At 35.8% G+C, this 60,948-nt stretch overlaps 2 protein-coding genes and 1 long non-coding RNA gene across 3 annotated transcripts; all 3 read left to right on the top strand.

The window, feature by feature from the left end:
* Positions 1-777: 777 nt before the first annotated feature.
* Positions 778-17,557, top strand: LOC115929894. Its single transcript, XM_031000001.1, has 12 exons — positions 778-786; positions 2,248-2,376; positions 5,661-6,011; positions 6,052-6,318; positions 7,010-7,411; positions 7,999-8,141; positions 8,855-8,942; positions 10,148-10,265; positions 10,595-10,812; positions 11,734-11,899; positions 13,083-13,204; positions 14,640-17,557. The coding sequence occupies exons 1-12, from the start codon at positions 778-780 to the stop codon at positions 14,967-14,969; spliced, it is 2,343 nt and encodes a 780-aa protein (XP_030855861.1). The 3' UTR covers positions 14,970-17,557.
* A 5,050-nt stretch (positions 17,558-22,607) lies between these two features.
* LOC105439920 lies at positions 22,608-34,731 on the top strand. The gene is made up of 8 exons (XM_031000000.1): positions 22,608-22,641; positions 23,870-24,129; positions 24,593-24,700; positions 25,115-25,423; positions 26,147-26,395; positions 27,628-27,963; positions 28,536-28,753; positions 34,579-34,731. The coding sequence occupies exons 2-8, from the start codon at positions 24,021-24,023 to the stop codon at positions 34,729-34,731; spliced, it is 1,482 nt and encodes a 493-aa protein (XP_030855860.1). The 5' UTR covers positions 22,608-22,641; positions 23,870-24,020.
* Positions 34,732-39,558: 4,827 nt separating this feature from the next.
* LOC115919488 lies at positions 39,559-44,403 on the top strand. The gene is made up of 4 exons (XR_004061874.1): positions 39,559-39,707; positions 41,332-41,365; positions 42,551-42,842; positions 43,430-44,403. It is a non-coding gene; the product is annotated as an uncharacterized LOC115919488 (long non-coding RNA).
* Positions 44,404-60,948: the final 16,545 nt, after the last annotated feature.

The raw sequence follows: 60,948 nt of genomic DNA, 5'->3' as shown, positions 1-60,948 counted from the left end.
CGGGGTGGATGTGCTTTTCGTTTAAACAAAAAATGAATTTTGAACGATTTATTGTTGTATAATTCCATAGGCTAACATGTTAGACTGCTGACTCTGACGATAGGGGGCGTTATGAAATGAGACTAAACGGAGCTATATGCATGCCATATTTAGAATATTAAGGCATTTGAAGAGCCATGATTTTCAGGGAACATTTTTAATATGATGTTCTTCGGGGTTAGAAGTTCAAGTTCTAGAACCTGGTATCGTCGTCATCACAGCGCCATAACGTCGTGAGAAACATGTTATAACTCCCATTTTTGTTGTTGAAATTTTCAATAAAGGGAAACGGGTGAAATGGGAGAGTTGGTGCTTGTTAGGACGGCTTATTAAACCTCAAACCACTAGAAGTATTGGTTCTCCAAAAGGACACCATCGCTGATAGAACTATTTTGTGATACTTTATAGAGGTGTAACAGTTTAAAGGACATATCGGCTCCATTGCAAAATAACACTTCTTAAAACATAGGCATTTTGTTTTGTTACCCACTGATAATAGATCTACCAAGAACATCAAGAATGAGATCATCTAGCTCACCAGACGATCCACCATACTGCAGAGTGTACAGGAGACATCTTGAGTTGTACATTGGTCACTGTGCTGAGTGGTGGGTTCTCATTCCTCTCGAACATCAGGTGATCCGACACAAACTTATGTGCACTCCATACATCCCAGATACGATAGAACAAGGGAAAGAGATAGAAGTGCATCTTCATGTCCATGCGAACCTTCCGGGGATGGACACGGTAAGCACAAAGCACCGACAGCAATTGTAGCAATGTTTAGCAATGTAGATTAGGTCAGACATTGAGTGGCACAGGTATTGTGGCGGGGGCACTGAGAATATGAGATGCAATTGTAGAAGAAAAACGAGGGAACTGGGTTATAGAGTAAGGCAAGTCTGGGTGTAGGAAGGATTAAGTCATCCTTTTGCTTTTCCACTCGCTATAAACTCTTCTTTTTTCCGTCCCTCTGACCCCTTTTTAAGAAACATGCTATTTTGTTTTGTATCCACACATTCAGGCATTTCATTTAAATACTTATACGCCCGTAATAACATGCCATATCTTTCTGCCGCCATTACGATTTCGCCTAGCTTTCAATTTATATGGTAAGATTCTGAATGCTCTGTCTCTCCAAACTTAGGTGTACTTTTATTTAATTTAGATATTACTTTATACAGGCGCGGTTTGGGATTGGGGGGGGGGGGGGCAAACATTCCAGGGGGCTCACATTCCAGGGGCAGTGACGTAATGAGAAAAAAAGTTCGGAAGGGGTGGGGGGCAGACGAAAAATCTGCATCATCACCAGTCTTACATGCAGGTCCCGCGGAACGTTTTTCAAAGTGGAGTATTATCGATCAGGTAAGGCGTAAATTGGCGTGGGGTCCAGGACATGAGCCTCGGCAGGGGGTCAAGCGGCTGACCCCCGGAAGCTCAGGGGTTTTAGGTATTTAACTACGGTCAGATGAGCATCCAGGGGCCGTCTTAGGGCCCTTGGTGTGGTCCAGGGGGCAGAGCCCCCGGAAGCTCAGGAGTTTTAGGTATTTAATTACGGTCAGATAAGCATCCAGGGGCCCGCCTTAGGGCCCTTGGTGGGGTCCAGGGGGCAGAGCCCCCGGAAGCCCAGGGGTTTTAGGTATTTAATTACGGTCAGATGAGCATCCAGGGGCCCGCCTTAGGGCCCTTGGTGGGGTTCAGGGTGCAGAGCCCCAGGAAACTCAGGGTTTTTAAGTATTTAATTACGGTCAGATGAGCATCCAGGGGCCCGCCTTAGAGCCCTTGTTGGGGTCCAGGGGGCAGAGCCCCTGGAAGCTCGGGGGTTTTAAGCATTTAATTACGGTCACATGAGCATTTTTATACCTTATTTGTGACATTGGCAGGTCACTTATTTTTTTCTCCGTCTTTCTTTCTTTTTCTCTTTATACATATGTGATTTAATTCAGGTTTTTATTATTGTTTGTTACGTTTTTGGGGATTAAAAATACAAACCATGTTTACTCCTTTACTTTTTTTTTTGGAGGGGGGGGGAATGCGTTTTGCCCCCCCCCCCCCCTCCTCCCCCACTTTTTTGACTGGGGGAAACTGCCCTCCCTGCCCCCCCCCCCCCCCCCCACTTCCGGCGCCTATGACTTTATACATGAAAATGATTTACTTTCTGACGTTTTTTCGAAGCACTTAATACTACTTCGTACTATTTTCGCACAGGAGGTTCAAGAGGAGGAGAAGAAGCAGTCTTACCACAAGGTTCATCCCTCAGTTCCGATCAGTATTGCAACAAAGTCTGATGATGTTCAGGTCACATGCTATCGCCAGTGTGAGATTGAGCAAAGGAAGGTAATTAAGTTGAAACTACATTTGTATGTTTCGTGTTGTCCGTCCGTCCTGCTTTATTGTTAACGCGGTATCTCAAGAACCACTTCAAATATGAATTTAAAATCTGATGATAGGATTTATCACGATAAAAAGACGATTGGAGTAGGTAGGTGCAAGGTCAATGTCATAGTGGCAAATTTATGATAATTACAGATGTAAGCTTCTTTATCGCGATATCTCAAGAAATATTAGAGGTACTGGCTTCAAACCTGGTGATAGGATGTATTACCATAGAAATACGATCTGATTAGATCTTGAGGGTAAGCAGGTCAAAGGTCAAAGGTTATATAAGTCAATTTATGAAAGTACACTTATTTACCTTATCGAAGCGATATTTAGCCTGGTGATAATGTGCATCACCCTAGGAAAACGCCACTTTAAGATTGTGGGGAAAGTAGGTCAAATAAGAAAGGTCATCGAGGTGGATGTCTGAGAATACAGGTTTTAGCCTCGTTATCGCAATATTTGAAGAACAAGTAGAGGTATGAGCTTCAAACCAGGTGAAAGTGTGTATCACCATAGGAAAACAATCTGATTAGAATTTAGAGGAAGTAGGTCATAGGTGAAACGTCAATGAATTCGTACATATTCACATCACTTATAGTAATTTATTACTGCAAAAATTGGAAAGATATGGTGTTCAGAATAATGAGTTTATATGGTTTACTAACTACATGTACTTGTCTGGTAGAAAACAAACTGTTTATCGTGAGGAGAAATTGCCTAATTTTAAGAGTCTGTCTATGGGAATACCCAAGGGCAGTGCACCGGGTCCTTGACTTTTTCTTGTGTTTAATAATGCTATAAGTGAATGTTTAAGATCATGTTCATGCAATATATATGCTGATGACGTTGTTATATATATTTCTGGTAAAAATATCGAAGTTATTAGGGCTACGCTGCAGTCTGATCTAGAGGAAACTCGGAAGTGGTATTAAAAAAAATAGACTAAAAGTTAATACTGAAAAAACTTACAGTATGTTATTGAAACGCAAATCACAAACTATTCATGATTTAAACACTTCTTTGGATGGCAATAAAATGACCCCCAAAAGAGATATTAGGTAGCTAGGAATTAAAATTGACGAAAACCCAACCTGGAATGTTTATGTAAAGAAGCTCAGTAAATCGTTAACTCAAAAAATATTTTCTTTAAAAAAGGTCAGTAATTTCACCAAAACGAATGTGTTGAAGAAAATGTATAAATATACAATCCAATCTATATTAGATTACACATGGTCGATATGGGGGAGTTTTTCTGTATATAAGAAGAATATTATCCTTAGATTACAACAAAAGAGCCGCAAGAATAGATAAAAAGGAATTCTGATTTTAATGAAAGTGGTCTTGATATTGTTAAAGATTGAAATGGCAAGTTTTAGAGGAAAGACGTAAGTATGTTCTTGTAATTTCAACCGGAGTGTTGGCTCAGTCAGTAGAGCGTCCGTACACTGCAAAAAATATGGGGTAAATTTGTTGTTGGTCAAATATCTTTACAACATAATTGGGCATAAGTTGACCAATAATTTGATGATATATTGTATTTGTTAACGTTTCCAACTGTTGGGGTTTTGAATACCGTGGTGTGGTAATTTTTCCTATTTAATTGGGCAAAGCACAAGTGCTTATCCAACTATTTAGCAAATCGTGTCTACAAGATATCGCCCGGCAATTTCTCTCCCCACCGCTGTTCAAAGCATCAACATATGATATCTGATATATTGCACTTTAAAATAATCAAAATCAAAAAAAATTTCAAGCCAACAAACACATAAAAAACATGCATTCTCCAAAACGATTTTTTTTTTTTTTGGGGGGGGGGGGCGGGCCCATCCGCCCCCCCCCCCCCCCCTGAATCCGCGCCTGAACAGCTAGAATTATTAAAGTCAACATTCATTTTCAGTAGACCTGTCTAATAAATGAAATATTACCTAAATCACATCGTCTTGCTTTCTTTCACAGAAAATGGGATAGACCTTGAAGCAGCTGCCCTCCTGTCAGATGAAATGATTGAAGTGCTGATCCCAAAGCTTGGGGCAAGATTAAAATTCAAGAATCACTGGAGTCAATATGTGAGTTCAGTTGCCTCTTAACTTTTCATATTCGCTAACATGATTTGCTTCAGATGCTTGTGTGACGTAGGAGGGGAGGTGGATGAGTTATTCAAACATTTGAAGTATATACATGGACTAACTTCTGGAAAGTCAGTGTTTGTGATATGTAGTCAAAATGGATGTCCTGAAACATTTACATACATTTCATCATATAAACGACATATTTTGTCAAAGCACTGCTCAGACTTGAAAGGATCTCAGTCAGTTGAAAATGAAACAGTTTATCAAGACATTTTTGAAGATGAGTCTGCAGATGATGCTGAAACATGCACTACAAATCAGAAAGAAACAGGGAACATGTTGGATACACTGAAAGAGACTTTCTTTCTCTTTCTTACTAGCTTGAAGGCATCTGCTGTGCCTCATACATACATAGACAAACTTGTAAGAGAGATTGAAGAACTGATGAATAATGTTCTGACCAATTTGTTTAAACAAGTCCTGAATGACTTGGAAACAGTGGATGTTGAAAGCTTGAACATTTGTTTCTTTCAAAAATACTTTCATAAAGTACAGAACATTTTCAGTCAATTTCGAACACGCTATATGCAGGACCAGTACCTTGTAGATAGAGATGTTCTGATACCCCCAGAAGAAAGAACCTTAGGGAAATCTTTTGCCACAAGAGATCATTCAGGACATGCACAACAGCAACTAGTGACAGAAACATTTCAGTATGTTCCAATTTGCAAGTTACTGAAAAAATACCTTGAACAGCCTGGTGTGATGAAAGCGATTCTAAGTCAGCATAATTCGCAGGATGGATGTATTTTGAAGACCTATCGCGATGGATTTCATTTTCAGACAAAGCATGTCAGTTGTGAAGATGTCCCCACAATCCCTTTACTCCTCTATGCTGATGACTATGAGACAGGAAACCCCTTGGGATCCAGGAAAGGCGAACATAAACTGGTTGCATTTTACATCAGTGTCTTAAGCTTACCAATAAAATATCAGGCTTCACTAAATAACATTCTGCTTGCTGCATGTGCCAAGGGGAAAGTTGTTAACAAATATGGTATAGACAGTGTTTTGTCAGCAATAGTGGACGATCTCCAGGTGCTTGAAAAGGAAGGTCTTGAAATTTCAAGCACTGACTTCAAAGGGATTGTAAAACCTGTTTTATTTCAGGTTATTGGTGACAATCTGGGTCTCCATGAATTGCTTGGGTTTGTGGGAAGTTTCAGTGCTAATTATCCTTGTCGCTTTTGTAAGGCCCCAAAAGAAATCATCCGTAGACAGCTCACCCCCGACTCGGCACTTCTACGGAGCAAAGAGACCTTTCATGAGGATCTTGCCCTTGATGATACATCAAGAACTGGAATGAAACGTTCATCAGAACTGAATAATCTAGAGCAATTTCATGTCAGTGAAAACTATGCACCAGATATTACTCACGACTTCTTGGAAGGAATCATGCCATTAGAAGTCAAACTGGTCTTGAATTCACTCATTGACAAAGGACAGGTTACACTTCAACAGGTGAATGACCGCATATCTTCCTTTAACTATGGGTTTGTAGACAAAAAAAAACAAACCAAGTCCTATCCCGCAATCGGCGCTGAAGAATCCTCGTGGAGCTAGCGGTCAAAAAGCTGCCCAGATGCGATGCCTGTGCCTTTATCTTCCCATCATGCTTGGAGATTTGATTGATGAGTCGTCAGATGAATGGGAAGTTCTACTATTGGCTGTAGATATTTACAAGATTGTAGTAGCCCCATACATCACCAGATCAGCTACTTTTTTCTTGAAGGCCCTCATTAAGGACCACCATCAACTGTTCCTTCAAGTGTTTGATGGATCTCTTATTCCAAAACATCATTTTGTTGTCCACTATCCTCAGTTGATTAGGTTACTTGGCCCACTTGAACAATACTCAACAATTAGGAAAGAAGCGAAACACAAACCTTTTAAGAGTTGGGCGCGTGCTTGCAATAACTACAAAAATGTGGCCAAGACTGTATCAAGGAGACATCAAGAACAACAAAGCTATGTGTTTCTCCAAGGAAAGACCCTTTCTTGTGAGATGGACATAAAGAATCAGTTTCCAGCCCAGATATCAACATTTGAAGAAGCACAACATATTTGTGCTACACTTGATTGTTCACAAGATGAATTCATCCATGTAGCAGATAAACTGACTGTTCACAGCTATGAGTTTAAGCTGGGGTGTTTGGTGTTGACAGAATGGGATGAAAACGGACCCGTGTGTGCTCAACTAAAGAATATCATCATACACAAGGCAGTTGCCCTGTTTGTCTTGCTTGTGTACGAAACAGAATACTACAACAGACATCTACAGGCATATATGCTGTGTCAGAATGTGTGGGTCGAATCAAAATCATGGAACCATTAGATCTTCTAGTGCCTCGTCCTTTGCATATGGTTCGATCACTTGATGTTAATGACAAGTTCAATTATATCATTACACCATTCCAAATTGTATAAATATGAACCCTAGGAATTTCCATTAATCACAGGTTCAAGAGCAGCAAGCACAGGACCTGGTGTCATTACCAGCTAATTTACAGCTACCAGTAACCCAAGTCATGTACGAGATGAACTTACCAACAGCATCACCATCATCATCGTCATCATCGTTATCCTTCACCAACTACTCAGCAGCTACTCAAAACCACCTAAATCTGGGGGATTATGCTATCTGCAGCACTGATGAGGCAATGTCAATCCCATCTACATCATCTTCACCATTGCTCTGTCAGTTGGAGTCAGAACCACCATCAGATTCCTGTCCATCGGAGCCAGATCCACCCGTTCCTGGCCCATCTACTTCAGCTAAGTCTGCTAAGCTAAGTCAAAGGTCATCAGCAGAAGGACCAAATACACCCCCACCACTTAAGAGACAGAAGGCTTGTTTGTTTGTGAGTAACAAAATCAAATAGGGGCATTGATCTTTCTGTCATTGAGACTAATTCCTTATGAAGAGAAGGAGATTTAGATCTAAAAAGCTGTACTTAGGAAAATAAGAAGAGAAATTAAATTTAATTCCATTTTTTTTCCTAGTAACTGCTGAATGAATGATTATTCAGATTTGAGACATATGTAAACAACTATAATGAATGTTTAATACGTTTTTATGCATCATGCATTAAGGGAACAAATTGTAATGTGTGTTAATATGTGGCCGGAATTAAGGCATGAAATTGCCACTGTTAAAAAACAAGTTTGTTATTCAAGTGCTGTAAAATAAATAAAAACTTGTAAACGTGAAAAGAGCAGAAGAGAGAGAGAAACATATACATATATACAAATAAATTGCAGGACTTCCTTGAAAAGCAGGCCTACTTGGGTCAGACGGGACTAGTCTGCTTACAAAAAAAACTTTAATGAATAAATAAATAAATAAATGAATAAATAAATAAATTATAACAACATTCACTGTGTGGGGATTCAAAAGTAACGATAGTAAGATATTTCAATTTGGCTACTTTTTTTCTTCTGTGTTAAGGATACTGAAATGATACTAAATCAGTCCCCCGATGGAGTAGCAACAATTGAAGAAATTAAGAGGCTTGGATTCGTGGCTAAAAGGACAAGGCATGTCCTCGTGTCAAGACTGGTTGAGTACCTGATCATGAGCTATGGAGAGCGGTAAGTATATGACTATATTTTGCATTTGTATAGTTGTAGGGTATTTCCCCTACTTTATCATACCGTAAATTTCTAAATAAATCAACCAGACTTATCAGTCAAACAATAAAATTCTGGATAAACATGCCTTACATCCACAAGATAGCTTTGGTAACAATTTTAAAACTTAAATTGTCTTGATCTTCAGAAAATGCAGCACATCATCAGAAAACACTAATAAAGGGACCAGCAATTGTTCTGAAAGACATATTTGCATCTAATGATGTCAAGTGACAAAATATCTCTGTGTACATTTCCTATGGAAGGGTATTTTAGGGGTACTCCAAACATTTTTATATTTTGGATATTTCTTGAAAATTAAAGCAGTACTAGTTAGGAGCAGACAATGAACAAGGCATTCATTGTTCATACAAAGTACAGATCAATAAAATAATGAATCAACAAAACAAAATTGTTCATCATACGTGTACCATATATGTGGCTGTAATTATTTGCAAGTGTGTTCTTACAGTAATCATCTTCATAGTGTAGCCCATATTTTTATTCGCTTTAATCATGTTAATTCTGATTTATTGGTGATTCAGTTCAGTGAAGAAAAAAAAATGTTTTATTTTATTTTCTCAAATATTTCACACTTCATAGAAATGGAAAGATGTCATACATGTAGATAGAGTCTTAAAAATAATGTAATGGTGTCTTTGTCTTTCTTTTAGGCCAGAGTCATTTGTGAAGGCAGCACTGGCCCAGAGCATAATAACTACATTTCCCAGCCTTAGGGACCCAGAAGGAAATACAGGTTTTGTAAGTGTTGATAGAAAGACCACTTTTATTTTCTTCAAGTTTCTACTCTACAGATATTTTCATGTGGGCTCTGTGAACAAATGCTCAAAATACCATTTGTGGTGCCTCTTGAAGCCATGTGTAGCGTACTAACAGAATCATACAGAAAAGTCTTTCTGATTTTGTCAAAATTGAACATTACTGAAGAATAATTTGTTATTATAATGGCATATCCCATGAAAGATTAAAATACAAATTCTGAATTAAATGCTAAAGGAAAGCTCCTATTCTGATAACTATACTTTTGTCATTATATCAGCAGATTTTTTTTTTCCAGACCCTGTATGGATATTTAAAAAAAAAATGTATGTTCATTGTTTTTATTCTGGGTGAACTATCCTGATGTTTACAAATAATAATTGAGCTTGGTTATCATGATTATTGACAAATTATTATCGTATTTGCCAAATCAGAATGAGGAATATGATTTTAGTACTATTGTATGCAAGCACTCCCTGTGGAGTGCAGAACTAATCCAGCTTCTAAAAAGCCAATCGCATTGATGGTCATATGGGAAGGGGAGGGGGGGGGGGGAGGGTTAGCCAATATTTTACAAAACATTATTTCTGCAACTAGGCTTTGAGACATATTTTTATACAGTTAATTATAAAACAAGGTGGCCCAAAAAGAATGAAACAACTTTGATAGTTGATTTCAAGGACATCATCAATAAAATGGAATTCAAGTTTGTTTCATTATGTGGAAAATAATTTTTCCAACAAAATGATACCATAATCATTCATTTTGGGTGGCTCGATCCTTTTACTTTTTTAGTGAGACAATGCTTTCTCTACCCTGTCGGTCTTTGGAACGCAGAGAAATTCTAACCTTGTCATGTAGTACTGCACGAAAATGCCCTTGCTTTGAAAACAGACGATTTGAACAAAATGTGACATTACACAACAGCTGAATCTAAGGGACACCATTGAGCAAAAAATTCTTGCCATAAGAAGTATTTTTAGGGTTAAAAAAGTAGCAAATATGGAAAGTGACATTGACTTGCTAAACTAGGATTAGTATTCAAATGCCTCCCCTCAATCAATGGTCTTTTTCATTTTATTGATGATGTCCTTTAAAGTCAATGATCAAAATTTGTTGCACTTTTTTAGGCCACCATGCATGTTTATGATAATTGGTATATGAATCCATTATGATATTTAAAACAGGAGGCCTTTTACACAAGAGGGGTGAGTGGACATCCTGCAACAGGGTATTTGGAAGAACACCTTCGCTATGTCCGCAAGAAAACTAAACAGTCAAAGGCCAGGAGTTCTTCATCAACTGGTAAGTTATGGATAATGTAGCAGATATCCCATAACTTTAAAAAGTGTATAAATATCTATATAGGGTTATTAATATATTATTAGTGCCAGTGGTAATGAGCATATTGTACAGTGTAGACCTGTCTTCCTCTAAGTAATGGTGTCAAGGCAGGGGAGGGGGGGGGGGGGGTCACCAGACAACGGCCAATAGGGCCATAAATTTACACAGCTCAGCAAAAACCGCGGTTTTCCTAAAAAAAACTTGAATTTAAAAGTCGCGGTTTTAACAAATATAAATGGGCCATATCAATTATCCATATTTGTCATTTATTTCTTTAATTTAATGTATAGTCACAGCTGCAGCTGCCTGCAGTCAACAAGAGTGTAGCCTGCCTACTGAGGAAGATGCACTGATGGTGTCCCTGATGAAGGACAACAAAGTCCCGGATGAACAAAAATCCAGATTCATGGCTGAAACATTCGACTTCAGAAGAAAGTGGATACAAAACCAAGAAAGATCTGTGAGGGAGATTTTGACACAATTCCCGTGTCTTCTGGAGGAGGGAATGGTAAAAGCACACAGGGAGAGCCTGACTTATACCGTAATTAAATGCCAAAATCCATGTACATTCCCTTTTCTATTAATATGTGTTCTTGGTTGTGAATGGGACTATATAATGATAATCATCTGAAGATATAAACAGTGCGTCCCAGAAAAAGCGGAACCCGGATGGTCAGTAAATTTTTGAGGTGAAAACAAACAATTCATGAAAAATAAAGTGCGTCATTTTAAAGTTCATTTTGTCTTCTTTCTTTTGACACTCAATACAATACGAAAGAGCAACGCATGGATGACCAAGACGAGTTTGAAATTTTAATGTAAAAATCAAATTGCGCAGATCAGAGCACAGAGAACCACACTAGATCCTTGCAGCAAGTGATTCGCGATCATCGAGAGATTTGATGAAAGAAACCTAACAAAGAACATAAAAGAAATGCTAATGAAGCATTCCTTTCTTCGGCAAGGCCATTGCATCTTGTCAACTTATTCTGCGCAATTTGATTTTAGCAATTAAATTTCAAATACTTTTTGCTCATCTATGTGTGGCTCTTTCATATTGTATTTGGTGTCAAAAGAAAGAAGAAAAACAGAACTTTAAAATGATGCACTTTATAATTCATGAATTGTTTGTTTTCACCTAGAAAAATGACTGACTGTCTAAGTTCCGCTTTTTGTGGGACGCACTGTATATACATGTATATCCATATGTACATACAGGAATGTTCTTTTTTTTTCTAGGGGCTGGGGTCTCTTGCCTGGAAAGTGTTTTGTTATTTTTGTTACCTGAACCTACAATGTACACTGTTTCCCCCTAGATATTGGGACTTCTAGAAAATGTAAGGGGGTGGTGGGGATCGATATCACTCTGTGCCCTTGTGTGCAAATGACTAAACGAATTTTGTTTCTTCGATTATTTTTATTTCAATAGATTGAGCAAGACTTCCAACTGCTGCATAGTGAGAGTGCAGAAAAATTGAAAGAGAAGTGGACTACGATGTCGGGCCACCTCATCGCGTATTGCAAGGAGATGTTCCCACTTTGGCCACAAGTTCTTAATCTCCCAGGCAACATGGACACACAGGCTCTCTCCTCGGGTACAATCATTATTTTGTTTTTGTTCTTGGATTAGGACCTGGGGGTGTTTCATGAAACTTGTCAGCACTGACAATTTGTCATTTATTAAAAAGTACAGTGACAATGTTTGGCTGTGAACCACTGGCACTGACTGTTGTCATGGTCATAGTCAGTGAATGACAAATTTGTCAGTACTGACATGTTTCATGAAACATGCCCCCAGGTTAATTGCTACTTTTTTTTATTTTTGAAATGCTTGTCAAGAAAGTATTGGAAAGGAAAGTTTAGAAGTGCATTACAGTAATAACAATAACATTATTTTGTTTTATGATCTACATTTCTGTACACTTGGACGATCTCTTCAAGTATAGATGTTAAGATAAAAGTTATTTGTGAAATATAATATATTTATACAAATTAAATATTGTATGTAATTGTTAGAACAGTTTTTAAAAGAAATATGGAATTTCTTCCTTCAGGTCTAAAGTGCCTGTAAAAATGCCCCAAATCTGATCCATCTAAATAACTGTAGTCATGCCCTACCCTTGCCCGAACTTTACTTCCCATACAAACCATACCTTATATCACTGCATATACAGTCTGACTCCAGCTTTATTTGGTAGTTTTGGGTACAATCACATAATTTTGTATTGATCTTCAGAAATTTAAGCACACCAGAAAATAAACCCACCTGCAATTGGTTTCAATGACATGTTTCATGTAATAATTTGAAGTGGGATAATATCTTTATGTACATTACCTATGGAGTGTATGGAGGACTCCAGACATTTGGATATTTGTGTTGTTTCTTAAAATAAAAGCAATTTAGATCAAACAATAAGCAAAGGCAGAATAGTTCATATATATAGATCAATACAATCATAAATTAACACACACAAAAAACAAAAAAAATCGCTCAAATTTCTGTCATATACCAAAATTTTATTGTGGCTTAAAAAAGGCAAAGCATTATTTTTTAAGTCGAGATACTCTACCCACTTTTTGATCATTGACCCTGCAGTGTGTGCACTGTAAAACAACAAGGTAGCAACAAAGTCAGCTGAGATTAAATTTGTACTGTAGCTTTGGGTTTTTAATGTACATGCATACATTGACCTTATTAGCTTTCACATGCATGTCACCTCAACACCAAAAGATCACCCTATCCTAAATTTTTCAAATTTCAATACTCTATTTTTGCAGAGGAAAAGTCAAACTTGGCCTTTTTCATGGTGCCTCTCCTGTTTGAGAAAAAAACACGCAAGGCTGGATCTAGTTCTACATCACACATCAGAAACCTGGAGTCTTTCATTGACACACAGCTTGTAAGTGCATGTAGTTTCTTTATTCTGTTAACTGTCCCATTATTGGGAAAGCTAGGTATCCAGATGCTGTCTACCCATATCCATCAGTTGCCTGTTTTTCAAAAATGTTATGTATAGCTTTACAGTCTGCTTTCCAATAAGTGAGTTTAGAGTTCAGATGTGCGCATGTATGAGGATAATTTGTGAAAAGTACACAAGGAAGTGTACAATTTACTAGCTGTTGATAAAAACATGCACTTTTGATCTTTAATAACTCAAAAACTATGCATCAGATAAAAGCAAGTGCTGAAAGGTGCTTATTTACAATGGTGAAAGTAATAACTCATGTCCAGTAGCATCTACTCCGTACCTTCCGTCCGCCGTTGACAGAAGGCCTCTACAGTTGGCACCAGGATGGTTTCAAGTGCCAAGTCATTCCACTTCTGAACAGTGCACAGAAAGAATGAATACTTATGTTGATCAGTCCTGGAGTAGGGAACCTGATAGCCGAGATCTCTAGTCAGTAATGTTGCTCTATTTGTGACTGCTGGACGTACTGTGATAGATCGAAATCCACAAGATGGTAGAACATCTTGTAGAAAAGAACGAGTCGTTTACATTCCATCCTGGACTGAAGTGAAGTGAAACCCATTCAAGCTGAGCTAGCATGTCCGTAACCCTAGAGGTGTTTTGGTAGCGGTTTATGGCTGTCAATTTGACACCTTAGAAGGCTAGCAAGGAATATCTTACTGGGAAAGGGACTATTGGATATATGATTGTAGACTTTTTCTTTTTGTGCTAGATTTACTTTACATTATGTTCTATTGGCTTTGCATCCAGGTTTCAGTCTGCCTCAAACGTAATATATGCAGTTGATTCATAGGCATTACAGAGTATTAAGAGCTTTTGCACCATTTTAGCACAGACACCCTCTGATATATGCTTAATTATTTACGCAGTACCAAAATTAGCCCGAGAACAATCAAATTAAAAATTTGATATGGAGAAAAAAACAAATTAATTGCTTAGGGTTAGTAAATTGGACAATTAATACGCAATATACCCATGGCATGCAGCCTCTGTTATATGAAACCTGGAAAATTAATTGCTTCCCCTTGGTTCATGCAGTTAGGGACATCAGGGTATTTGCTGACAGTCCTTCAAACCAGGGATAAATCAAGGAATGTTGTGTTTATCCATGCAGTGCATGGTCAGACTTTCATGCTTTCCATATCAAACAGTGAACCCTCTGGTGAAGGGAGGCCATGAATGCATCATTAAGATACAAAAATATGATACATGCATGTAAATTAAAAAATTCAGCAAGCAAGAAACTTTGTAAACTTTCATCAGGGAATTTTGTTCCCATTAAATGCTAATTGGCATTCTGATAAAGTGTGTCTGCTATATTCCCTACTATATAATAAGTCTTTTTTTTTTCCTTCTTCTTCTTCAGGAAACCACTCACATGCCATCATACCTGCAACAGATTGACCCAACTACCCGTCCCCAACCCTTCATCATTGAACTGTTCTCGTCATCCAAGCTCAGGCCTCAGCAGACTTTCACAGTGATTGAAAAGGAGTGCATCCCTCACAAGTCACTTATAGATGCAGTAGATGTGTGCTACAAAGCACACTTCATCATAGACTGTGCTTATCAAAGCAACGTAGAAGGAACCTGGCTCTTCTTCCAAAAGATGATCTATGAACAAAATGACAAGCGTATCAGAGACACCCCTGCCTTGAGTAGTTTCCGTGCTTATCTCTTCTCAAAGAAAACATGAATATGAGTCAGTTTTGTACAGAAGATGTGTGGTGTAACATACCAGACTTGTCCTGTCCAATGATGCACTTGTAATGATGTATAAAGTAAACAGTAACCTTATATTCACTGCATGTTTCTATTATGCAGATGAATTCTTTTAATTAGAGGTTAAGTTTTCCTTTCAGTTTGAAACCTTGTTGGGAAATTTGATAAACTGAAACAGATTTATGTCAATTACTCAGTGGATATTATCAAAAACTTGCCTTTTTCCTCCACCCATTACAATTACTGTATTAAAAGCTTTAAAAACTTCTAAGAGACACATACTGAACCAGTTCTAAATAGTCCAACTTCAGCTTCTTCTTTCATCATTGTATATGGTAAGAATGATATTTTAGTTATTCTGTCCACATGCACTCATTTAAAAATCATGGCCCAATTCACAAAGGTGGAATAACTTAAACTATGGAATAAGGGTGGAATAAATTATGGGGCGCCAAGTGGACCCTATATGCTTTTATTACAGAATGACCCACAATTTTACTTTAAACAAAATCACTAGAGGGGGTTGATTATGTCACAAAATCACTCAGAGATTGATTTGTTTCAAAATCAATTCTCACTGGTGAATTTGTTACAAAATTGCGAGTGATATTGTAACAAAATTATTGATTTTGTACCAAAAGCATATAGGGTACACTTGGTGCCCCATAGTTATTCGACCCTTATTCCATGGTTTAAAGTTATTCTGCCTTTGTGAATTCGGACCCTTGTGTTTAATGCTTGTCGAAAGTAAAATTCTTTATGCTCTTTTCCCGAAGGGTGCTGGAGGCCCGTTTTAGGATTTTTTCATTGGGCAGCTAATAGATTCCCCCCCCCCCCACAGGTTTTGTGTCTATAATCGGCTAAAACGTCGGTGGGCTGATAAAACCTTGTAACTAAATTTTTGGGGAAAATTACTTGTTTATAGAACCTTGTGGCAAGAAAACCAGATTTAGTTCTGTCAAAATTTTACATTTCAATCTGAAAAGATAGAGAAACTGTGACATGGTAAAAAGAAGGCTAGTGTTAAGACAGCCATCTCTTTTGGCTCTCCTGAACATTTAACATTTTTGAGATACAAGGTTTTATCAGCCCACCGACAGTATGTGCACTTCAAAGACTTTATATCCAGAAGTCCTGATTTGTAAGTGCGCTAATTTGCTAGGTTTAAAAGTCATTGATATTCAAATACGAAATACAATCTTCCTTTTTAAACTGAAATTGAAAGGAAAGGTTTGTGTAATATATGTGTCAGAGGTCAGAGGGCACCATAATCGAGCAAAATTGTAACTCATTGCATTAAAAGAAAAGAATAACTGAGATTTTCATGTCTTATTTAAATGTTTTACAACCTACAACTTCTAGTGTTCACAAACATGTATATGTCATTATAATAGTATATTCTTCATTCATGCAAAATATCAGAAATGTTGGAACTGGTTGCTAATGAGATCTACTAAACTTGAAACAATTGTTTGGAATTAATTTAGTTCTATAACTCTGTTCAATTCTTCTGTTATAACAACTTCTTTATATAGGGTTAATATTTCGGCCCCCCAAAATCTGCCTGTACTCTAGTGGGACTTATTAACAGAACGATTAATTAAAGATAGTTATATGAGACCAAGTTAAGTCCAGAAATTGTACACATCTCTGCTTCACTCTTACAAAAGTATTATCTTGCACTCTGGTGGTAACTTCAATTAAAGATGAACAGTAGCAACAGTTTGTTTTTTTTTTAATTTTTTTTTTTAACAGGTACTAAATATGAGACGTATGCCATGAACATGAGTGATAGATTTTATGCAAGTTATTTCAGGAGACAGTGTTATATTTGCTTTAAATGGTAGAAAGAAGTGAAATGTTGAACGTTATATGTATTCTTAAAAGTTGCGTAACTTTTGCAAGCTCATTGTATGTAAAAGGCACACAAGTCAAAATGATTGTTGCATTGTTATTGTTTGTTTGTTGTTTCATTTGCATTGCTATATACCATATCAGACATGAGTGTGTATTAGCTTGATAATGCTACTATGGGCTGGACCACTTTTTCCATTGCCAAGGCTTGCATTGGTTCCCTATTCTCTGTTATGGACCACATTTTTTTCAAATAGTTGAGTTATAATGCAAACTTAAAGTTTCTTTTATTTATGAGGTGTGTCAGAAAAGTTCCAGAACTGATGTTACAAAATTAATATTTCATAATTTGTGTAATGCAAATTTCATATTATGAGTTATCCCCTCCAAAGCATATAGGTACATTCCTCTATCTTTTTTTTCACAAAATTTGAATCATGTTTCCTGATGAGAGATACAGTTTGTAATTTAGTCACATTCATTTTGGCAAAGAAGCATTTTTTTTTTAAGAAACAAAAATCACAAATTTATATAGTGAGTTTGATTTTGCTATATAATGATCATGCATGAGACCAATGCTAAACAGCATATTTTTATTATGTTGTATTTACTATTTTATGAAAATCATTGTCAAAGTATTCCTTTTCATGAGAAGTGTTGCAAACTATTTTTTTACATACTGAGGTTTAATAAAGACTTCAAAGTATTCCTAAGAAAGATATGTGTGATGTTTTATATTATTCCATGCATTCACTTGCAATGCTGAAGCGTGTTGGGATAATGTTGGGCAAGTTTTCCCCATTTGATAGGCAAAGCATAATGCTCAACAATTAATCCATTTTCAACCCACCCAACGAATGAGCAAATAATTATACCCAACAATTGACACATTAACTTGCCCAACTGTTGAGCAAAAAGCAACTTTTGTTGGGCAAAAGTGTTGCCCAATTTCAATGAAACCTTTATTACCCAACAGTTGGGTGGGTTGACTATTAGACCAATGCTTGGGCAAATTTTTGCCCAATATTTTTAGCAGTGTATGGCAAGCCGTTTTAATATTTATTCATATTTCTCGATATCAAGAATTCTATTCTTGATATCAAAAAATGCATTCCTGATATCAAGAAATCGAATTCTTGATATCAAGAATTTAATTCTTGATATCAAGAATTCGAATACTTGATATCAAGAATTCACTTCTTGATATCAAGAAATCTATTTCTTGATATCTAAACTTCATTTCTTGATATCAAGAATTCGAATTCATGATATCAAAAAATGAATTCGTGATATCAAGAAATGAATTCTTGATATCAAGAATTGTTATAGTGATTGATTTCGAACGCAAAAGTATAGCACGAAATCATACTGAGCGCGCCGTTTTAACATTTATTCCGAACGCATGAGTTGTGCAGGAATTCATCCTGCCTGACCGGTGCATGCAGTGTGGGTTTTTGAAAGTCAATGTATCGCGAGAATTCAACTAATGCAAGAATACATGTTGCCAGTTTGCAGTGCATTTACCGTCTCTGTGATATATATTATGTAACAAAATCACCCCCCGTTTGTTCATGGAACAGCCCAGGGTCCAGTGGGTGTGTTTGTTTAGGGTTATCTACATAAACTCGCCTTGTAGAGCATTTCAAGGGATGCATGCCACATCCTAACTTACAGTGCTGACCGAAATACACAGAAGTGCATTGAATGTCTATGTGAATGTCCTTGTAGAAAATATTTGGTTGGTACTGTTTAGCCATGTTTTTTAAAGCAATTTATTATAAATACATAATGCCAACAAAACTTTTTGTTTATATTAGCATAGATATATTAGATCTAGTTCGATTACTTGTAATACATTGTAATAAATACGCGTCCGTAATTTTTTGTTTAAACGGCAACATAATTATCAAGAAATCATTTCGTGATATGTTGCCGTCTTACGTTTTTGAAAGATGCGTTTTCGTATGTTTTATACCAGTAATTAAACTGGAAAAAAATCACATCAAACATTTTCAATATATCCTTAACCAATGGTCTAAATAAACATATGTTTGAACAGTATAAAATATAGAAAAAAATTACAAGGAATATCATAGAGACGTTAAATGCGCTGCAAACGACATTGACTTTCGACAACCCTCACTGCATGCACCGGTCAGGCAGGATGCACTTGATATCAAGATATAATTTGACGTTGTAAAGCAATGGTAATTCTTGATATCAAGAATTCGATTTCGTGATATCAAGAATTGAATTCTTGATATCAAGAAATATGTTTAAATGATAAAACGGCTTGCCATACGTCCGCCTCACAACCGGGAGGTCGTGGGTTCGAACCCCGGCCGCGTCATACCAAAAGACGTTAAAAGATGGGAGTTGTTGCTACCTTGTTTTGGCGTTCAACAATAAGGGATAGAGCAACGTCGATCTGGCGCTGCTCAGTGGCTGCCGGACTCACGATCAATTGGGCAAAAAGAATTTCCGTTTCGGTTTAATAAAATTTGAAGTGGACTATTAAAGCTATCATTATTATTATTATTATTATTATTATTATTAATTGTACCCATGGCTACGCTCCATTACGTTTGTGCAATGCTATTGACATGGTAATTGATCGGCATCCAATAAATATGAGATTGGCTAACTCAATGAGTGTTGTCCTTCCCAAGCCTAATATTGAAATTTAAGAATAGTCTAGGTTACGCAGGCGGCAAAGTATGGAATAACTTACCCTCTAGTTTACAAAAAGAACAATCTATCTACTGTTTTAAAAACATGTATAGGAAAACCTATTTCTGAAAATTATGAATATTCCTGTTTTTCTGCTCTTTCTGCTTCAGTTTGTACTCCATGATATAAGGTTATTTTGTAGTGTGACAGAATTTGATTTTAAATAATTAGCTGACTATTTGATTCCATTATTGTTTTGTTTTATATATTTATTTGAATATCATGTAATTTTTACTTCGTTTTTACTCAAGATTGTGGTCGCTAAATATTGTTATCATGACTTCATGAGTATTTTAACAATTTTTATTATATATGTATGATTAATTTATTTTTATGTTTTAGTGTAAGCTTTCAATATTTAGGACCAGGATGTAAACCGGTCCTTTCTGATCTTGTTGTCCTTATGAAATATGTTCAAATGAATAAAGATAAAACAATTAATAAGTAATTGAGCTTCTGGTAAAATGTGCCGAAGTGAGAATTGCACGGACGGCAGAAATATTTGTTGACTGCGCGCATTTAAAATAGCTCTCGTTCCTTATATAAATCTATCTTTAGTGGTATATATGCTGTACATCTATTTTTTTCTTTATCCATAGTATGGTTATGAAATTAAGCACTGTATACATTGTGGAATATTTCTCGATAAATGCTACTATGACTATTATTGCTGTCAGTGTTATTTTTTAATACAATTATCATTATTATTTTTATGTTTAAAATTAGTATTATTAATATCCTGATTACTATTTTCATCATAATTATTATTATGATAATAAGGAAAATACATTATCATCATTATTACTGTTATTATTATTATGGACCACAGGTACTCCCTTTGAAAGATATTCAAAGCCAAATGAAACACAGCATTTTACTAACAGTGACTTCACGCGAGGAGGATACAGATTTCCCAGTTACTATCACGATTTCACAGGCTGGAAAGGTCGGGGTTTCAATATCTGTTGCTTTCGTCATCAGATTTTCAGGTATGTATAACATTTATTTTATATGGGAATTGTGATATGATGTAATGAAGACCAATTATAACTTACTAATGCTGTATGAATCCAAAGCATTATCTAAAGTTTATCTAAAGACTTTCAAATACTCAAACCATTTGTGGTAGGGTCCATGCTCCAACTAAATTAATTTCGATGGCGTTGTGCGTCACCTATTGAAATAAGAAATAACATCAGCGTAACTTATATATGCATTATTACATAGCCATGTTAATATCATAGGTTAAGCAGTATCATAGTCACATTATGGTTGTGTACATTTGGAGGGTTCGCTGCTATATATCTGACCTCCGTGTACATTTTTAAATATTGCCACTATTAAGTAAACACTCGTCTAAAATACATAATCGCCTACATACCGGAATATTTTGCAGGATTCTTTAAATACCTCTGCCAAATGAAAGCTTAGAAAATGATAAGGACACTTATTTAGACAGTACACATAAAAACACCGATTGCTATCATTTCCTAATTTCTTTTCGATCGCAGATGAATTGAAGAATGAACCTTTTTTAGAACCCGCCTCTTTCGCTCGGTAAGCTTGCATTTGGAACAATTTGTTTACTTAAGCTTATCTGAACTAGTTTACTGGAGGGATTAGACCTCCCTGCAAGGTCACTGGACAGGTGGTTATCTCATCAGCTCAGCTCTCAGTTAACATAAGAAAAAGAGGATTATGGGGGACCAATGGTCACCGATTAGGCATTTTTTGTTATATAGAGGGCGCAAGTAGCTACAAGTAGTGCAGTGGGCCTTTAATACTTAGTAATGTTTATTTTCGCAAATGAAAAAAAAATTCATATTGATTTGTTATCAATGGTAGTATTGGAGGTGGGGTGTGACTGGGATCGGTGTAGGAAGGGTGATTTCTGTCTGAAATTCAAAACGAATTTCTTCACAATTAACCATCCCATTCTCACTTATCCACTGAGCGAGTTTTATACAGCAGCTGACATGAATTTTCGGGAAAAGAACTGTGTCACTCCAGGCGGGAGGGGGGGGGGTTAATTATTGTTATTATTATTATTAAAGCTATTTTACTGCAATACCTCTATCTTGCTTTTCAGGGTAGTTGATGAAGTCTCTAGGAGTGACCTCAAGGATATTGATGTCCACACCATTGCTGAAAAGATGACGGTGGATCAGTTCTATGATCTGGGGGTAGCTCTCGGTTTCCGAATTCCGCAGTTGGATGTCATAGAATACAGAAGATTCAGAGACAGACAGCAGGCCAGCTATGACATGTTGGTAACATGGCGACAGGCACAAGCCTCTGGTCAACAAGCAAAGGATACTTTACTTTCACTCATGAAATCTTTAGACTCACCTGCTGAAGAGATTGATATGACAGGTTTGCCGTTGATCGGATTATCTGCCTTTCTTTCAACTTTATTTTGTAACCTAATTAACGGTATTGACTTTAGTGTCGATAGGATTAAGAAGATTAAAAGTGTTACTATTTATATACAAGTAAAGGAATAACGGGGAATATAATTACATGAATATATTCCGAAAGAGTACACCAAACCGAAGCAAATATCTACCAGAAGGTAATCAACCAGACAAAAAAACAATGAAACAAATATAAAGGCACTATTATTCTTCTAATTTTTTGAATGCGTGATGATCTCTTTAAATATTTCGTTTAGATTGTTTCACATCATCTCATAGTCTTGTGGCGCAAACAAAATATTATGTATAGTTGCAGCAGAAAAAGGTATAGAACGTCAAGATATTGCAGATTGTGTCAAGTTGTTTCCAATCACAATTTGTTAAAATAATTACGATATGCAATATATATGTTTGTACTCATTCAAAAAGTATAAAGTTGCTTTAATTATCGCTTTAAATCATATCAAACACTTAATAACTCACGATGGAGTAGATCATAAAAGAAAGAGAAAGAGAGGGAAAGAGCAATTTCAAACCAGCCTTTTTATCAGCTATCAAGTTAAAATAGTCTTATCGTTATTTCCTTATATACATGTAATGTCGTCTCCTTTCACTTGATGTACGTGCATCAGACATTGGTTCTGCTGGGTAAGTCAATAACTCGTATGCTACTGTCTCCTATTTTTTTAATATTGGTATCCAAGTAAATGATAAAATTCAATCACTTTAAATTAAATGCATGTAGAGTTGGTTTACACTTTTCCATATAGCTCCGTTTAGTCTCATTTCACAACGCCCCCTATCGTCAGAGTCAGCAGCCATACATGTTAGCCTATGGACGTTTTTTTTTTTTTAATCGTTAAAAAAAAAAAAAAAAAAAAAAAAAAAAAAAAAATCATTTTTTGTTTAAACGAAAAGCACATCCACCCCGACGTACGTTATCACTAGCTCTTTCATTGGAGCCCTCATGTCTCATTGACTTTTGAAAGTTCACCCACCGTAATTTTTCAAAATAGGTTGCAAGCTCGCCATTGCCTATAATACACATGTGAACAAGTCGAACTTTGGACTCAGTCTGCCAAGTGATTGTAAGATTTTAGGTCAAGCACACGAAGGATAAGAAGCATGAATTATCAATTATCACTTCTGCTATATTCATTATGTCCATTTCATCCAATCCCCCACCGTAAATTTTCCATTTAGTAAAAGCAAACATTTTGCCGAGTTTAGCAAAAACATGAATATTCATGAACGGTCAGACAATACAGCCTTTTAGTACGTAACGTATAGTGAATGGGAATGGGCGATGATCAGGTCAGTGTTTTGTGCTGGCAATGTTCACGCGAGCGAAAATAAGACAATCGGAGCAATATGTATGTTTTGAGGAGAAATTTCAATTATTTAAACATATTTGTGATTTACACCGAGTAAATAAGATCGATTGATCGAACTGTATTGAAAAACAAGTCAGAAAAAATCTTGGAACCAGCGGGACTTGAATCGGTAAGCAGTAGATGCAGGTTCAAGTCCCGCTGGTTCCAAGATTTTTTCAGACTTGTTTTTCAATACAAATCGATTAATCGATCTAATTTACTTGGTGTAAGCCACAAATATGTTTAAATAATTATTCTATGTATTCCTCAAATGAATATGGTGAGTTTACCGCAAGATTGCATAAACTAGAAAATTACAATCCTTAGAAATGACACTGAATAAAAAGAAGAAGAAAAATAAGAAGGAAAGGAAGATAAGGGGGAGAAGAAAGACAAATAAACTGAATACATGTATATACATGTGTACGTACACACACACATTGGTATATGATATACACCAATTTCTTCTTCATGTTTCAAATTGTGTTTGTTTCCTCGAACAGTGAAGTCCAGGACAAGACACTTCTTGCATTCTCCCGGAAGATCAAAGCAGAACAATACTTCGAGATTGGCGGAAAGCTGGGTCTCAATAAGACAGAGCTTGAACACATACAACACCGGACACTGTCTAACAGGAAAGATGCTAACATCCAAATGCTTTCCAAATGGAAAGCATCTCAAACATCAGGGAATAAAGCAATTCAGACGTTAAAATTGGTTTGGGAGTCTGTCCAAGCAGTACCAAAGGCGGAGAACCAAGAAGGTATGGATAATACCTTTGCCTATTATGCAAAAAGACTCTTACATTGTTTATTGTATTTACACAGAACTTGGTGGAGGAAAATATTTACGCGATAGTATGAATCATGCAAGGTATTATATGTAGAATAACACGATGTCCGCATAGTACAACTTCGAATGCAGGATATAAGGTCACATGTACGATCTTTTATTGCACTACTGTCAGAACGAAAATAACATGTAGAATGAATGCAAAACATGTACTCTACTTTCTCTTGAGAATGGGGAGGTCACTTTTTAAGCACCATTTATTAGGAGAATATATTTCTACAGATGTGCAGAAATAACTAAGATGTTCACATATTCCAATTCGTTTTAAGAGGTTAAGACTTTAAAATTCCTTTACATGGATATCAATAATGATTTTAATGCAACGTCTTTTAAACTATATTTATACGATTTTTTAATGGCATGTTTTCTTTCAGACGAAGGTAGTTCTCGTGATATAGAACAAACTCCTGTACAAAAGACAGCACCAAGTGAACTTACTTTTGAGCCTGAAGATATGGAAATCATTAGAACTTCAAATGTTGGTAAGTAGACGCACAAAAAGGAGGTTCGTGGTTATGTCATCGTAAATGTCTTTGGCTTACATGTACTATTAATGTCATCATTACAGTGATTTGGGGAATGTGTAAACATATAGCAGTTGATAATCTTCCTTTAACAATTAGTGCAATACGGAACCGGTACGGACATCCGATTTTATGTTTCAAACCAAACTCAGGCTATAGAAAGTAAACAAAAGCACCTATATAAACAAACAGAAAAGTTTTAGTAAATAAAGTGTTCTGAAATGATTTTATTATGAATTAACGAATCAAATTTCATCTAAGACGCTATAGAAAGTAAACAAAGGCACATATATAAACAAACAGAAAAGTTTTAGTAAATAAAGTGTTCTGAACTTATTCTATTATGAATTAACGAATCAAATTTCATCTAAGATGCTGTTACGGAAAAACATGCGGAGTCTCTTCAGGACCTCGACCGACATGGTGGAGTACCAGCCACAGAAGAACTTTCCCTCGTCGCTTTTCGAGTGAAAAGTCTGCCATTAGCATGTTCATTTGGGAAAGCCCTTCATCTAAATGACGACCTCATTGTTGGATTCATCGATCTACCCAGTTCGTCAGTACTCCATAAGATCGCACGACAGCTCGTAGACAGATGGTGTAATTGTTTAAAACTGGAAGAAAGAGAAGAGCAATTCGCTAAGCTCCTCTCGGAGTACAAAAGCCCAGATTTCAAAACAGGTTTGTTGAAATCACAAGGCTGAGTTTAATCGTAACCATGTTGATAAAAAATATAATTTTTTTTTTGTGTTGCCTTCTTTAGCTAAAAATACAAATTTGAGGGAGGGTTCCCCCCCCCCCCCCCTGCCTACACGCCTGGGATGTACAGAAGTGCGGACCGTTTTTTAGTAGCAAAAGATTTTACTTGTCCTTACATCCAGCTTATTTTATTTTTTAAAAGTTTATTTCGCTTTTTTACATGCCGACACTGTCTTCACTCATCATCATCATCATGCCTAGGTCACATTTGCTATACGACTAGGATATGGTGGCCTTTTGCGGACCCAAAACAAATTACGGTGGCCGCAGGAATTCCATCAGCGCCCCAGGTCAGCCTTAAGGCGGCCCTACGGCGCCCTAACCGTGGCCTTGCGGGCGCCTTGGTATGTGTCAAAAACCTGCGGCCGTCGCAGGGACGCCTTTAGGCGGCCGTGCGTCATCAGTTCAAAGGCCGTACGGCAACCGCAGGTTTTCTCTCTTCACGTGCGGCTACCCTAACATTTGTGACCTTTACCTATGTGACCGTGGGAATGCTGCGGCGTCACTATAATTGCTATTGGCCGTTAATATTTTAGACCGCATGGCCGCCGCGGCAAATGTGACCTAGGCATCATTATGATATTTGCACTAACCTAGATATTTTACTTCCTTCCTATTGATATATACATTTTTCATTGTCTACAGGCCGTGAAGAAATCTCAAAAGCCATGGAATCCAAGACAGACCTACTAGAATTGTGTCATCGCCTGAATGTTAATTCTTCTGGCTTCTTGCAGATCATGTGCACATCTTTGACCTTTCCTTCACACATCATTAACCGTATAGCTGTGAAGATGCTTAACGAATGGGTACACCAAGGTGGGACTAGGGAGAGGCTTCTGGAAGTTGCCCAGGCTTTCCGTTTTCACGATGCAGCAGTCAAGATAACAGAAGGTAATGTTCATTTCACAACTCCACTGTGTTTCACAATACATTAAATTGTGTGGGCCTACTTGATCAGTGGAGAATTTTTTTTGACGGATCCATTATGTTTACTTAATATTGCCAGACTATGAAAGAAACCAACATTCCCCCATTAAAGAAAAATCACAAATTCGACAGGAGCCTGTGCACTTTTAACTTCATTTTAAGGAAGGGTAGTCGCGGGTCGTGTTGCTAGATGAAGAAATACGCAATGAAAGGAAATAATCCAATTACCATTAATCATTCAGACCTACGAATCACGGTATATCAACAAATTAACTTGTTTAAATTTTGTATGATCATCTCAAAGATTTTGCCAATGATTTCTATTTTTTCACGACAGTGACCATACCTATTAAACTAAAGACAGTAGACTTCTACGATTCGCCAGTATAATAACAGTTAATTTGCTCATGTTTATATCTATTGTAATGATTTATCATTGAAATGTCTCGATTCCTGTACATTCTTGTAATGATTTTGTATATCGTACCAGTATGTTTTAATGATTTTGAATTGCTTTTTATTTTTAAATTTGAATAATTATTTTAAATATTACTAAATGTTCATACACCTGCTCTTGCCGCTTTCATTGATTATTTTACCACTATACCCACAACTGCAATATTGTAACATGACGAACTGTTGTATAATTTGTCTTAGTCCTTATTATGTTGGCATGTTATTATGTTTATACCTTTTTTCTTTGGTAGAAATTATGTTCATTAAGTGTTTTTTAATATTTTATGATTTTACAGTAGTAACGTGACACGTTTAAATAATTTTTAACTAAATTTTATGTAAGTTTTTTACAAATATATCCAATTCGTGTAACTCATGTGCAATTCAGTTGTGAAACCGCCATTCATGAAAGATGCAATAAAATACCATTTATCTATCTATCTATCTATCTAAACGCATATATTCAGAAAAGCGGGATAGTTCGTACTGGAATCAAATCTTGACTCAATATAATTGTAACATTTTATTCAACCCCCCCCCCCTCCCCATCCCCCTACGAACACATCTTATTACACGCCTGTTTACCAATTGTTTTCTAGTAAAATTACTCAAAAAGCGCTGCTTTGAATATAACATGGAAGAAAGATTGTTACAAATGAATATTTTTCACATCACTGTATTTTGTTCATGTTTCTTATGGGGATCGTCGATGACGTGCTTACTTATCTTATCTTCTTTAGCCATGGAATACCAACCAAGCTATATTCCTTTCATCTCACATGGCAGCATTGATCACAAGGGTGGACAACTGACCCTCGGTGAACTTGGCATTACCGTCTCTATCCCTGAAGGAGCTATACCAAAAAGTATGAGATCAGTTGTAACCCTTCGAGTCCAAACTCATGATACTCATAGGTTCCCTGTACGGGAGGGTGAGGTAGTCATTTCTCCAGCCGTAGAGTGTTCTCTCACTCAAGAACTGATCAAGCCTGCGACGGTGGTATTACCGCACTGCATCAATCACCATGAACGTAAAGATGACTCTTCTGTTATCTTGTACACAAAAACAGGACCAGGTACAAATTTATCAACACATATTGTTTCTGTTCTCTTGAAATATAATAGAAACGTCATAATTTTAAATAGAAATCCGAATAATTTGGCAAATGGGGTGGATGACTGATTTCAAATCACAGATATCATAGTCTTCTTTTCATAAAAGTTCATTTTGAGAATAAGCTGATATAAGTTGATATTTAACGAGTTATCAATAATAAAGAGAATCTACCCGGTGAATAAAAAAATAACCTAGTCAAACACCACAACATGAACTGAGTCGAAATCAATTCCTATCCCAGGGGCGGATCCAGCCGGCGGCAGGGGAGGGGCCCAATTCGTGAGAAAATATTTAGCGGCGAAACAGTTGGCCGATATTTCGCTCAGTGTAGGGGGGGGGGGGGGGTAGTGAGCACTAATGTTTTGATTTGTTCTCGAAATTTGAAAAATTGCACCCCCCCCCCCCCTTGAGCGCCAGGGGGTGGGGGGCATCTCCAGGAGGGGGGCCAGGCGCCCTGGATCCGTCACTGTCCTACCCTACTAATAATCAATATGGTTTTCATGTTTGAATCTTTCTTTTCTTTATTCAAAGAAACTTTCGGTCGTAGCAACCTGACTCCGCGCATATCACAAATCTCAAAAAATGAGATCAAGTTTCCTACACGTCATCTTCAGGCCTGGGCTCTGTCATCAAACGATCTTCAAGGACTCCAGTTGAAATGTGTAGTCTTCCAGCCTCTCGTCATGACTCATGCAGAGAAACCAACTCTACGTGTGTACATAGTTCATCCTTATATAAACTATGTAGAGGTATTTATATAATTCTTTCCATATTATTGATTGACGAAACACAAAGAAATTGTTCAAGAAATGTTTAGGTTATAACTATTCATGAGGAGTAAGAACCAGTCGCAAGGGACAGAGAAGGATAAATATGAATGGCTGACGGAAGAATGACGCGAAAGGGGGAAGGCTGCCCACACTGTGAAAAGGTTGGGCAATATTTTTCCAACACTTTGCCCAACGTTGTGCCTATAGTCAACGCAACCATCTACTGGGCAATAATTTGCCCAGTGGTATACGTAAGGAATCTTACTTCAAACGTGCATAATTGTTTCGTATTTTGACCAAAATTTGGGCAAAGATATGACCTTTCAACTGCCCAACTACAGTAGCCCACTTGTTGGGAAAATCTTGACCAGCTGTTGGGCAAAATACGAAACAATTATGCACGTGCGAAGTAGGGTGCTTACGTTTAGCAATACCACTGGTCAAAATATTGCAAAGTAGGTGGTTTGGTTCACTATTGGCACAGCATTGGGTAAAGTGTTGGAAAATATTGCCCAACCTTTTCACAGTGCTGGATAGTTGAGGGGAGATGATGGAAAAAAGGCTGAGGAAGGGATGGGAGAGTTGAAATAGAGAAAGGAGATGTGGAACTATGATAGAAGGAAGGGATATAGGAATGGTAGGGAGATGTGTATAATGGCAAGAAGATCGAGGGCGGGGTTGGTCGAGGAGATTTGCCCTGCCATAGGTCTTCTTTCGAAATTGCACTATACAAGTTTATAGTGATTTACAATAATATTGTTTCGATAGAGATAAGTGTCATTTGCATAACCCCAGCGTCGCATATATTCAAGAAATGATTATATTCCCATTCTGTCTGCTTAAATCGATCAAATCAACTATTCATAACAAAAACATATAAATTAACAAACATCATTCGAAATTCTCGTAAAATGTACTATTCCGACAAACTTTATAGAGTGAAATCAAATATGAAATCTACATGGGGGATTATTAATGATTTGATTGGAGAAAAAAATAAAAAAATGCCCAGTGATATTTTTTTCAAAAATGGTGCAAGTATGCACCTTTAGGAGTGCAAACCGATGCAACACTGGCAGCACCTTTAGGGGTTAAATCCTGCACCCTTTTTAAAGGTGCAATCCTGCACCCTTTATAAGGGTGCCAGATTGAACATTTTAGGGGACATGTTAGTACCATTTATGGTTCAATCCTGCATCTTTAGGGTTACAAACCGATGCAACACTGGCAGCACCTTTATGGGATCAATCCTGCACCCTTTAAGAGGGTGACAGATTGCACCTTTCAGGAGACATGTTAGTCCCCTTAAGGGTTCAATCCTGCTCCTTTAGGGGTGCAAACCGATGCAATAGCAGCACCTTTAGGGGTTCAATCCTGCACCCTTTAAAAGGTGCAATCCTGCACCCCGAGGAATACTCGTGAAATTTGCTCGTACACAAATACATATTAAACATTCATGTTGTTTCTTGGTTAGTAATAGGGTGATCACACACTGTTAGAACAAGTATTACAATTTTTAATCAAGTTGGTTAAAATTTTAATCAACCACGGATTACCAGGTGAATCACACAATCGTTGGTTAAACTTTAACCAACAGCCTGTTGATTAAAATTTAACCTGTGGTTGATTAAAATTTAACCTGTGGTTGATTAAAAATTTTAATCAATTATTGGTTAAAAAAATTTGCTCAATGTTGGTTAAAATGGTGTTGATTAAACTTTAACCATTTGTTGATTAAAAATTTAATCTTTTGTTGGTTATTTATGCTTTGTTCGGGGCTGATTCACATTATGTTGGTTAAACTTACATGGGCCGTTGGTTAAAATTGTAACCATTGGCATTGTAGGTTAATTCTTTTTTGATTCACACGATGTTGGTTAAACTTGGTTACAGTTATAACCACTGTTGGTTAAACTTACGGGGGTTTGGAGGTCTTATCCTCGTGTTTGCAGGTAAGAAATTGTTTAATATGATTATCATCAATGCTAAGATTGTAAGGAAGAAGTGAAATAAGGTTCTTGCTCAAATTAAAAACGCTTTTTGTCCCGGCCCGTAGGTTGTAGCTCAGCTCAGCCAGTAAATGTAACGGATGACCTACCCAAATTGCATGCATAAAGACGTTTCACTTTATGATGACATCTTATTTTATATTTAATTGTTTTAAACAATTAGATACAATTAGATTTAAAAAATAAGATTATTATTCATGCATGCAATTTGGGTAGGTGATCCGTAATAGTCCTACACTTCTCCTTTTGTAATTTGGTCTGCCTCCTTCACGGTTGAAGATTCTTGCAGACTGATGAGTGTGTGTGTACTGTGCTTACGAGAGAGCCAGGTGCACGGTGCAAGTGAATAAAGTCTCACCTCCCTGCTTATTGGTTGAGCTACGTACAGCCTAGGGGACACAAATCGTTTTTGATTTGAGCAAGAACCTTATTTCACTTCTTCCTTACAATCTTAGAATTGATGATGATAATATTAAAATAATTTCTTACCTGAAAACACGGAGATAAGACCGTCCAAACCCCCATTTCTCAGGTCCTCGCGACAACCTCCATTGTTAATTTTGTCGCACGCGTAAACTGCATGTACTTTGCATGTACTTTATTTGTATGTCGAGCGATCGCTAGCTACGCGCTTCGATATCGTTCCGTTGGGTCACGTGACCAGTACTTTAATCAACATTGATTAAACTTTAACCAGAAGGGGGCTATCATTACTGTCGGAATTTTGTTTTTAATCCATGCTGGGTTACAATAATTTGCCAACGACTTAGACTTAACCAACATAGGTTAAAAGGAATAATTTTGATCAACACTGTTTTTAACCAACGCAAGATTAAAAGTAAATTTTAATCAACACTACTTTTTTAACCAAGGTTGAGCGTTTTTTAATCAACAATTTTTTAACCCGCAGTTTTTTAATACTTGTTTTAACAGTGCCCGCGAACACACACACACAACAGCAGTCAGTTGGTAGAAATAGCAATTTTTGTAAATTTATTTTTAAAAAACTAAACAATATTTTTAATTTTTTATTTCACATTTATTTCAAGCATACCTTTAATTACAATTCTGTGTAGTTTCATTGTTATAGGCATGGGGGAAATATGTTAAATGATTTAATTAGAATAATTGTCTTTTCAGTCATTGTGTGACATGGCCCGCTGATCGCCCATTGACTCAAGCTGCTATTCTGCGTGGTGAAAATGCACCTCAATGTATAAAGCTCCCCTACAAAAAATGCAATATCCTCATTTGTTTCACTCATTAAATCAATTTATTGTTTACACTCAAGGTAGCCACAACTGTACTTGGGTCACTAAACTTTTTTCACTCTGAAATTCAGTCCCTGTGGAATGTTATGACGTGTTGAATGGCTTCTCGAAAAATCGTCATAAATCCTTAAATCTGACATTTTTTAAAAAGAAAAATATACTGTGATGTAGCTGAAAGTCTGCAAATTTTTATCATTTGATCGGTTTTTCTGAATAATTTGTGAAATACATGAGGAAATAGCTGTGACGGTGATCCAATTAATTTCCATCGCCATATTTTATTGGCATTGCAAAAATATTTGGAATTTAATGTTAATATTTGGTGTAAATATGATCTGTAAATATATGATTTAAAAAATGCCAACAAAATGAACAGTTTGACTTTCCTAATTAGCTAAAATGACCTAATTTGCATATTTGATGAATATTCATGATTTTTTTTTCTTCAAATAAAATATATTTCCATTCCTGTCTGATATACATAGGTTTCACTGATGTATCATGTTCGGTTTTGATTTGATTACATATGCGCATATTAATTAGGCGGACTTAGTTATTTTCACCACTTTTTCATATCTGCCGATTCGCAAAAATGGCAAAAATGACTTATTTTGTTGGCTTCTGTTTTCAAAACGGTAATAGATATATGAATTTTCTTTTTTGTATTTTTTACCACAAAGATGATATTTTAGTGTCTGATAATTTATTTATTATTTGTGTCCGAGAAAGTGATTGAATGAAGTTGTCAACTTTGCCGAATTTTGCTTTTTTTTGCCAATTTGACCATTTCTGGCAGGTTTGTCGGTAATTTTGCGATTTCAAAAAAATGGTATAAAATCACAACGCATTGACCGATTTCAATTCTGTTTTTTTTTTTTTGAAGCTTTCATGAAGCTTGATCATTTGCAATCATCAAATAACATGTGTTTGTTGTACTTATTTTTGGTGCGCTTACTGTTTTGGAATTCGTGGAGTTTCACTGTCATGGTTTGACAGCTATTTATGTAACAAAAAACAATATGTAAAGTATAATAATATTTTGTCTCGTTCCCTGCCTACCAAATGTAGAGTTCCTCAAGGATCAATTTTGGGCCCTTTGCCTTTTCTATTATATATTAATGATTTAACCAATACAACACCTTTATTATCATTTGTCCTATTTGCTGATGACACGAATATTTACTGTTCATATCCTAATTTAAACACTTTAGTAAATACACTTAATAATGAGTTACCCAAATTATCTCTATGGTATCAATGCAATAAGTTATCCCTTAACTCAAATGGAACAAATTTCATGGATTTAAAGCACGCACATTCTCATGTCATTGACTTTCCTTACAAACATAATTATAGATAATGTCCCTCTCGAAAGAAAGAAAACAACAAAATTTGTGGGTGTTATTATCGATGAAAATCTAAACTGGAATGAACATATACGTCATATCGCTACTTCTATTTCTTGGAACGTTGGTTTATTATATAAAATGAAGAAATTAATCCCATGTTATACGCTCGTTATGCTTTATAATTCATTGATCTTACTGTATACAACATATTGCAATTTAGTGTGGGCCACCAACGCCGAAACCAAAATCAACTCTATTTATTTATTGCAAAAGAAAGCCCTTCATAATGTACTGGTTCACTATATTTATCACACACAAGTCCAATATTTTACAAACTGAAAACCCTAACAGTATTCGACATAAATTCGCTACCAAGTTGACTGATCATGTTTAAGTATTTAAATAATATGCTTCCTCTTTCAATACAAAACTTTTACACTATGAACAAAACTATTCACTCTTACCCTACCCGTAATTCTTCAAATTTTCATCTAGTAAAGCCGAAACTACTTATTGCCCATAGATCCATAATATCTATGCCAAATAAGTTACTCCATGATACAGTAAAACAAAAAAGAAACAGGGCGCTAACCTTATAAAAATAAGTACGCTTGGTGACGTCATCCACGTTAGTGTGTACTGTGTGATTGTAAGTAACGTGGTACAGTATATTACTGTGATGTGGGGTAGAAAGCAAGGATCAGGGCATGGCCAGTCATGTTTGTCTTGCTGCTCTGGGCTTGGCCTTTCTCAAAGTATGGATGTAGCACGTTTTGGAACGACATCCCTCTTAATAGTATACTTACACTTGATATCTTACCTATAGAATGAATTTACGGTAAACTTAAGCGCATATTGTTAGTGCTTTTAGCCACTTATTTGGATATTAGAAGACTAATCCATGAATGTGAAACAAGCATGCAGCATCCGTTCGAAATATACTCCCCATTAATATAAATAATTTTGTCATTGTTTATTAAATACTTTTTTTCCTACGGTTTAAATAACTTTTTACGTTTTCAGAAATCTGAACGAGCTTTAGATATCTGTACAAAAATAGGGTTATTTATATGGCTTTTGAATAAGCCTACAATAGTTGTCGTTTGATAATTTCTATGAAATTATATAATTATTTTGCAGTTGTAAGAATTGAGTTTCATTCGTCATATTTCCAGGATATAACGAATAAGGAAAAGAGTTCGCCTGTACCCTACTGCCAAGTCATGAAGGAATTCAGATTCTCTATAGAGCTGAGAGCAAGGGACTTAAAGATTTTGTTTGTTGACGGGACAAAAAGAAACAAAAGAGCGGTAAATATGCCTGAATGAATGTTATTCCATAAGGTCTGTTGAAGAATAGTGGTCGATGTGGAGTTTTGAGATCCACCAATCGTTAAGAATTTACCTCCTCGGATGTACGAGGTCTATTCGCTATTCATAAGGACCGCTATTCATAAGGACAGCTATTCATAATAATGACCGCTATTCATAACGTGGAACTTCCCGTACCTGCGGGTCCGCCGTTCGTAATGTGAGATGAAGGTCGCTATTCATAATTCATATTCAGGGTCATTAATCATAAGGACTGCTATTCATAATACGAAATCGGGGTCGCTATTCATAAAACGAGAAGAGGGTCGCTATTCATAAATTACATTGGGGGTCACTACTCATAAGGACCGCTATTGATTATAAGAAATGAGGGTCGCTATTCATAATAGAAGCAGAGGGTCGGTATTTATAATACAATGAGAGGTTCGCTATTCATAATATGAGACGAGGGTCGCTATTCATAATAAGAAATGAGGGTCGCTAATCATAATACGAAATGAATGTCGCTATTCATAAAACAAGAACAGGGTCGCTGTTCATGATACAAGATGAGGGTCGCTATTCATAATACGAAATGAGGGTCGCTTTTCATAATACCAAAAGAGGGTCGCTATTCACAAAACAAGAGGAGGGTCGCTATTCATGATTCGAAATGAGTGTCGATATTCATAATAAGAAATGAGGGTCGCTTTTCGTAATATTAAATGAGGGTCCCTTTTCAAAATACAAAATAAGGGTCGCTATTCATAAAACGGGAAGGGGGTTGCTATTCATAATACGAAATGAGGGTCGCTATTCTTAATAGGAGTAGTGGTCGCTAATCATAATACGAAACGAGGGTCGCTATTCATAAAACAAGAAGAGGGTCGCTGTTCATGATACGAAATGAGTGTCGCTATTCGTAATTCGAAATGAGGGTTGCTTTTAATAATATGAAATGAGGGTCGCTTTTCATAATATAGAGTTAGGGTCGCTATTCATAATACCGAATAAGGGTTGTTATTCATAAAATAAAATAGGCCTAAGCAATAAACAAAATGCTTATAACAAAGGGAGATATTGGACAGAGGACACCCCAAGGCAATTACGTAGCTGTGGGGCGGAGTGACACATGGCCCTGAATATTTTTTTTTTTTTAAGTAGGTATATTTCTCCTTTTAACTTTGATAATTATATAGAGACATCTCATGCTCCTGTGGTGACGGGAAAAAGGAAAACATAAACATATATAATCCTATCGTAATTTGACTTCCTTGTGGGAAATCTTGCCCCACCTCCCTGCCCCGACTGATCTTATACAGCCTATGCCTCTGAGACATTAAGTGACCAAACAGGCCCATTATCATATATAGTTATTTGATATGATTTGATTTGATTTGATTTATTGGTTTCTGCATCTTTTTTCTTTTTTTCATCATACATTTTCATAAACATAATATGGTTTGATACAATATTTTAACTATATATAATTTTATACAGATAATAAACTAAATTAAACAAATATATTTAATGCATAATTAACATACATTATATGCAGGATTGCTACATAAATAAGCAAAGTAGCTTGACGTGCCCGCAGCCCTCAACTTAGATGCAACAATACAAATATGAATAAAAAAGAGTGTGACTTGCAGAGAAGAAAAGTAGCGTTGGTAATAATACAATAAATTTCATACATCTGCTGATTAAATGCAGGTTCATTCATGAATGGATAAACGATGCTAGGTCATGGACGATTACACATCATTGTCGAATATACAGTCAATGTACACACGAACATGAATACAGTAAAATTACACACGAACGAATGAGTTTGCTTATTTCAGAAAGTAGTAATTGTTTATACGACAATATTGTTTTTGTAGAAAGTAGCTTTTAGTAGGACTCAGGGGCGTAAATCCGTACCGAGGAGTGGGGGGGGGGGGGGGAATGATCGGCGATAGCCAACACATACTAGCACGAGCACACGCCCACACTAATTTACGCAAGCGCGCGATCGCGCACGCAAAAATACGCAACACACACACACACACACACACACACACACCCACACACACACACACCACACACACACACACACACACACACACACGCACAGGGAAATGCCAATTAAACATTCAGTGATCTTGATAACAATCAATGCTTAATCAGAAAAGGGGAAATTATGAAACAATTGTTGCCGTGTGTGTTGTGTGTGTGCGTGTTTTTTGTCTGTTTGGCTGTCTTTGTTCAAAACACTATTTTATTCCTCACCCAGGCAGTCTAGTAAAGATTGTCTGATGTTCAGTCATGCATGCAGATATTCAAATGAAAACGGTACCTAAATGTACAGGGAGGATAACTCTATCAAGACATATCATGAAACCAATGATTAAATGTTCATGCTTCAAACAAAACAACTTTTAAAAAGTGGCACATTTTTTCTGACTCACTCTGTATATTTTGATTTTTTTTCCAATGTTATAAACAAAATTGAGAATTTAAAACAATAACATTTGAATTATGAAATATCCCCAGCCCCCCCCCCCCCCCACACACACACACACACACACACACAACAGCCGTTTACGTCTATATGATGACGACGACTCGGACATTCAGGTAGCGGACATTAATGTTTATTTTCTGGGGGGGGGGCTGAGGTGGTTTCCTTATAAAATAGATCATCTTGTCACCAAAGTGAATTTTCTTAAGTTTGACTATCAGTTAAAGGGGGGGGGGGAGATTTCCTACAAGGGGGACAAATTACGATAGGATTATGTGTGTGTTATGTTTTCCCTTATTTTCACCACTGGAGCGGGGGAAATATATTAGCTAGATTATGGGGATGTATCTAAAGTATATAATTATCAAAGCTAAAAAGAAAAATACACTTTAAAAAACATGCCTTACGGTCAAAAAGTCGTATCTTATTTGACTTAAATCTTGAAAATTTATCGTGCAATATTGTATATTTACGAAAAGCTTGAATAAGGTATATAACTTAAGTCCTTACAAATCCCTTTATGTCGCTTCCTTCCTTTGTTGACGGTTAGGAACATGATAGATCAGGTCATTGAAGGCAACACTGCTATACAACCCCCCCCCCCCCCCCGTGAAACACACAGGCTACGCCGTCTATGAACTACTTGGACGAGAACTGTCGGTAATATGTATTTGTACCATGGGAATGCTGTGGGGAGGGTGGGCCGAATGGTCGGACTAATTAGGGGGGGGGGAGTCTCGGGCCCTGGATGATGGGTCACGTTCATTATCGGGGCACGCTTTTTTCTTTTTTTTGTTCAGAAATATTCTCAATATATTTTCAACAAAAGTTTTCTACAAATATTTGGGGCCATGTGGCGCACCCCCCCCCCCGCCTACGCCACAGCCGTGAGTGTCACCTATCCATTATTTTCCTTTCTTATTATCGTTTTGTTTATTGCATATTTAATTTTGGATTTTTTTATGAATAGCGACCCTTATCCTGTGTTATGAATAGCGACCCTCATTTCGTATGAATAGCGATCCCAAATATGTATTATGAATAGCGACCCTCTACTCCTTATATTGATAGCGACCCTCATTTAGTAATATAAATAATGACCCTTATGAATAATGAACCCGTTATGAATAACATTTGAAGCGAATGACACGTTTTATGATTGAAATTTGTATTCTTCTATCGGTTCATACTTTTTCATTTTGTATATACTTATGTTTTTGTACGTAATAGAAATTCTACAAATTCATCATTATTTTCCTCTTCTTCCTCCTCCTCCTCCTTTTTTTCTTCTTCTCCTTTTTCTTTTTCTTTTTCATTTCTATCATCAGTTTAATTGGGTTATTATTATTATCTTGAACAATTTCTTTTTCTTTTTCTTATCTGTCTGTAAATATTACTATTTTAACCTTTTAATGTTGTACATGTCTGTAGGGGACCCAACTGGAAATAAGCTCTCGTGCTTTCGTGGGTTATCCTGTTCAAGCTGATTTAATTTTGATATGTTATTTTTTTGTATGTTGGAAGCTTGGCGAATAACAATCAATCAATCAATCAATCGACCCTCATTCTGCATTATGAATAGCGACCCTCATTTCGTTGCATGAATAGCGACCCTCTTGTCGTATTATGAATGGCGACCCTCATTTTGTGTTATGAATAGCGAACCTACTCCTCCTCTTATGAATAGCGACCATCTTCGCCTATTATGAATAGCGACCCTTTTCTTGTATTAAGTATAGGGACCCTTATGAATAACGATATCGATTTTGTATTATAAATGGCGACCCTCTTCTCATATTATGAATACCGACCCTCTTCTTTGATTATGAATAGCAGTCCTTACGAACAATGACCCTTATGAATAATGACCCTTTTCTCAAATTATGAAAAGCGGTCCTTATGAATAGCGGACCTTTCGTGATAGCGGTACTTATGAATAGCGACACTGACCCGGATGTACACTCTATATAAGCTGAATTTTAAATGTATTTTTCAAGAAAGGTGATATCTGGAAATGATCTCTTTAAAAAGAATTCAGCCGATCAGGTACCTCAAAGTTACATTTTTTGTTAAACAGTCACCAAATGATCAAATCTCTTCCTTATTTCAAATTGAGAGGATCTCATCAAATGAAATATATTCCCTCTCTCGGCCATTTCTCTCCCTCACACAAACGCATGCCGTCGTAATATTGCGATGTTAATTTTCATTATCAGTATTATATCATTATTATTATAATCATAGTATTATTATTAGTTTTGTTGCTGTTATTGCTCTGCCTATTATTATCATCATCATTGTTATTATAATTCCCATGAAATTCGAATCATTTAGATACCCATAAAGAGTACACTAAGTGGAAAGTGCATCCCTCTGAAGTTCGAGCTTCAGTTCTCTCCTGAAGAGAAAGGGAAGAAGAACGTCCATATCGACATACTACAAGGGTCAGCAACCCTTGCAGAAAGAGAGTATATCATTTCAATAGAAGGTAAGCCTAAATTATGAGGAGGTAGGATAGTATGTGTCTTTGATTTCATCAACTGTAGTCGGGTAAATATTTCAAAGACCTTACGTTAGTCATTTCTGTAACTAGTTACCTCGAAGACCGAACGTAAGTAATTCATTGTAACTAGTTACATCAACGATCCATAAGCCATTTCTGTAAGGAGTTATAACCTCACAGACCCTTCATAAGTCATTTATGTAACAAGTTACGTCACAGACCCTTCCTAAGTCATTTATGTAACGAGTTATATACTTCAAAAACCCTACATAATTAGAAAGCAATTGCAACCAGTTATTATTGTTATTATTATTATTAGGCATTTAGCTACGCTATTTATAGTACACTATATCATAGCGCTTACAATAATATGCAATATAACAATATAACCACAAATCATAACATAACATTGAACAAACAAAGATAATCAAGTAAGAAATAAGTAGGTTTGAAGGAGTTTCTTAAAAACATCCACTGATGGAGCAGCTTTTATACTGGAGGAAAGATTATTCCACTCCTTAGCTGCTGCAACAGTGAACGTGCGATCTCCTGCCTTACTACGAGCCACATGAAAAGTCAATCGAAATGGGTCTACATTGGTCTGAAGGTTTGTACTCACAGGTCGATACAACTCAAGACAGTCACTAAACTACTCTGGCGCCTGATCATTAAAAATGTGTATACAAATAAAAGAATCTTAACAACAATCCTCTGTTTGATTGGCAACCAATGGAGGGATGTTAGTAGAGGCATGGCATCCTGACGACGCGACGTCTAACCGAAAACCATGTACCTCAAAGACCCTACATTAGTCATTGAGTTTAATACCTTGTAGAGACCCCACATAAGTAATTTATTTTGACTTGATACACAAAGACCCTACACAAGTATCTTTGAACTTTGTAATCTTTGTTTGTATCAGTCTCCCGACTGTTTTAACGTGGAATTTTGATTCAATAAACCGAAATGACATGAAAGAAAAAAGAAAAGTAATTTAATCAATTTTGTAACTAGCTAACTCATAGATCTTGCATAAGTAATTTTTGTAACTGATCTTACTTAGGTCATTTCTGTAACTAGTTACCTCAAAGGCCCTACATAAGATATTTTTGTAACTAGCTGCCACAACAAAAATTACGAATTGTCATTTCTGTAACTTCAATGTAATCATGTTTTCTCCTCATTCAATAAGAATTGTTTAAATGAGGTCAAAGTTATACGTAATAGCCTTTTTGGACGATGGTGAAAATGAATATAGAATCATGTTGCAAAATCCATTTACAATAAATGTAAAAAAATACTCCTTCCTAGTTTAAAACATAATAAATAGCTGTGGCGAAGACCTTTTCTGATCTAAAAAAAATTAAATTAACAACATATTCCTTTTCTTTTCGTATCTTCTGAAATAGAGATATTGTGATATACTCGATATTGTGAAATTATAGAGGTATTTTGTGACGCTCTTAACATCTTAAAAACAAAACCATTGAATTGTGATTAATTTTTTGTCTCAATAGACATCCTTTATATTAAATACATAGCAACTCCAAATATTGAAGAAGTAAAATCGCCTTAGTTCTATTGTATTTCTATATTTCGTTTGATGCAGATGAACCGGATTATGCAGTCGATCCCCCATATTCGTAAGTAAACGAATATCATCATCCATGAACGTATCGCTCATTCTTGTAACAATAAGTATTGAATAACATTTAACATATGTTTATTACGACAATTTCAATAAAGAAATTACTTTTTTAAACTCTGATTCAGAATCATGGCATAGATCCAACTCACGGTATTCTTTAAAGGGATTGGATAAACTTTGTCTCAGATTCTAAAACAAAATCCTCGATTTAGCTCATGCTGCGATGCTAATTATAAACCTTAAGGTCAGTCAAGAACCCCCGTGACTTTTACAATCCGATCGCTTGTCTGATTATGAAGATATTTATGATTGGAAATCGAAATCAAATTTTGCGTTTTCATTACACTACAGTCTATTGGGAAAAACGAGTATGGTAAAAACCGGTCACTCAAAGATTATTACTTTTTTTAGGCACTTCGTGATCATTTTAAAGCGCGATATTTTTGTTAGGGCTTCAATATTACACCATAGACACTGATGACACGTAGTGCCATGCATCTCAGATTTAACATTGTTAAACGATGCCTTTAAGAATGGACATTGCACTAAGCATTTATCTTTCCTAACGCGTAACCGGTCACTTTAAAGTTCTAATTTACTGCATGGTCGACAACAACTTTTTGTTAGTCGAATCTTGATCTGTAGATAAGGGGGTTTATCAAAGGACAGGGACTCCTGTTTATATTTTCCAAATGAATGTAGCAACCCTCTATCAACATAGGTATTGTTAAATATATATTGCCATAAACAGTCTAAATCAAGTGATTATTTTTACATGTACAACTCGACTTGATATCGTTCAATTTCAATTCAATTCAATACTATCACGAATGTGACTTTTTCTCCGTCACCAGTTCTCTCTGTCCATTCTCTTCCTATGCCCCTTTTCTATCTTTCTTACTTTCTGTTCTAATTGTTCTACAGCGCTTCATATCGCATTTATTCTTATTTTCATTTTCTAGAGGACTTCACTTGAAGCTTATGCTTTAAAAGCCCCTTTTCTGTAAATACCATATCATTATCATACATCAAAATTAAGTTGTAAATGTATTCGATTTACTCATTTTCTTTTTCTTTTTGCGATTTTTGTTCAATATAAAGATGGACATAACTACGCAACTACTCACATGTACAGTATTACAGATTTTCTACCGAATGATATATATTTACTTTCATGCAGACTGGGGGGAATGCAGTATGTTTCCAATGATCTTCTCGAGACCCTGGCAGATGTAATCCATACACCAACGAATTAAAGTCCCTTGGCTACCAGCTTGGCTTCTCTTCTTCATCTATGGAGAAATACAACAACCCAGCAGACGTGTCCTTTGATAGTGTCTCGAGGTCAGGCTTTGGTGAGATGCTGCGTGACTGGAGATGGAAGGTTCGACCTAGTGAGCAGGTAGATGAACTTCATCTGGCATTAAAAAATGCTGGGTTGGGCCACACAGCTGAGGTCATCATTCATGGACGTAAATATACTATTAACTATTTGGCGCTTTGTAAGACTAAACAATTCCCTTATATAAGTGATCAGAAAGATGGAAACTAAAATATGTTTTTAACTCCCTTTTACTAAACCATAGGCGCTAAGAAAAGGGTTTCACTTTTATTATTCTGCGAAGCGATGTGTTATATGCTCGAACTATTTGGAAAACTGCCCCAAGATCGAAAGGAAATTAATAGGTTTTGGAAACAAGCTTGTCCTATATGGTAAGAACCTAGCAAGGTATTAACCCGGGACCTTCCATATGATAGTCCAGTATGGAATGCCATCTTTGATTGACATTTTGGCGTTTCATAGTCCAGAGCCACCAATGTACCACAATGCTCCCAAACCCTAGGAGCGCTAACTCAATCCGTGGCTGTAATTTCTTTAACGACAGCAGCTACAAATGTTCTTTTATGTTAACAATCAGTGTGGTATTTCTAAATATTCCAATGATTGAATTTCCTGCTTTTATTCCCCAAATGTGTATGTGAACTCTCAGTATTAAGTAACATGATCAAAAACTCAAACTATTTAATTTTCCGCCATTTCCTTCACCTTCCCTTTTAGTGAGTATCACCTCAAGGAGGCGCTTTGCACAACTTAGAGAAGCATGGGAGTCAAAGAAATAGGCCAACACTTTCCTTGCAATGATTATCCTCATCCAACGACCAAGAAGAGATTCACTTGATTTATACATTAAGCTGAGAAGCCTACGTCTTCAGTAACATATATTTTAATTAGTCTGCATGATCCTCAGCCTGACCCTCGAAGTGCATTTTTCTTCCCTAGCCAATGCTGCTGGGAGTCATGTAGCTAAGCTACATATGAGAATTATTTCTGTTTAACCTTGATAGTAAATTAATAAAAAAAAAAAAAGAACAACAAGAGAAGCAGACTAGTGAGAGTTTGAAGGAAATCAGACAGAAAAGGAGTAAGTTATGAATATTTGACAGTTATATTCACTAATTATGGGCACTTCAAAGTGGTTACAAAAAAGGCTCTCAAAATCCCCTCATATTTGAAAGTTGACTGAAGAAGCTTTTAAAAATGTAGACTAAATTGAGACTGCATGCGACCTTCTGCAAAATAAATTGAGTCAATTTTACGTCATTTCGATTGAATAAAAATCTTTAGAATACAACTTTGTGGATACACCCTCGAATCAAACAGTCCCAATACCATAAGCAGTTTCTTTTCTAAAACAATGGCATGACCAGTACTTATCTCTCTTCAGGATGTATCAAACTTGGTTCAGTTGTCTTAGTGGCTATAATAATGTGTTCGTTGTGAAAGGTTTGTGTGGAAAGCGTTTCAGTTTTATCGCCGCAATAATTATATGCATGGCATAACGACAACAGAAATTGTTCTTCTTATATAAATGTTGCATGGCAAATGTTTTAGTTAACTAGCTAAAACCATCATTTCATGAAGCAACTGATAACCCTATTAAATACAAGTATTGCCCTTTTGTAAAATTGTCTCGATTCTATTAATACAAATACGTTATGCATAAAGTAATAACCGCAGTAAGTACGTGATATTATTTATGTTAAGGTTGTGTGAATACTGTTTCAGTTATATAAGATTTTCCGGCCAAATTCGCGAGTTGGTCATCTTAATTAATTTGTCTTGCGTTCAAATTCGACGGTTTTAGTGCTGTCAGAAATATCTTGGGTTTATATTCCTTTTCTAGTTTTCAAATCTATGAAGTTTTCGTTAGAATCTATGTATGGTTCATTCAAATTAACGAACAATGTGCTTCTTTCGCTATTTGGTCATTCGATTTGGCACAACACGATTTCTGACATCGCGAAGGTGTACTTTTAGCATTCGAATTCGTTTTTAGCATTCAAGTTAGCACTTTGTGCACTTAAATTGATTGTCAATATACATTTCTCGTTTATTAAACACTTTTTATAGCTCATTATTTTCTTCTCATGTTTATTTCATCATATTTTATTTTCTTGCATTTATACTTTATACTTTTTAATTTATCTGATATTCATCATCCCTCAAGTTTGATTGTTAAGAAAAAAACGACTTACATCTACGGACTTGATGGTCTCAATATTTTCGTAAATTTTCATGTAAGGAAGTTGTTTGTCTTGTGTTTCATCATAAATTTATCACAATTTCATTGTGGAGGAAGAATACAATATTGTGACTGGGGTAGGTATTTTTGTGTCCCCATTTTTCCGGGCTATATGAACATGTCCGTGCAGAAATGCCATATCCCTTGATTTCGCCCCTCCTTTGCCTAATGTCTGACTATACCCATATGAATTTTCCTCAAAATTAATAAATGGAATAACAGAAAAGACCCTAATGACAAATCATGCATTTAATTGCATTTTTTTAAAACTGTTAACGTGTGTCGCATTTCTTCCCCCTAACATTCCTAACTTGAATAAACATAATTCGAATACGAATGACAGGTGTTAATTTGAATGATAAAAATGACGCCTCGACAAGTGACGATTAATTTGAATGCTAATTGAGCAGTTTCTAAATTAAATGACAGATCTATGAAACCCTTCGACCAAAATCCTAAATTAAATATTAAAACGGGAAAATTGAATGATAATTGGCATTGCAAAGCCGATCTGCGCTAACTTAAATGCAAAGTAAATGAATTCGAATGACAAACTCGCGAATTTCGCCGGGAAATCCTATATTCAGTTCCTACAACACTGATGTACATTATACATGTAATTACTTGAGATATTTTCATCATTGTATGGTTGTAGAAATGCTGTTTTAGTTATATTATTACAACACTAATGTACATTATAATTCCGTGAGATATTTTTCTTTATTGTAAGGTTAGATCAGGGAGGTAAGACTTTCCTGGTTAGATTTAATTTAATTTTATTATATATTATAAATACAATATAACTGAATAACAAAGAACATATAAATGTAAGCTAATAAATATAATACAAGATATACAAACAATAATTTGTTCATGTCAAAATGTTTTTTTATAAACATAATATATGTACACAATAATAACGAAACTTAATATTTCCATAACATATTATCATCCGAACTATTCTGTTGGAAAAGTGCAGGAGACCTCAGTCATAAGCGATGCTTGACAATGATGGCGGCCTCAAAAAAACATATAATGTGATGAAAGCTGTTTCAGTTCTGTTATACAATACTAATGTACATAATAACATAAGATATTTACTTTATTGTAAGGTTTTGTGAATACTGTTTCAGTTCTATTACTACAATATTGATATACATTATAATACGTAAGATATTTTCTTGGTTGTAAGGTTGTTTAAATGCTGTTTCATTTCGACTTCTACAATGCAAATGTACATTGTAATAACGTAAAATATATATTTTTTATTACAAGGTTGTAATGAAAGCTGTTTAAGTTCTATTATACGATACTAATGTACATAATAACATAAGATATTTCCATTATTGTAAGGTTTTGTGAATACTGTTTCACTTCTATTACTACAATATTAATGTACATTATAATAATACAATATATTATATTGATTGTAGGGTTGTATAAATGCTGTTTCATTTCGACTTCTACAATACTAATATACATTATAATAACATAAGACATTTTAATTATTGTATGGTTGGGTGAATATTGTTTCAGTTCTCTTGCTACGATAATCATTTACATAAGATAAACATTTAGGTATATATTTAAGCTTTCAAATAAGGTTGTATGAACAAATTCCTGAAGTCCTGCTACAACAATCATGTAAATAAGATAATTTTAACAGAGGACATTTTCTTTGTTGTATGAAAAACGTTTAAGTTCTGTTGCTATAAGGCAATAAATACAAGAAACATATTGTTAATCATAAGGTGGTATGAACATTTTTCATTTGTATTGCTACAATGATCATGTACATTACGTAATAACTTGAATATATGTTTTTTGTATAAGTTTGGATGAAAACTGTTCTAGTTCTATGGCTACAACAATCATGTATATAAGCTTATTGATTTCAGAGGATATTTTCTTTATTGCAAGGTTGTTTTCAAACCTTTTCAGTTCTATTGCAGCAATGATCATGTACATGAGTTGATAACTGCATGTGCTTCACTTTCACGACTATGAAGTTTGTATGCACACTTCTCCAGTTGTATTTCCACAACGATCATGTATATAAAACGACAATAACAACACATATTTTTGTTAATGTAAGTTTGTATGAAAACTGTTTCCGTTGTATATGAATAACAATTAAGGTTAAGTCGTGTGGTAAAGGCTAACTCTGATTTGTGAGGTTCTTTATTTAGCTTATATAGGCTGAAGAAAATCGTAATATCAAGCGATGCTACTTAAAGATGACTGCTCATAAAAATGTTATAATATCGAAACATTGAAGGTTTTGATGGCAGATGTGTTATATCCCATATGACCACATGCATGTGCAGTGTTTTTCAACTGTATACAGCTTTTTATCAAGATTGCATACCGTTATGATTTGTATCTGTATTATTTCCCTGTAATAGTTCATTCCGGTTGATATGGTCCTTGGTGGTTTTAGTCTCCAAAAAGAATTGATATTTATTAGTGTATATTCTGTTCACGTTTGTATTTCTTCTATTCAACATGCATTGTATTATCTATAATCATTTGTATTTGCTTTATTGTTTTGATTACTGCATCGGCTGAAATTATTATTTTCAAAAGCTATTAACATATTTAGAATGTCGATTCTGTCAAGGTTCTACTATCAAGGTATAAAGCAGAACTAAAACCAATTGTGTTATCCTGTACAAATACATTTTTATCAAATACATTTTGATCCCGGCTGCTATCGACTCAAGCATCCTTGCTTATGATAGTTGGCCTCTGCATTTATCTTGATTATTTTTACTTACCTCCATACTTTCAAGCTTTCAATTATGCATTTTTATTTGTGTGTATTAAGTTGTCACTCTTTATGTAAATCAATTATATTATTGTTATTTGAATGTTTTATAATAATAATAATAATAATATTCATTTGTAAAGCGCAATAACTATGTGGATATATTCTATTGCGCTGCAAGAGCTCGTAAATGCTGTGCTATACATACTATATGAACAAGTGAGTTTTCAGTTTTGATTTAAAATTATCTAGTGATGGGGCTTTCCTTATTTCTAGTGGTAATTTATTCCATAATCTAGAGGCAGCACAGAGAAATGACCGGTCCCCGAGGGTTACTTTGGTTTTATATGGGGGTATTTGCAACATAAATGTGTCTTGTGTACTACGAAGGTTACGACCATGAGTTTGAGACTTGATGTGCAACAATTCAGTAACGTAACTAGGAGTTTGACCATTTAGAGCTTTGTAGACTATCATTAATATTTTAAATGTAATTACCTGGCGAATGGGCAACCAATGTAGTTCCTTTAGAAGTGGAGTTATTCGAGAGAATTTTGGGAGGCTGCAAATTAGTCTTGCACATGTATTTTGGACCCGCTGCAACTTGGAGATTTGTGAGTCTGGCAATCCATACAATAAACTATTACAGTAATATAGTTTACTAGTAACACATGCATGCATGATAGTTTTCATGCTGTCCTGATCAAAGTATTTCGAATGCGTCTTAAATTATAAATCATGAAATAGGCTGATTTGCATATTTTAGTGATATGTGAATCCATATTCAGGTGGGTATCAAAAGACACACCTAAGTTTCTAACAGTATCAGATGGGGTTATGGTTGAGTCACCAACTGATACACTACGCGACCTAAATTTAGAGACCTGGCGTGGAGTACCAATGACCAAAAGTTCTGTTTTGTTATCATTTAACATCAACTTGTTTTGCAACATCCAAATCTTAATATAAACAACACATGATCTAATTCAGAAATACAATGATCTTCAGCCGGTGTGTTAGGACAGAAAGATAGGTATAGTTGGGTGTCGTCTGCGTAGCAGTGACAACTAATACTAGGAAACTCTGTATGGATATTTGTAAGGAGTCTGCTTGTATACAAGGTAAACAACAGAGGGCCTAATCGCGACAACAGAGGATTGATTGAGCTAATTCAATGTGCTCAAGAATCTGTTGGGTAGCAGCACCTTCTACCAACTTAGAAATATACTGAAGATTACTAATGGGCCTTAAACTACTCAATTCTGTTGCGAGGCCCGGCTTTTTCAATAGTGGTTTCACTAGAGCGACCTTCCACAATGCAGGGAATTGCCCTGCTGATAGAGACAAGTTCAACATAGCAGTAATAACAGGTATTAATTCATCGAGACATTGCAGCAATAGTTTTGTGGGCATTGGGTCCAATGGACAGGACTTCTTACTGAGCTTCATTATCAATTTTCCGACGTCTTGTTCGGACAGTGATTTAAAACTTGTCAGCGTCACTATCTGCGAATCGACTGGAACGTCATCATTGATCAGTTTGTCTACGTGTACATTGCCATGTTTTAAATCTTTTAAATGTTTTATATTTGATTTATCAATTAATGCAGAAACATCTGCTAAAAAAAAAAAAATTAAAATGATTTCTAGACATAAAACATTAATAAACCCCATGTATATTCCTATGAACTCAATCAACATTTGTCAATGGTTTCCAGGCATTTTGTTAACAATGCTCTTGCCGAACCAATACTTCAATATATATTTATGATGTATCAATGATAATGTATGTAGGACGATATACAGTCATTTGTGTATCATATTAAGTTGTGGTAACGTTTCAGTTGTGGTGTCGCAATAACCATTTACATTTATAATAGTGTTGTAATTAAGTAATAGATATTACACAAGTGTTGCATATAATGATCATACGTGACCGCGATCTGAGGGAGTTGGTAAATTGACCACCATCCGAAGCGTGAACTTACTTTTAAAAAGTAAAGTTGGAATAAGGCTTCTGATTTCATATCATGTTTGATAAAAAATAAAGCTCAATCAATCTACCTAATCACTCATGTCAGAGTCTGGTTAAAGCATCAAATAAGTCGATTGACACACAATTTTCTTTAAAACTATGTTCGCCTAATTGTTTTGTATCGATTGTGATTACAGCGATATCAATAATTGTATTGAATGTAATGCGACATGCGACCATCTGTACATATTCTAATTACACATTTGCTTTGTTTCTTTGATTTTTTCTCTTTTTCTCTGTGTAGCATATCTAGTTCTGCTTTGTTTTGTTTGTTTGCTTTGGTGATAATCCCATCTTAAAATGCCAGGATTTGATTTTATCAAATTATTTGAATTTGAATTTGAATTAGCACCCTACTACACAATAAACGCTAAAAAAACCCACAAGCCTTATTGACTTAGATCTATTGAGTAATGTACAATAAATCAATTAATGTATACTGTATTTGTAAATACAACATTTCTTGCAAATGTTTTATTACTATGAATGTAAATCATGCCTTCAACTCGTAAGACAATAAATTGCTATTGTATTTCATGATCTTCAGACACGCGTTTTACTATATGCACATTGATGTTGTGCATTAATATGTAATATATATGATATAATGTTCCTGTGTAGATACACTTGTTTAAATAATCGAACACCTTAGTAGTTGATTAAAAACGATAAGAGCAATTTATGAGTTTATGCAGTTTAATTTTTCATGTAGATTGCCACTATAGAAATTAACAAAAAAAGAAAAAAAAGAACCCGAATGGCTGATCAAATCACAGTTATGATGCACAGGTGGAACCAGGTACAGTAAACAGTTAATGGTCGTCTAATGCATTTCTTAGTACCTAACAAGATTTTGTATGAACATCAGTACGGTTTTCGCAAGCGATATAGTACGAAGTTATCATTGATAAATCTTGTAGATACACTTATAAAATCAATGGATAAAGGTAAACCAACGCTAGGTATTTTTATCGATTCTAAGAAAGCATTCGATACTATTGATCACGAAGTCCTTTTAGGAAAGTTAAAAAATTACGGTAAACGAGGCATAGTATTGCAATGGTTTCAAAGTTACCTTTCAAATCGATCGCAAGTCTTATAACAGGAAATAATATCAAGTAGGAGAAGAATAACATGTGTCCCTCAAGGTTCAGTCCTCGGGCCCACTTTGTTTCTATTATATATTAATGATTTACCATCTTCTACTAAATATTTTGAATTTAGATTATTTTTGCTGATGATTCAAACCTATTTCATACTTTTGATAGAAAACGGAAAGAAATAGATATGAATGAAGTAAATATCACATTTTTGGAAGTCCAAAATGGTGTTTTGTTAACAAGTTGACAATGAACTTAAAGAAAACAAATTATATGCTCATTAAGAGACAAAGGCAATCATGTGAAATTAGGGGTATTTTAAAACTCAGTGATACAGTGATAGATAGAGTCAGTGTAACATCTTTCGTGGGAATTCAAATTGATGAAACCTTGATGTGGAAGGAGCAAATTCAGAACATCAATAAGTGTATACGGAGGAAGATGGGACTGCTGTGTAAGTTGAGGCACTATGTGCCTAAGCACATTCTCATGCTCTTGAATAAATCCTTTATCCAGCCGCACATACTTTATGGTTTTGAAGTTTGGGGAAGTTGCTATAAAAGTCATTTAAATTGCATACTATTGGCACAGAAAATGACCATGCGTGTGATAACATTTTCCCCATTTAGAACAAGTTCAAAGGCACTGTTCGTAAGTCTAAAGGTATTAGATGTGCATAATCTGTTCGAGCATTCAGTATCGACATTTGTATATGATCTGCAGAAAGGACGTCTACCAAATTCGTTAATGGATTACTTTGTTTTAATGAATCACATTTATAGAACAAGAGGGAGAGAACATTTAATGCTACGATTACCTAAATGTAGTACGACACGTGGGACTTTTTCAATTTCTTTCATTGGAGCAAAGCTGTGGAATAATTTGCCCATAAATATAAGAGAAGAAAAAACAAGATCATCATTTCGTCAAAATCTCAGAATTAAACTCCTAAGCAGAGATGAATCATAAGGATCAAATAATATGATATTAAGACAAAATAAATGTCAATATGACTTTGCATACAGTTTTAGAAACTCGGAGAACCAATCCCGACTAGCACTCGTGCTAACTTTTGGTTCTCCCTTTAACAACATTTTACATTTTTAAGTTTAAACATATCCTTTAGTTGAATCACTTATACGTTTATTGGAAGTCTGTGAATTTTAATTAAAGCCACAAATCTCTAAGTATAATATTAAGTTATAGCTAATTCATCACAGGTTTGACATGACATGATATATGATGAACTTAATTTGTACATTATGGTTCAACTATGGATATTTTCTTTTTCTTTGTAACCCATGTACGTGGATATGTATATACATTTTGTAACATTGTGTTGATGTTAATAAATTCAAATTCAGAAGGTAAAACAACCAAACCAACCAATTGGACTGACATACATACGCGCACACACCACATACACGCACGCACACACACACACACACACACTTTTTTTTTTTTTAACAATTTTGTTTTATTTCTCCAAATGTGCAATACAAACCATAACATACAATTGAATAAAATAAACGTGTTCAATATTGATGCTTTTACATAAACATAATTAAACACAAACTTATTTGCAGTATATATAGCTTAGCAACAAAGTAAACGTATAAGTACCTACACATAATATGTCAATTGTAAATGTTATACACTTATATACAAACAAAAAAAACTTAAACAAATCTGGAGGTAATTTTACTGGAACAATCCTGCCCCCTCCCTGCCCCCTCCATCACACAAACATACTCACCCACCCACACACATACTCACCCACCCACCCCCCTCACACACCCTACTCACTCAGTGGATGTCTCCTAACATTCTCAACTCAAGAAAAATATACTAAATAAGTTATCCAGGCCGCAAAATAGAGTTACCCTTTTAACAGGCTCACAGTGGAGAAGAAGAAAACAATCTTAATTAATCTTAAGCTGCTCCCACTTTAAGAAATGTGATCCCAGCTTTCCCATTTTAATTGCTATTTTCTTTTCCTCATCCCTATACTTAAAAATGTTTTTTTCATCTTTTCTAAAGTTGATACTCCCCCCCCCCCCCCCGATCTTGACATAAATGTAACATACTTCACCATGAAAATGATAGTATTACACATTTTTATTCTATATGAACTACCTACCAACCCAACCAATATATCTCGCCATTCTAAATCTTTAATTTCATCTAACTCAAAAAGTTGTATTAAAGCCCGCCATATCCTTTAAACGCTCCCGCAAGATAAAAATAAATGTTTGTATGTTTCTATTTCCTGCTTACAAAACGAACATAAATTATCACCTACAAAACCAAATCTATGAAGATGCTCATTAGTGTATTTGGCTCCATGCAATAATTTAAATTGAAATTCGCGTTGTTTTCTAATGAGTATAGTAATTTTTGGTCTAACAAATATTTCTTTTAATTCTTTATCTATAAAATCATAATCATTTTGCCCATCCCTTACCTGCAAATCATACGTTTGTTGCAGTGCTTTGATAAAATAATCATAAATTGTTCTTGAACCCGCATCCACAAACTGTATTTTTTTTACTAGAAATATGGAAATAAGTATTAAAGCTTATCAAATCAACCTCGAGGAATTGTATTAACCCTGAATCATCCTTCCATAACCTGGGTATCGCATCATATTACCTTTCATACCGAGGTTCATAAAATATTTAACAGACTTAACATGGCCTTTCTCAACCAAGTGATTCAGTTGAACAATCCCTCTTTCAAACAAGTATCTATCAAATATACTTTTTCCATTTATACATATATTCCGATTATTAAAAATAATTGGATTAATATAACCCTCCAAATATCTTAAATTACTTGTCTCTTGCCATGCTTGCAACATTTCCATATAGTATGGTGGAATATCTAAAGCGAGTTTAATCTTTTTTAATTCATAATCACATTAAAAAAAAAATCTGCCACCCACAAACTGTAAGCAATGATCAAAAAACAATTTCCATCCCAAATTTTCTCTCCATATAAAAGACGTTTTATCCACATTATGCGCTGTATTTTAACAGACATTTCAAAATTAATCATTCTTAATCCTCCAAAGTCATAATCCTGATACATTATTGCCCGCTTAATTCTATCTTTCCCACTCCATATAAATTCAAATGAAATTTTTGCAACTTCTTTGTATACCCAATGAGGGACAATAACGAGAGATGAAATATAATTTAATTTTGAAAGCGCATAAGGTTTTAACAAATGTATTTTACCCATAATAGTTAAATCTCTTTGTTTCCACCATACAAGCAATTTTTTTTTTACACACACACACACGCACACACACACACACACACGCGCGCGTGTATGAGTAGCCTTTCATCATTGTTTTTGATTGAGAAAATAGACCTATAATAATATAAACTTTATATTGGTTACTGCCAAACGTTAATGTCATGCATATAGCTCCGATTAGTCTCATTTCACAACGCCCCCTATCGTCAGAGTCCAGCAGCCTAACCGTGTGTTAGCATATGGACTGTTACAAAAAAATCGTTAAAAATTCATTTTTTGTTTAAACGAAAAGCACATCCACCCCGACGTACGTTGACACTAGCTCTTTCATTGGAATCCCCATGTCTTATTGACTTTTGGAAGTTCACCCACCGTAATTTGATCAAAATAGGTCGCAAGCTCGCCATTGCATATATAACGCATGTGTAACAAGTCGAACTTTGGACGCAATTTACCACGCGATTGTAAGACTATAGGTCAAGCACACGAAGAATAACAAGCATGAATTATCATAGATCAGTTCTGCTTGGTTCATTATGTCCACTTCAGCTAACCCCCATCGTAATTTTTCCATTTAGTATAGGCAAACATTTTTCCGAGGTAAGCAAAAACATAAATATTCATGACACACCATGGACTATTCGATTATTTACAGAGGGGTGCAATTGTGCACCATATCAAACTCCCCTACTTTCAGTCAAGTATTTCATTGTATTATGTAGTTTGGTAGGTTTATTTTACTAACTGTTTAATTATCAGATATCAATGATAGTTTAAAGATATGGAAAATGTTCTTGTAGTTTATATTTAGCAAAGCAATCTCACATACAAAATCACTATCAAGTGTCGTCTGCTCCGCCGATTGCCGTCTGCTATACGTTCAAGACACATATTTATCTATGGATTGTGATGTAGACAGTTTACTCGTCATTGTAGATTTATGATTAGCCATCTGACACACATACAATTACCACACACACGAACACTCTCACTTCCCCTCCCCGACACACCATTTCCACACACCCGGTTCACACATACCCAATGGCACACCCTGTAACATAGTGGAACATTCTACGAAATTGACAATTTTCCTGCAATGTAGACCCCTTGAATCATGTAAGACGTGTTTTACCCTATTCTGATGACATGAATGCATGCAATGATAATAAAAGCTGCGTTTCCATACAGAAATAAAACTAGTTTGCGATTAGAAATAGTCAATTTTTCGAAAATTTCACAATTTTTTTTTGCCGCCTCATACAATATGACGTCATTGACAGCTGATTGGCTATAGTTTGGTAGTGACGTCATCTGTTGAGCGTCGAACTAGCTACGTTTGTGCTGGCTTTGGTCCAACGAGCGAAAATGAGACAACCGGAGCAATATGTCATAATCAAACTGGCTTTTAACTGTTCCATTTCTTGCTAATTCTTGAACGGGGTCACGTTGGATAAAAAGCCAAAAATATTATCCTTATCGTACCATATAGCCAGACATTGTACAATCTCTTTTCAAAGTTCAGCTTTTTATTGCTCAAATGTTCTTATTTCTAATTTAATATATGCCTTTGATTGAACTACTAGCAAGTAAAACCATACGGTGTTTAATTCATCCCTCTCTACATTTCATTCAACTTATAACGACATTTTTTGCTTTTGAAATGATAGAGTTGAACAGTTCGTTTGGCTACTTGTAAAAAGATGAGCCGTGAAGTCTCTTTTACTTCGTGAATTCTATTTTGTCACAAACTGAATTACAAAGAGGATATAATTCATGGAGTGTACACACACAGAATGGTACGCCGGGTGACAGGTGGCTATCTCATCAAATCAGCTCTCAATTAACATAAGAAAAAGAGGATCATGGGGACCAACGGTCACCGATTAGGCATAGTTTTCTATATCGAGGGATAAAGTAGCTACAAGTAATACAGTGAGGCTTTAAATAAACTGGCTGAGGCAATAGTTTGCAATGGGGTAAAAAATAGTCCATGATTTACGAAGTTGTCGAATAAATGTATGCATTCAAATTTTTAATCGAGGCAATGCCCCGATAACCTGAGTGTCATCTCATATGAAATTAAAGTAAGCACATTTAAAGATGCTGCTCCATGGCTGCAAGCAGCCTGGGTGAAGATATCGAATCATTAAGGAAAGAAAACACACGTTCAGTCAAGTAAGGAATGTCTCTCCTCTAAAGTAATCTATTTAATCGTGTGTCCAAAACGTCGTATACAAATATACATTGGCGGCACCTATCATGGAAGTGTTTTACCAGTCAGGCTATTCCGTTACCAATGTGTAAGCGAGAAATCCGTTTATGAGTTTTGCTGTAGCTGGGACTTCCCACTAAATCCAAAGTCCCAACATTTCCTTTTCCTTTCCGTCCAAGGGTAGGGTCGTTTTGATCCCTTTTTGGATTTATATTTTATTCAATTCTGTCTCTTTCCTTGCTTTTTCCATTCGATGTTCAACTATGCATCGTGGTACATTTGAGTAGATATTGAATAGCTCATGTGTATCTTGATCAGACGAAGCAGGTTTTAACGTTCTCAGAAAAGCCTTCCAGGCGACATAGCATGGGACTGAGAATTAATGTCTTACCTATGGGCACAGTGGGTACTACACCACATTAGGGACTTTTAGATTGAGTGGACGAGAACACGACGAACGCCGACTGATCATGAGTGTCAACGTACTCAACTGCCATGACTACAATTAGAAATCTTTTAGATTGCACTCGGCGATATACATGCATGCAGTAAGTAACATTATGAACATGATGGACAAAGAAAGAGGACAAATATACAGTTCCTCATTCTACCCTCAACAATAGGCCATTTTCGTAATGTAACCAAATTTAATGCATACGTCTTTGTGAAGTGCCTCAATAAAGATTATTTCATTCAATAGATAGAATCCGAACTGCATACATTAATTGTTACCAGGTTGGACAACATGATGGCTTGACCTACCTAGCAACACTTAATATATGCAGTTGCATTCTGACTATTGAAATACTATTATTCCTATCAGGTGAATGAAATAATTTGTATTGAGGCACTTCACAAAGACTTGTGCATTAAATTTGGTTACATTACGAAAATGGCCTACTGCTGTGGTAGAACATCCCTTCACTGCTATTATGTAAAAATGTGTATAACAGGTGAATATGCATGTGACACCTGTTCTACACATTATTACATAATAGCATGGAAGGGATGTTCCTTTGTCTACCTGAGGAACTGTATATTTTATGCGCACGCGGCATATACTAGTACCGTACATTTAGGAAAATCAAGGTTGACGCATTCTCGATCGCCGACTGAGACGACGTGACGCATGCGCAGTGCCTTAAAATGACGTCACACTTTGCAGTCAAAGCTGTCGACGTGCAAATCTAAAAGTCCCTATTGCCGCTAACTCGACCTGACTTGGGCAAACTCTCCAAATCAATGACGCTGTTATTCTCAAACAGATTGTGAAATCTTCCAGATTGTGAAATCTTCTTGAACATGCATTTCCTCCATTTACCATTCATCATGCTTTAGCCGGGGTAATAATAAATGCGCCTCGGAATAGAATTTCTAGTTAGACGGCGCTATAGAAATGCTTATTATTATCATTATTACTACCAAACAGGGCCATATGGCCTGGAAGATGACCACTATTGATGGAAATGTGCTATACCCTGTATAAATATCAGAAATAAGAGTACATGGTTAAATTATTCAAATAAATAAATGAATGGAAATGGGATGTGAATTCAATTAGAAGGAAAATGGAAACTGAAAAAGAAATCCTTAGGAGAAAAAAAAACGTTTAATGTTATTAAGGTGAAAGAGGCAGTTACTACAATAAATAAAATTAATATCATATATTATCCTCGTGTGTCATGAGTCATGTGCAGAACTTGGTGGATACCAGGAAAAGGGGGCCGTGGGCATGAGAGGGCAATACCTATGATTCAGGCATAATTGAAGTAGTCTACTCATTAATTATAAAAAGAAATGTGGCCACAATTATTCACCGCCACTCTCAGGGCAAATACCAAAGCACTGTAAGCACTCAATTATTAGGTAAAATTTAAATGAAAGCCTTGACGGTGAGCATTGTATCATAAACATATGGATAACACTGGGGGATGATTACATAGGCCAACCCCCTTGGTCAAATATTGCCCCCCCCCCCCTCACCCCCCCCCCCCCCCACCGGATCTCCGCCTATGGCTGTAGGCAGTGGCGGATCCAGGGGGCGACCCCTGGGAAAAAACACGTTAATTTTACCTTTTTTTTAGATGCCCCCCCCCCCCCTGGCGCTCAAGGGGGGTGCAATTTTTCAAATTTTCGAGGGCCAAAACAAAAAAAAAATAATGCTCACTACCCCCCCCCCTTTTTTTTCTTTTTTTTTACCTCTGAACATGTGTCTCAAATCGTGTTTTTCTTCAGATGCTTTTGCACGTATATGTAATCCAATTAGCAATTTCCCTACGATTACCATAAGGCAAACGGAAAAAATTCTAGATTATGTACCTTCCAATTTGTTGCAACATATATAATATCTCTAAATAAATTGCAATCAGATGCAGATTAGTCAGAGATGTAGAAACAAAATTTAGTTCAAAATCCAACACGGTTGTAGGGCATAGTCCAACCCAGCATTGAGACTATCCTCTGATATGCCCCTTCACCTCCGATAATTGTCCCTATTCAAATCTGAGATGTACACATTTTACTTTGACAAGTGCCCCTTTTTCTTTCGAATAATTGCCCCTTCCCTTTCTGATAAGTGCTCCTTTCATCTTTGATGAGTGCTCTTTTTCACCTCCATAGGGTCCTTGCCTTTTTTTGGGATAAGTTGAATAATCCCCCTTCTTTGCTCGAGTGACATTATAAACCATGCTTAAACGATAAATCAAAGCTGCTAAGCATGAAGATTCCTATATCTTTAAAAAAAGAATTTGTAAAATTCGGCAGGAAAACCATCAGTACCCGGACTCTTGTTACTATTCATAGTTTTGAGTGCATCAATACATTCTTGTAAATTTATAAGACCTTCACATTTGTTCTGCACATCATCTGAGAGTTTGGGACATTCTATATCATTCAACAAGAAATCATTGATATCCAGAGAAGGCGAATGACATGATGAGTAAACTTTATCAAAGTATTGTTTGGCCGTATACAAGATTTCTCTACTTGACGTCACAGTTTTTCCCTCGTCATCAATTAATTTTGAAATTGTTTTTTGCCTTTGGTTTCTCTTTTCCAGATTAATAAAATACCTTGTATTTTTTCACCGTATTCAACCCAAGAAGCACAAGATCTGATAATACTGCCTTCTGTTCTTTTATCATATATCAACTCTAACTCTTCTCTACATTGTTTGATTTCATTTGAGAGAGTGTCAGATTGCGTTATACAATATAGAAAGCCTCCAATTTGGCTATTTTCTCAATGAACATAGTCTCCGCCCTTCTGGATTCTCTTGACTTTCTTATTGAATAGGTAATTGTGATCGAACGTAATTCACATTTCAAAAAATTCCCAAAACATGTTAGGATCTAAGCTTTCTATATGGTCTTTCTGTACCTTTAGACGAATCAGTTCTACATAAGTCTCATCTTGTTAGTGTGATACATTACATTTCCAGAATCCCCGGCCTCTACGTTCATTGAATGGAACAAATTCTATGAAAATAGCTGAGTGGTCAGTCATAAAACCAGTCAGAATTTTTGTGGTGTTAACTTGAGACAAAAGATTGTTTGAAATCAGAAAAAAATCCAAACGACAAAACACGTTTTGCGAATGCTATGTGAACTTCTGTATGTTAGGATTTTTCATTCTCCATACATCGACTAAATCATATTCTTCTATAGCTATTTTACACTTCTCAATGAATTAAAATGAGTAAACATGCGTCCTCCTTTCTTGTCTTTAGCAATATCAAAGACAAAATTAAAATCACCACCCAAAATAACTGATTCGCAGTCAAAATGTTCCAGGGTTTGAAAAATGTTATTAAAAAAAGAGGAGTCATCAATATTGGGACCATAAATATTTACAAGAGTGATTTTCTGGCCATGTTATCACAGGTAACCTTTTCAATGTCAATATCATGCACATTTTTCAACAAGACACAAACACCTCTACTGTTTGAACTGCCATGTGAGAAAAATACAGTACCTACAACCCATTCTTCTTTCCATTTAAATTCGGTTTCTTGAGTTGAATGGGTTTCCTGCAAAAAGAATATATTAGCTTTTTTTGTCGTAACCATTCAAACACCAGTCCTGAGAACGTTTACGGTGATCAACAAGACCATGCCCATTCATGGAATAAATGCCAAGACTATTCATCAGGAGAGACAAACATTAGCTTGAGTGCAACAAGTGCACACGAAGTAGAATTCCTTTCTCGTAACTTACAGTGTAATTGTATATTACAAAGCTGGCCTACATTCTTAATTCCTGGCCAAGAGGCAAACAATGTCTGCTCCTTGTCATTAGCATACATAGACATTAAAATAAGTTAAATCTTGAACTGAAATGTAGTCTATATATTGCAAAACACATTATGCATCACGGCAAAAGAGGACAATGACCTGTCATTCGAACAAATGCTTTCTTGTATTAATATGATTAGGTGTTTAATACCTATGTAAAAAACTAAAGACACACATAAATTGCGTTCAAATAGAGCTCTCCTATTAATATTCTGACAAGACAAATATTTATCCATCATAAAGCTATACGAACAAAAGTTATAAGTTATAAGTTATATACGAGAGACAAACATCATGCTGAAAAGAGATTGTATCAAAATCACTCCAT

Source organism: Strongylocentrotus purpuratus, unplaced genomic scaffold (genome assembly GCF_000002235.5).
Source record: "Strongylocentrotus purpuratus isolate Spur 01 unplaced genomic scaffold, Spur_5.0 spur5_scaffold_6, whole genome shotgun sequence".
NCBI classification, from domain to species: Eukaryota; Metazoa; Echinodermata; class Echinoidea; order Camarodonta; family Strongylocentrotidae; genus Strongylocentrotus; species Strongylocentrotus purpuratus.
This window is presented reverse-complemented; position numbering and strand designations above follow the sequence as displayed.

Bases quoted from the DNA above. Each gene is read 5' to 3' on its own strand.
- LOC105439920 (XM_031000000.1), top strand. From the start codon at position 24,021: ATGCTTTCCAAATGGAAAGCATCTCAAACATCAGGGAATAAAGCAATT. The intron at 24,701-25,114 runs GTAAGTAGACGC...ATTTCATCTAAG, and splicing joins CATTAGAACTTCAAATGTTG to ATGCTGTTACGGAAAAACAT. The intron at 28,754-34,578 runs GTATTTATATAA...TCATATTTCCAG, and splicing joins CTTATATAAACTATGTAGAG to GATATAACGAATAAGGAAAA.
- LOC115929894 (XM_031000001.1), top strand. The intron at 8,142-8,854 runs GTAAGTATATGA...TCTTTCTTTTAG, and splicing joins ATCATGAGCTATGGAGAGCG to GCCAGAGTCATTTGTGAAGG. The intron at 8,943-10,147 runs GTAAGTGTTGAT...TATTTAAAACAG, and splicing joins CAGAAGGAAATACAGGTTTT to GAGGCCTTTTACACAAGAGG.